Here is a 72,089-nt window from a genome sequence, read left to right as displayed (position 1 = left end):
TCCTACCTTCCCATTTCTGTTGTTTTTCCTTTTTGATTCTGCTTTAACCTCAATCTTATCTAATATATCATTCAATTGCTTGATAGACAGATGACCAACATTAACTCTCTTTTCTTTTCTCACTTGACTTGATTCTCCTGGAACAAAGTTTTTAGAAACTGATCCATATTTATCATCCAACTTACCTAGCTTAGCTTTGCTAACTGGCTTACTTACATTCGACGGATGTGGATCATTGTCATTCGACGGATAATCCTTTTGATTATTTGACGGATAATTTTCATCATCCATCAAATCCACATTCCTTGAAAGTTCTTCAACCAGATTAGAATCAAGCTTCTCTTTGTTCTTTTTCCAGGCTGCATCACAAAAAGACTCTATACCTTGAACTTTAGTAATTTGAGCATGGACATCTCTAGATGACTTCCATGCCTTAATTACTTCCTGTTCTCGTTCAAGTTGCTTTCTTAAAATCTCTTCTTTCTTTAAAGATTCAGTTAATTCATCATTGGCAGTTTTACATTCAATTCTCAATATTTCAAACTCAATGAATTGAGACTCTAGCACATTATTCCTCTCACTTAAAAACAAATTGTTTTCTTTAATTTTAGCATTTTCCTTAGTGAAAGACTTAAGAGTTACACGCAAATGATACAACTCAGTAGACATGTCATTGATGGCATCATTGCATTCAGAATTAGTTAAATGTGCTAGGTTAGTGGTGATTACCTGATTACTAGATGAACTAACTTCTGTTTCATCTGATTTGACCATTAGGGCTAGGTTGACATAGTTTATTTCTTCATCTTCATCCAGTCCATCTGCAGCCCATTCATTTTCTTGTGTAATGAAAGCCCTTTTTTTTGCTTGAGCAACTCAAAGTATTTTTGCTTGTAATCAACAGGCTTGAACTTCTTTTTACCAGAATCAGGCTTCCTGCACTCACTTGCAAAATGACCTGCCAAGCCACACTTGAAACACTTAAATTTAGACTTATCAACCATGTTCTATTTGACTTAGCTGCTCCAAAATTCTTCTTGAATTTGAGCTTGGCAAATCTCCTGGATATAAAAACAAGATGCTCATCGATGTCATCCATGTCATCTTGGATTAACTGTTCTTCATTTTCAGCTACCAGCCCTTTACCCTTGCTTTAACAAAACCTTGAGTTTGATATAGATTCCACAGCTTCAACCTTAATCTATTTTTCCTGTTCTTGTTCAGCAACTAGTGCAATGAATTTTCCTTTCTTCATTCCTTTCTCCATCTTTTCATCTTGCTCTATTTCAAGCTCATATGTTTTTAGAATTCCATACAGTCTTTCCAAGGTGAATTCCTTATAATCTTGAGAGTTTCTTAAAGAGACTGTCATGGGCTTCCATTCCTTTGGTAGAGATCTTAGAAATTTAAGGTTTGAGTCTTTTGTTTGATAGACCCTTCCATGCAACTTGAGAGCATTCAGTAGCTTTTGAAATCTACTAAATATATAAGTGAATAATTCACTTTCTTCACAGTAAAAATGCTCATATTGCAGAATCAAAAGTTGCATTTTCTTCTCTCTTACCTGCTCAGTTCCATAACAAATAATTTGAATTGTCTCCCAAACCTCTTTTGTTATTTTGCAGTTTATGATGTTGGCAAACATGTCACCATCAACACAATTAAACAGTATGTTCATGGACTTTTTATCTTTCCTGACTTGTTCAATGTCTGGATCAGGCCACTCATGTCTAGGCTTTGGAACTGATGGTTCATTTCCTATAGCAGCTCTCATAGAAACATGAGGACCTCTCTCAATGCAGTCCACATAGGCTTCATCTTGAGAAAGAAGATGTAGGTGCATCTTCACCTTCCAGTGGTGATAGTTGTCTTTGTCCAGAAATGGAATTTTCACTCCAACAAAATTCCATCAATTATCCGTCGTGTTATGCTTACAAACTGTAAGTATACTCGATGGATAATGTTCAGAGAATCAACGGCTAAAAATAAGATAATTCGACGGATGAGGATAAATCAGTTATCCATCGAGTCATAAAATATTCCAGAAAAATAATTGATTTTATTAACAAATAGTATACCGACGGATGATCAAACTCGATGGATAAAGATCATCCGTCGAGATGTAAATTTTGACTTAGTCAAAATTTCATCTATGACCGAAAAATCAATTAAATTTATGGCTGCATTACAACTTGCAAATTATCTATAAAGATTCAAGAGTAATTTAGCATACCTAACTCACTTACCAACCTTGAAAAGGTGGATTCATCCAGTGGCTTGATAAATATATTTGCAAGCTATTTTTCACTTTGAACAAAATTTAGTTCCACAGTACCATTCATTACATGTTCCCTTATGAAGTGGTACTTTATGTCTCTGTGCTTTGTTCTTGAATGTTGTACTGGATTTTCAGTGATGGCAATTGTACTTGTGTTATCACAGAAAATGGGAATCCTTTTCACTTGCAGACCATAGTCTAGCAATTGGTTTCTCATCCATAGAATTTGTGCACAGCAACTGCCAACAGCAATATATTCAGCTTCAGCTGTAGAAGTAGAAACTGAATTTTGCTTTTTACTGAACCAGGACACAAGCTTGTTTCCTAGAAATTGACAGGTTCCTGATGTACTTTTTCTATCAATTCTGCAACCTGCATAATCTGCATCTGAATAACCAGTTAGATCAAAATCAGAATCTCTAGGGTACCAAATGCCAAGTTTTGGTGTTCCCTTGAGACATCTGAAAATTCTCTTAATAGCTACTAAGTGAGATTCTCTAGGATCAACCTGAAATCTAGCACAAAGACATGTAGCAAACATTATATATGGCCTACTAGTTGTTAAGTACATAAGTGAGCCAACCATACCCCTATAACTTGAAATATCCACAGACTTTTCAGTAGTGTTTAATTCAAGCTTAGTTGCAGTGGCCATGGGAGTTTTTGCAGATGTGCAATCCATTAGATCAAACTTCTTTAAAAGATCATAAATATATTTAGTTTGATTAATGAATATTCCATCACAAACTTGCTTAACTTGCAAACCAAGAAAGTAAGTTAGTTCTCCCATCATACTCATTTCATACTTACTTTGCATCAAGTTGGAAAACTTTTTGCAAAGTTTTTCATCTGTAGAGCCAAAAATAATGTCATCTACATAAATTTGAACAAGTATGCTAGAGCCATTAACATTTCTAAAGAATAAGGTTTTGTCTACAGTACCTCTAGTGAAGTGATTCTCCAAAAGAAACTTTGACAAAGTATCATACCAGGCTCTAGGTGCTTGTTTTAATCCATAGAGTGCTTTCAAAAGATAGTATACATGATTAGGTAGATTTGGATCTTCAAAACCAGGAGGCTGAATGACATAGACTTCCTCCTCCAAATCTCTATTTAGAAATACACTCTTGACATCCATTTGATAGACTTTGAAATTGGCATGGGCTGCATAGGCTAAGAAAATTCTGATGGCTTCAAGTCTTGCAACATGAGCAAAGGTTTCATTAAAATCTATTCCTTCTTGTTGACAATAGCCCTTAGCAACCAATCTTGCTTTGTTCCTAACTACTATGCCATTTTTATCCATCTTGTTTTTGAATACCCATTTGGTGTCTATTGGATTCTTTCCTTTAGGCTTGGGTACCAGCTTCCATACCTTATTCCTTTCAAATTGGTTTAGCTCCTCCTGCATAGCTAAAATCCAATCAGGATCCAACAAAGCTTCTTCTACCTTCTTTGGTTCTTCCTTAGAGAGGAAGCTGCTATATAGATATTCTTCTTGAGTTTCTCTCCTTGTTTGAACTCTAGATATACATCACCAATGATGAGCTCAAAGGGGTGATCCTTTGTCCATTTTCTTTGTTGAGGTAGAGTAGCTCTAGATGAAGAGACCACATTCTTGTCTTGATGTGTGATTGAGTTTTGATTATTGGAAACTCCCCCTGAGTTAATGGATCTTTGAATTGAGAAAGGAGAACTTTCTGTAAGTGATCTATTCTGACTTTCAGCTTCTTTTGATTACCCGACGGATGGTGAATTTTGAGTACGGACGAATGAAGCTGGTTGTCTCCCGACGGATAAAGCAGATTGTCTCCCGATGGATGAAGCATTTTATAACTCGACAGATGTTGAATTTTGTGCTTCATTGGTAGTAGATTTTTCTGCATTATCCTTTGATACTCTTTCTTGATCACTTTCATCATCACTGTCATCACTAACCATCTCCACATTGTCAAATTTGAGGCTCTCATGGTAATCTTCATCTTGTAGTCCTTCAATCTTTTTATCATCAAACATAACATGTATTGATTCCACAACAATGTTGGTTCTCAGATTGTAGACTCTATATGCTTTACCAACAGCATATCCAACAAAAATTCCTTCATCTGCTTTAGCATCAAACTTCCCATTCTGATCAGTTTGATTTCTCAAGATATAACATTTGCAGCCAAAGACATGAAGAAAATTTAGAATTGGCTTCTTGTTCTTGAACAATTGATAGGGAGTCATGCATTTTACTTGATTAACTAGAGAAATATTCTGAGTGTAGCATGCAGTATTTACAACTTCAGACCAGAAATATGTTGGTAACTTAGATTCTTCAAGCATTGTCCTTGCAGCTTCAATAAGTGTTTTGTTCTTTCTTTCTACTACTCCATTTTGTTGTGGAGTTCTTGCTGCTGAAAACTCATGCAAAATCTCATTTTATTCACAAAATGCTCTCATGACAGAATTCTTGAACTCGGTTCCATTATCACTCCTGATTCTTCTAACTTTGAAATCAGGATGATTGTTGACTTGCCTTATGTGATTGATGATGATTTCACTAGCCTCATCTTTGGACTTAAGGAAATATGTCCAAGAGAACTTTGAGAAATCATCTACAATTACTAGGCAAAATATTTTCCTTGAGATGGACAATACATTGACTGGTCCAAACAAATCCATGTGTATCAGTTGCAAAGGTTCTTCAATTGTTGAATCAAGCTTCTTTCTGAATGATGATTTGATCTGCTTTCCCTTTTGGCAAGCATCACACAGTCCATCCTTAGAAAATCCACTTGAGGAATGCCTCTAACCAGTTCTTTCTTTACAAGTTCATTCATGATCTTGAAGTTTAGATGGGATAGCTTCTTGTGTCATAGCCAACTTTCATCTTGACTTGCTTTACTGAGAAGACAAGTAACAGATTCTGCATTTGATGAGTTGAAGTCATCTAGGTACACATTTCCTTTTCTCACACCAGTGAGAACCACTTTATTGCTCCTCTTATTAGTTACAACACAAGCTTCTGAGTTGAAGGATACTGAATTGCCTTTATCACACAGCTGGCTGATACTCAACAAATTATGCTTGAGACCATCCACTAAGGCAACCTCCTTAATGATGACATTGTCTTTTGAAATCAAGCCATATCCCACAGTATAACCCTTGCTGTCATCTTCAAAAGTAATACTTGGGCCAGCTCTCTCCTTGAACTCTGTGAGCAGGGTAGAATCACCAGTCATGTGTCTTAAACATCCACTATCCAAGTACCACAGATTCTTTCTATTTCCCTATACACATTAAAATCAAATCAAGTTGATTTTGGTACCTAGGTTTCTTTGGGTCCTGCCTTGTTAGCTTTTTTCTTCTGTTTCTTAGGTTTGATCTCATTTTACTTGGGGATATCAGATTCATCCTTAGTCATCTGAGTTGGACCTTTGAAACCATTCATTAAAACAGAATTATCATGCACATTTTGATTAACAGAAAATGGCATGCTATTAGCAAACAAGTTATTCCAGTAGGGCATGCTAAATGGCATTTGAGGCATACTAAATGCAGCATAATAAGGATTAGATGCAAATGGCATATTAGCAAATTGTGCATTCATATTCTGTGTAGACATAACATCCATAGGCATAGAAGGCATGGCATTCATGTTGGGAAAAGGAGGTGGCACAGATATGGAAGTAGGCATGACAGTTTTGTAATTAACAGACAGATGATTTACACTACCACACTTAACACATATTTTTCTTGGAGCATACTTATCAGGTGTGTAGTTGTTATGTTTGTTAATCCCTACTTTACCATTTCTATTGTTTTTCCTTTTAGCCTATGTCTTAACCTCAATATTTTCTAGTCTGTCATTCAATTGCTTGATAGACAGATGACCAACATTCACTTTCTTTTCCTTCTTCACTTGACTAGATTCTCCTGAAATGAAGTTTTTGGAAACTGATCCATATTTTTCATTTAACTTGGCAAGTGTGGCTTTACTCACAGGTTTGCTCACAGCCGACAAATGAGGATTTATGTCACTCAACGGATAATTCTTTTGATTATCCGATGGATGACTCTCATCATCCGTTGAGTCCACATCTGTTAGCAATCCTTCAACCAAATTGGATTCCAGCTTCTCTTTATTCTTCTTCCAGGCTGCATCACAAAAGGACTCAATACCTTGAACTTTGGTGATTTGAGCATGAACATCTCTGGATACTTTCCATTCCTTAATCACCTCATGTTCTCGTTCAAGCTGCTTCTTTAAGATCTCTTCTTTCTTCAAGGACTCAGTTAATTCATCCTTAGCAATCTTACAATCAACTCTCAGTTTTTCAAATTCAATGAACTGAGACTCTAGCACATTATTTCTCTCGCTTAAAAACAGGTTGTTTTCTTTGATTTTAGCATTTTCCTTAGTGAGGGACTTAAGTATAACACGCAAATGATATAATTCTGTAGACATGTCATTTATAGCATCATTACACTCAGCTTTAGATAAATGTGCAAGGTTAGTGGTGATTACCTGATTACTTGAAGAACTTGTCTCTGTTTCATCAGACTTGGCCATTAGGGCTAGATTGACATAGCTGACATCCTCATCCAGACCATCTGTTGCCCAATCATTTTCTTGTGTAATGAAAGCCCTTTCCTTTTATTTGAGCAACTCAAAATATTTCTGTTTATAATCCACAGGCCCAAACTTCTTCTTGCTGGAATCTGACTTTCTACACTCACTAGCAAAGTGCCCTGCCAAGCCACATTTGAAATATTTGAATTTTGATTTATCCACCATGTTTCTATTTGGCTTAGCTGCTCCAAAGTTCTTCTTCAACTTGAGCTTGGAAAATCTTCTGGAAAGAAATACAAGATGTTCATCAATATCCTCCATGTCATCTTGGCTCAAAGAATCTTCATTTTCTGCTACCAGCCCCTTGCCCTTGTTTTCACAGACCTTTGAAGTAGACTCAACAACTTCTATCTTCATCTCCTTCTCTTTCTCTAACTCAGCAACCAGTGCAATGGACCCTCTTTTCTTCCTCCATTTCTCCATTCTTTCATTTTGATCTATTTCAAGCTCATAAGTCTTTAGAATGCCACACAGTCTCTCTAGTGTAAATTCTTTGTATTCTTATGAATTTCTCAAGGAGACTGTCATTGGTTTCCATTCTTTTAGTAGGGATCTCAGAAACTTGAGGTTAGAATCTTTGATTTGGTAGACTCTTCCATGCAGCTTTAGAGCATTTAGTAGCTTTTGAAATCTACTAAAGATATTAGTGAGAGTTTCACCTTCTTCAAAGTAGAAATGCTCATATTGCTGAATTAGTAAATGCATCTTGTTTTCTCCAACTTGTTCAGTGCCATCACAGATAATCTGAATTGTATCCCAAACTTCCTTGGCAGTTTTGCAATTGATGATGTTGTCAAATAGGTCACCATCAACTCCATTGAACATGTTAGATATATTTGATAATGTCATGGCTAATATGTTTTATGTTTAGCTTTCAGATCTTACTTGAACAGGATAAATCAGTACTTAACTGTTGATCAGTACTTATACTGGAAGTCAGGACTTAAGGATATCAGTACTTATGTTATCAGGAGATAATCATCAGAAGATAGATATCAGAACTTAAGTGCTGAAGGACGATCAGATAAGGACAGTAGCTGATTAAAGGAAAGAAGATCAAGATAAACATAAGAAGAGATATGCATGAAGAAGGAATTCTGTAAAGAATGGAATACTTGGAAGAAAAGATATCTGATTGATATATTTTAGGAAGCAGAATTATATTCCATATCAATTAGCGATTATCTTGTAACTGTGTAGTATATGAACACAGACATAGGGTTTACACTATAAGTGTTATCATTATTAGAGAAGATTATTCATTGTAACCCTAGCAGCTCTCGTGATATTTGTTCATCACTGAGAGGTAACAGTTCCATACTGTAACAAAGTTTATTGTTTCAATAAAGTTTGTTTTCTGTTACTTAAGTTCTTAAAGTTCGATTTGAGTGTACTATACTCTGTATTCACCCCCTCTACAGTGTGTGTGTGACCTAACAATTGGTATCAGAGCCTATCTGTTAACATACATACAGTTAAAGATCCAAACACAATCATGTCGGACACAGAAACTCCAACTAAGCCTAACAAAACTGAGGAACCACCAAAGACACAAATTCAGAGTCGGTATGAGACCATCAGAGTTCCCGTACTGAGACCATCTGAATATCCCATATGGAAGGTAAGGATGTCCATGTTCCTGGAAGCAACAGATCCAGAATACCTTGATAGAATCAAGGAAGGCCCTCACAAACCAACCAAGCTCGCTGTTACAGTTGCAGGTGAAGCAGCAAAGACCGTACCAAAGGAGAAGAGTGATTATACTGCTGAAGACATAGCATCAATTGCTAAGGATGCTAAGGTACGACACTTACTGCATAGTGCCATTGATAATGTAATGTCAAACAGGGTAATCAACTGCAAGACTGCTAAGGAGATATGGGATGCTCTGGAAACAAGCTGTCAGGGAACTGACACAATTAAGAAGAACAGGAAGACAATACTCACTCAAGAGTATGAACACTTTGACTCAAAGACTAATGAGTCATTGAATGATTTATATGATAGATTTGTCAAACTTTTGAATGATTTGTCATTGGTTGATAAAGAGTATTATCTTGAAGAATCAAACCTTAAGTTCCTGTTAGCTCTTCCTGAATGCTGGGATTTGAAGGCAACGACAATAAGAGACAACTACAATCTTGATGAAACAACTCTTGACGAAATCTATGGAATGCTCAAGACTCATGAGCTGGAGATGGAACAAAGAAGCAAGAGGAAAGTCAAGGACAGTTGCTCTTAAGGCTGAAGAAGAATTCCCCAAAGCAGCTTCCTCAAAGAAAGACAAGGGTAAAGCTCTTTTCATAAAGTCTGATACTGAGTCATCAAGTTCTGAGAGTGATGATGACTCAGATTCTGAAAGCTTGCCTAAGACTGATGCTGATGAGGAGATGATGAAGCTGTGTGCTCTTATGGTGAAAGGAATCACAAAGATTGCATACAGGAAGTTCAGGAAGGGAAAGAAGTTTTCCAGGAAAGGCATAAGTTCTGATAAGAAGAATTTCAGAAGATCTGAAGGCAGAGGAGGAAAGTCTGACAGAGGAGATTACACCAATGTTAAATGCTATAACTGTGGTGAGAAAGGCCACATATCTCCTGATTGCAAGAAGGTAAAGGGTGACAAAGGCAAGGCTCTTGTCACAAAGCAGAAAAGCTGGACAGACACCTCAGACTCTGAAAGTGAGGAAAACTATGCATTGATGGCAAATGCTGATAAAGAAAGTGCTGAGAGCAGTTCTGAAGCTGCTGAAACAAAGGTACCTCAGACTACTTATGCTTTTCATACTGATGATATTAATGAGTTGAGAAGATATCTTAAAACCATGTTTGTTAGTTATAGAGATCAAACTTTAACATGTGAAAGATTAACTTCTGAAAATCTTGCATTTAAGAAAAGAAATGATTTCTTAGAAAAAGAGTTAGTCATGTTCCATCAAACTCAGAAAGATAGAGATGATGTTTTTTATGTTAGGAATGAAGTGCTAAAAATAAATGAATCTCTAAAAACTGAGTTAGAAAAGGAAAGAGAGATTATCAGGACTTGGACTAACTCTGGCAAAACAACTCAAAATTTGCTAAGTAGTGGAAACTGGAAAGAGGGCTTAGGTTATGGAGAAGATAAAAATGATAAAGGAACTGAAGAAATTAAGTCTGTTGATAAGCAAAAGCCAAAGTTAAAACCTGTTAAGTTTGTAACTGTAAAGTCTGAAAATGAAAAATCAGAAGTTACAAAGAAATTAACTTCTGACAAACTAAAACAGGAAAAGACAGCTGAAGTGAACATAGGATTAATGACAAAGAAGCAGCTTAAGCATAAGCTGAAAGATGTTAAGAATGCAAACAAGGTAAAATCACCTAGGAAAAATAGGAATGGAAAGGAAGGTGTGAATAAAAGCAATAATTATAAACCTGTTCCTGATGCTTCTAGGAAAACATGTCATAACTGTGGAAGTTCTAACCATCTGGCTTCTTTTTGCAGGAAAAATAAGAATATTAACTCCTTATCTTCAAAGTCAGGAGTTAAGAGTCAGTCTGTTAGATACAAACCACAAAATCCTTGTTTTCATTGTGGTAGTTTATGGCATTCCATTTATACTTGTAAGGAATATCATAGCTTGTACTATGATTATTATCAAATAAAACCTTCTTTGAAGAAAGTTTCCATTGTTCCTTCTAGTGTAAATGATTCAAAGTCTGATAGTGTAAGTTCTGATAAGAAAAATGTTAACATAAAATCTGATGCTAAATCCGCTGCAAATGTTAACAAACTTAATAAGGCCAAAGGATCCAAGCAAGTCTGGGTCCTTAAAACTAATAATTAGTGGTCTTTGTGATTGCAGGGCAACAGGAAAAATATTCTAGTTCTGGACAGTGGATGTTCAGGACATATGACTGGAAATAAGGCCCTGCTATCAGACTTTGTGGAGAAAGCTGGTCCAAGTGTTTCTTATAGAGATGGCAACATTGGAAAGACATTGGGATATGGCAATATCAATCTTGGAAATGTCATAATTAAACAAGTAGCTCTGGTCTCAGGACTTAAACACAACCTACTGAGTATAAGTCAAATCTGTGACAGAGGTTATCATGTTGATTTCTTTGAAGAACACTGTGAAATTGTGAGTAAATCTAAAGCCAAAGTTGTTCTGAAAGGATACAGGCGTGGTAACATTTATGAAGTTAAGCTTTCAACAAGTACTGATGGTTCTGCAATCTGTCTGATGAGTAGAGCATCAATTGAAGAAAGCTGGAATTGACATAAGAAACTCTCTCATTTAAATTTCAACAATATAAATGAACTGGTCAAGAAAGATCTTATGAGAGGATTGCCAAACACAGTATTTACTCTTGATGGTCTTTGTGATTCATGTCAGAAAGCCAAACAAAGAAAATCTTCATTCAAGAGCAAGACTGAATCATCAATTCTTGAGCCTTATCATCTACTACATGTTGATCTATTTGGTCCAGTAAATGTCATATCTATTGCAAAGAAGAAGTATGCGTTGGTCATAGTGGATGAGTTCACCAGATACACATGGGTGTATTTCTTGCATACAAAAAGTGAAACTGCATCAATCTTGATTGATCATGTCAAACATCTGGATAAAATGGTCAAAGATTCTGTGAAAGTTTTAAGGAGTGATAATGGCACTGAGTTCAAGAATTTGATAATGGAAGAGTTCTGCAAAAGCCATGGAATAAAGCAGGAATTTTCTGCTCCTGGAACTCCACAGCAAAATGGAGTTGTTGAAAGGAAGAATAGAACTCTCATTGAAGCTGCACGTACAATGCTTGAAGAAGCAAAGCTTCCAACCTATTTCTGGGCTGAAGCTGTGCAGACTGCTTGTTTTACTCAAAATGCAACACACATTAACAAGCATGGAAAAACACCATATGAGATGGTGAAGAAAAAGAAGCCAAATCTGAAATACCTTCATGTATTTGGATGCAAGTGTTTTGTTCTCAAGACTCATACTGAACAGCTATCAAAGTTTGATCTAAAAGCTGATGAAGGAATCTTTGTTGGATATCCACTTTCCACAAAAGCCTTCAGAGTCTATAATTTGAGAACAAAAGTAGTCATGGAATCTATCAATGTCTCTTTTGATGATAAGAAGATTACTGGTCTTGAAGATTTCATTGACCATGATCAGCTGAGATTTGAAAATGAAGACTCAAATTCTGATACTGAAAATCCTGAAAGTCTAAGTCCTGATACTGTAAACTCTGATGGAATAAACTATGATGTTATTGAAACTGTGGTGGCTACGCCAAGGGAAGATGCACCGATGCAGGGGGAGCATACTCAAGATCCTACCAAAGCTCAAGAAACATCAGAACATACATCTGGCTCTTCAAATTCTGATTCATCAAGTTCTGATAAGCCAAGTTCTGATAGTGCTAAAAATTTAAATACTGAAGACTCCAACTCAGAGAGCATAGTTTCAGGGGGAGCATCAGAAAATAAAAATGAAGATAGCATGGATCATGGGGGAGCATCCAGTTCTAGAGAAAACCTTCCATCTGCAAGGAAGTGGACAAAATCACATACACCTGATTTGATAATTGGAAATCCTGATGCAGGTGTCAGAACTAGAACAGGTACTTCAAATGAATGTATTTACAATTCTTTTCTCTCTTAGACTGAGCCAAAGAAAGTGGAAGAAGCTCTTCAAGATGCTGATTGGGTGCAAGCAATGCAGGAAGAGTTGAATGAATTTGAAAGAAATAAAGTCTGGACCCTAGTGCCAAGACCAAAGAATAGATCTGTTGTTGGTACAAAGTGGGTATTCAGAAACAAAACTGACAGTGATGGCATAATTACATGGAATAAGGCAAGGCTGGTTGCAAAAGGATATTCTCAACAGGAGGGAATTGATTATGATGAAACATTTGCACCAGTTGCTAGGTTAGAAGCCATAAGGATATTCTTGGCTTATGCTGCTCACAAAAAGTTTACTGTCTTTCAAATGGATGTGAAAAGTGCTTTTCTCAATGGATAATTGGAGGAGGAGGTATATGTTGAACAACCTCCAGGTTTTATAGATACCAAACATCCAGATTATGTCTATAGGCTTGATAAAGCACTTTATGGACTTAAGCAAGCTCCTAGAGCATGGTATGAGACTTTAGCTCAGTTTCTTCTGGAAAGTGGATTCAACAGAGGGACAATAGACAAAACACTGTTCTACCTCAACCATGGAAAGGACTTACTTCTAGTCCAGATTTATGTTGATGATATCATTTTTGGATCTACAAATGACAAACTTTGCAAGAAGTTTGCCAAACTAATGCAGTCAAGATATCAGATGAGTATGATGGGGGAACTTAGCTATTTTCTGGGCCTTCAAGTCAAGCAGAATGAGGAAGGTACTTTTATTTGTCAAACCAAGTACACCAGAAACTTGCTGAAGAAATTTGGAATGTAAGATTGTTCAAGTGCATCCACTCCAATGGCCACTGCAACAAAACTGGATAAGGATACCGGTAAATCAGTAGATATTACTGACTACAGAGGTATGATTGTCTTTCTACTCTATCTAACTGCTAGTAGACCTGATATCATGTATGCTACCTGTCTTTGTGCAAGATTTCAAGCAGATCCAAGATAACCACACTTAACAGCTGTAAAAAGAATCTTTAAGTATCTTAAAGGAACAGCTGCTCTGGGATTTTGGTATCCTAGAGAATCAGATTTTAAACTAATAGGTTACTCAGATGCAGATTTTGCAGGTTGCAAAATTGACAGGAAAAGCACAAGTGGAAGCTGTCAATTTCTTGGAGGCAGATTGGTTTCTTGGTACAGCAAGAAACAAAAGTCAATTTCCACATCAACTGCAGAAGCAGAGTATATTGCTGCAGGAAGCTGTTGTGCACAGATTCTTTGGATGAAGAATCAGTTACTGGATTATGGGTTAACATATTTCAAAATCCCTATTTACTGTGATAATCAAAGTGCTATTGCTATGACAGGTAATCCAGTTCAACACTCTATGACAAAGCACATCAGCATCAGGTACCACTTCATCAGGGAACATGTGGATGAAGGTACAGTGGAATTGCATTTTATTCCCACAGATCAACAACTAGCAGATATTTTCACAAAACCACTGTGTGAAGCTACTTTTACAAGATTGGTAAATGAACTTGGAATGGTTTCAGGTTCTTTCTCTAAATCTGCTTAGTCTTGTTCTGTGTTATCAGACTTTATGCTCAGTATTTACAGAATTAATCTCATTGTGTATTATGTGCTTAATTGATAAATGTCTTTAAGTACTGACTGATGTCTGATATATGTTTCTAAACTCTGATAAGTGACATGTCTGTTCAAGTACCTATTCAATCCTATGAGGATAACTGTGCTAGATACTGATCTAGTAGTCTTCAATAAACAAATGATTCTATGTAAGAAGTAATTATTTCAGTGGAAATCTTATGACACTAGCAAATTCTGATAATTGAGCTTAGTTAAGTTTACTTTGTATATCTTATTACTAAGTCACAAATTAGAATAATGCTACTCATCTGTTAAGTTCTGATACTAGTAAAACTGTTGAATGTACTAAGTGCTGATAAACCTCACTTATCAAAAGAAAAAGCAAAAAGATCAAAGAATAAAATTAGGTACTTCTTTGAGATCTAGAGTAAAAATGTGGAAGGGACGACCCAAGTGCATTGCTGGTATTAAGTAAATATGCATTAGAAAAGCAAAATATTTTCTTGGTGACTTTTCACACTTGATGATTACTGGAGAAATACTTTGATAATAGCATAAATTCTGATAAACAGTCGTGACTCACTTACACTGAGAAGCCACTGTAAAATAGAATTTCAAAAAATGCATAAAATTAGCACAAAACAGTTGAGGTGGACTCAAGCATGAACTCATTCATCAGTAGGTTTCAGGATAATGACAGCTCTTTAGCAAAAATTTAGTTATGCCTTATTTCTAAGATGTACTGAAGTGACTCAGACTTTACTCTTTGTCTGTTATTTAGCTTAATGCACACACTAATCACTCCATATGAATGATGAAAATTACTGTGGTGGTCTATGTTATTTTAGATAAACAGTCACTGTGTCACTTTGCACAAATTCTGAGGACAAGTTCTAGTTACACGTTCTAATGATTAAGTTCTGAAGTCTATAACTCAGAACTTGTATGAGGATTTACTAAGATGGGCATTCCTTTTTCGAGTTAAGAAATTATGTTCTGATGACTGTTAAGTTCTGATATAAGTCTAAGTTCTGATATTACAGTCTAATGTTTTACTTGACTTATCTGTGAATAAAATTTGATAACAGTCTCAGTTAATAATTAAATATGTTGAAGTGGAAGATTAATAGTCACTATGGTTAGGGTTAATGGTATTTGTACCTGAACAGTCCAATGTTACTTGTTTCTTGTGCGCTTTAAACCATGTTTCCTCTTTTCAATGAATGTTATTCTTTTTCAAAGTCTAGGGAGACGAGGTAGAATTAATTCTACCTGTCAGCATTCAATTTCTTTGCGTCTCCTGGCATTCTCTTGCCTATATAAGCAGCCACTTCACATCAGCCTTTCCATCAAATTCTTCTCACACACTTATCTTCATACTTCTTCTTTCAAAAACACAATGGTCAGATACAACATGTTTTTGAACTACCAAAACTTCAATATGGAGCTAAGCTGTGCCGATTGGCAGCAGGAATGGCATGTCACAGCCATTCCTGAGGAGATATGGGACTCTGTCCCACAGGAGGTACTGACACACCTCCTGTTCTTCTATATGGACTACCATCGCCATCTGGAGCGATTGGAGGAGGAAAGGCTGGCAGCTCTCCGCCAGCAAGAGAGAATCATCAGACTCGCCATTCTGTTTGTCGAGAGTAGGAAGAAGAAGAAATGATTTAATCTTGTCTTTTTCCTGTTTTTCTTCATCATCAGCTTTGTCAGGCTTCTTAGCTAGGACTAAGGTTGTTGATGTTCGGTTTAGAAGCTTAGGGAAAATCTTGTATAAGTATTGATGTAATTTCCATTTCATAAATGTATTGTCTTGATATATTAATGAAAGTTGTTTTTACTTCAAGATTTTGTCTCTGAGTTATTTTATCTTGTGTTGATAAATTCTTATTGATATTCTGATGACCATATAAATTTTGTTTTATATTAAGTTCTGACTCGTTTTCAGCACTTACTTATCTAATTTATCTTGGTCATTTTCATGTGATGTATTTTCAGAATATTAATGATGCAGTGAAAAATAATTCAATCAGTGATAACGATTTAAATTTTGAATTAAAAATGTTTCTCTTGATAAATGGAACGGTTTTTCCTTGAAACTAGGCAAATGGGTAAGTAATGATTCCTGTTTTCTCGAGCCCAGTAACTGTCCGTTATTACTGCATGTCTGATAGGTGTCCAACGGTAACATTTTTGTTCAGAGTATAAGTACAACAGAGAGAAGATTTCTTTTATCTTTTATTTTCTTCATATTTTATCTCTCTCCTTACTTTTACTCTCTTTCTCTTTATTTTTCACGTTGGTTTTTCATACAGACATTATATCAAACACCTAACAGGCATACTTGAATCTCAATTTTTTTTCACATGGCACCAAAGGATTTAATCATTGATGGAGCTAAGTTTGTCCCCAACAACTATGCTGCAGTTCTTGATCACACTGAAGCTCCATCTGAATTGCACTTTGTGCAATATCTTCTTGCACATAGTGAGGTTGGGTATGCATTAACACAGCCTGAATTCTTTTCAAGCCAACAAGTTCTGAGGTTTTGGAGGACTGGACTTTTTGATGATGGTGGTCAACGTGGAACTCCCAGTATTATCTTCCAAGTGGGTGATTCATCCTTTGTAGTCACTCCTGGTACAGTACGCAGGGCTTTACATCTTCCAGAAGATTGTACCTTCTCAATTCCAGAGGACTCAGCCCTTCGGGAGTTAATGGCTGAATTGGGATATGAAAAGAGTCTGACGAAACTTGGATAGTTGAAACGGACTAATATCAGAAGAGAATGGAGTTTCTTCTTTGATTGCATCACCAAAGCTTTTGGGAACAAATGTTCGAATTTTGATGCTATTCCAATTATGAGTCAGTACATCGGGTATGCAATTATCAGTCAAACTCATTTTGATTTTGCAACTGCTTTAATTGGTTTTATTGGGGATAGGATGACAGAGGATCGAGATGTTGTTTATTTTGCTAGATTCTGTCAACTTATTTACACTTATTGTACTGATGAACCTCATTTAGTCAGCACCCAAACCCCACCTTTTAAGGTTGCAAAACGATACTTTAATGACCTGGTAAATGTTGATACTAAGAAAAAAGTGGTTAGACCATTACAGATTCCTCAGTCTGTAAAACAGATCCTAGTAAATGCTGATCCTGATACTTATAGATCTGTTTACTCTGATGTCCAACCAACTCCAAACACCCAAAATCCATCAACCTCAGTACCTACCTCTCATTCTACTCAACCTACCCTCAGAACATATCTCAAATCCTATCTCTCCACTTCACAGACTGCTCAACCTTCATCTTCAGCACCTACTGTGAAATCTTCATCTTCCAAGCCAAAGAGGACAAAGAATGTTCCTCAAACACCTCAAAAGAGAAGGAGGATTGCATTGAGAGATGAATCTGATTCTGAGGAACCGGTTCCTGCTAGAGAACCTGTTGTAACTTAAGCTGAGAAAGAGATTTCTCAGAAGGATTCTGAAATTGGGGGTTCTAGGCTTCTCAAGAGGCTTCGACGAATGACAGTTCCTGAAACTCCCAAGGAATCCAAATCAACAAGGAAGTACAAGAAACAGAGGGCACAAAGGCCAGTTTAAGATGATGAAGAGGAAGCAGCTAAGGAAGGGGATCAGAAATATCTGATCTCACAAGACAAGGAATTTGCTCCAATCACTTCTTCTCCATCAACTCCATCTCAGGAAGCTGTATCTGACAAGGCTAACTCACCATCTGTGTCTCTTGTTGATCCAGGCACAAGTGCTGATATTGATGTTCAACACTTGGTTGTGTCTGAAGTATTTCTCTTAGAAGCTCCAACAGCAAATAATCCTTCCACAACACCTGTTACTGATGCTGTTCAAACTCCAGAGTTATCAACAACACCTTCTCTGCATCAAGATGTTGATGATCAGACTTTAGGTGAGCATCAGGATATAGCTGTTGATCAGAACTTAGTATCAGATCAGCAATTAGAGGATGCTGAAGCCTCCATTGCTACTCACACTGTTGTCTTATCAGAAGATACTGATTCTTTAAGTTCTGATGCTGCAAATGCTGGAGATACTGGTGATGCTGCTCCAACTGTAGATGCTGATAAAGCAGGTCCTTCAGGATATACTCCTCAACAGACTCTTCCTAAGTCTGAACTGGTAAAGAAGTTTGTTACCAGGGAAGCACCAGTACCTTGGAGTGAAACTCCTGCAGGTCAGGAGTGGACTAAGGAATGGAACTCAGTTTCATGTGTTCCAACTGAAAAACATCTTGCTGAGCACTTGACTAAAGCTGATGAAATGTTAAATTCTGATGATTTTAAAACCCAGCTTAGAGTCACTGCATTGAGTACTAAACATCTACAAGGTCTTCATTCAACTACTCATGCAGAGCTACACAAGATTCAGGAGAACTTTATCAAACAGGAACAAGTTTGGAAAATTGATAAGAAAAAGTTCTTTCAACCTACCATTGACATGATTGCTTATATTGAGAAAACTTAAGAGAAACAACAAGCTCAGATTGATGAAATTCTGACAAATCAAGCTTCTCAACAATCGCAACTTACTGAAATCCAATCCTCAGTGGAATTACTTATCTCTCTTTTACTACCTGCTGATGCCAAAAAGGGGGAGAAGGTAATTAAGTCCAAATGCAAAACTAACAAGACACTGCAAGGAAAGGATGATGGAAATGATGATCAAGGATACTCTGGAATGGGTAGCGGTCATAGTCAAGGTAGAAGGTTTACATCAAGACAAGCTAGTCACAGGACAAGTTCTGATACTGGGAAAAGAATAAGTTCTGCTGCTGGTAAAAGGATAAGTTCTGATGAACTTCTAGATCTTGATGAGGAAATGTCAAGACAGTTATTTCTTCAAGAAAATCCAGGAATGGACTTCGAAAGTTTAAAGGAAGAAGAAGCCAGACTTAAATCAGAGAAAGTCACATCTAAATCTGAAGCTTCTGGTAAAAAATCACTTCCAAAACTCAAAGGCATTGTGATCAAAGAAAGGATACATACTGAAGCAATATTGGCTAGATCACAACCACAGATAGATCCAAGGTCCAAGGGTAAAGAAAAGGTTGGTGAACCTATCAAGGTTTATGTACCTCCTGAGGAAGAAGAAATTACTGATGAAAAGGATGATCTTGCTCTGACTTCAAGAAAAGTTCTTAAAACAACCTCTGACATGGCTCAAGTTGTTCAGAGTCAAGAAATTGTAAGTTCTGATATTCAGAAGAAGCAAGTAACCTTTGACATAGCTCAAGTTAACTTGATATCAGAAAATAGATCAAAGACACTCCTACCAGGATTCACTAAAGCAAAACAGACTCAATCTTTGAAGACTACTGCAAGTGGTTTTGAAGCAAGAGTAGTTACTGGAAAGGAAGCTAGAGATAAAACTGGATTGGGAAGTGCTGATGAAAGAAGAGTACACAACACTACCAATGATCCAACTTCCTTGAGTGAACCAGGTATTGGAGCAACTCCTGAGAGATTGAATCAACTGGAATCTGTACAGATGGTTTACCATACCTACTTGAAAGAATACATCATGTTGTATTTCATGACAGATGGTAGGGTTTATCATATAAGACAAAATGCCATTCCATTGAAGTATTTTGAAGAATTGGAGCATGTACTTTTCTTACTTCAAGTGGATGACAGAATAACAGGGACTGCTGCAAACTACTTAAAAGAACAGATTCAGAGACAGAAAGGCTTTATACTGTTAAGTCTGACAGCATATATGTTCCAAAGTACAGAGATCACAATGGTGATATTATTGATATGAAGCCTAATACTGCACAGATCAGAACATATCTTGGTATTAAGGGACTTGAATTCAATCTAGAGTCTGACAAAGCTTATGTCATAAGACTAGATCAGGAGTTGAGAAAAGCAAAGATCAATGATCTCAGAGCTGTAATCTTTCAAACTGGTGAAGATACTGCAGAGCTTAAAGATGTCAAAAGGAGAATGATTGATGAACTCAGATATGCTGAGAAATGTTTGTTGAAGAACTATCTCAGAACAAATCCTGACATCAGAGAGATCAGAAAATGATGAAGCCAAGTCGAAGATCTACAACTGCTTAAATTCTGATATTTATACAGACTGAAGTTGTTATCAGAAGTTGAAATTGGTAAAAGCTTTAAGGACTGTAAGTTGTAGTTATCTAGTCTAATTCTCATGCATTTGTACTTAATGTTTTTGACATCATCAAATATCTGTTAAACTTGTATATTATGTTAATTTACAAGTTGGGGGAGATTGTTAGATATATTTGATAATGTCATGGCTAATATGTTTTATGTTTAGCTTTCAGATCTTACTTGAACAGGATAAATCAGTACTTAACTGTTGATCAGTACTTATACTGGAAGTCAGGACTTAAGAATATCAGTACTTATGTTATCAGGAGATAATCATCAGAAGATAGATATCAGAACTTAAGTGCTGAAGGACGATCAGATAAGGACAGTAGCTGATTAAAGGAAAGAAGATCAAGATAAACATAAGAAGAGATATGCATGAAGAAGGAATTCTGTAAAGAATGGAATACTTGGAAGAAAAGATATCTGATTGATATATTTTAGGAAGCAAAATTATATTCCATATCAATTAGCGATTATCTTGTAACTGTGTAGTATATAAACACAGACATAGGGTTTACACTATAAGTGTTATCATTATTAGAGAAGATTATTCATTGTAACCCTAGCAGCTCTCGTGATATTTGTTCATCACTGAGAGGTAACAGTTCCATACTGTAACAGAGTTTATTGTTTCAATAAAGTTTGTTTTCTGTTACTTAAGTTCTTAAAGTTCGATTTGAGTGTACTATACACTGTATTCACCCCCTCTACAGTGTGTGTGTGACCTAACAGAACATAATATTTATGGCTTCTTGTCTTTCCTGACTTGTTCAATATCAGGATCTGACCATTCATGCCTTGGCTTGGGAACTGATGGCTCATTTCCAGTTGCAGCTCTCATTGGTACATGAGGGTCTCTCTCTATGCAATCCACATAGGCCTCATCTTGAGAAAGTAAGTGGAGATGCATCTTTACCTTCCAGTGATGGTAATTATCTTTGTCCAGAAAAGGAATTCTTGAAACTTTTTCTGAATTACAAAATATTCTATCTTAATAATATATATAGGTGTTTGATTTGCTAAGTGCGGAATAAGAGTTAGTTAAATCAAAACACAAAGTAATAAAAACACAAGTCTTTAAAACTTTCTGGTGGATTTGAATGTATCCACCAGATATATATATATATATATATATATCAAGAGAACCCTGTGAAACTTGAAAAGCTCACAGCTGCTTACAACAATAAGAACAACTAAACTTATAGAGAAATGCAAGAAATACAGCTTACAATTGTTTCTCTGAGAAAATATATTGCTTAGTCCTATTGTTGTTCTATTTGCTACTCTTGGTTTATATATTACCAAGATTACACAGTAATAAGACAAGATAATAAAACAAAACCTATCAAGTCTAATACTATGTTGCTTCATTACTCTATTCCAGCATCTTTGAATATCTTCATAATAGCATGGAAATGGCAATGCTTCTTTGTTCTCAAAAACACGGTTGAATAGGCTTCCACATTCCTTTTGCATACACTCGACGCATGTGACTGTGTTGTCACTGTCAACAAATGTTCAAATTGATTATCCGTCGGGTACATGATCATCCGTCAGGTTGCCTTGTTGATCATATGTCGGGTAGCTTTGTTGATCATCCGTCGGGTAGCTATTTGGCACTTGACTTTATTTCATTTATGCAGAATTACAAGACATCATCTATGTACAATTAATCAACCTATTCTGCATATCTAATTAAAGTCAACATGACTTATATGCTACTACAGAATCTAAACAAATATGTTTGCAAAAATGTGCTTCATGACTTATTATTACACAAGCTACTCACTCGATGGAAAAAAATCATCATCCGTCGGGACTATATTGAGTCATCCGTCGGGACTATATTCCTTATCCGTCGAGTGCTACATTTTTCACTAAGTTAAATCTACTAAGGTATTTTGTTAATGAAATCATCAAGTTCACAACATATTCACAACATATTCCAAGGACATTTATTAATCTAACAATTATATCACAGTAAATTAAGAATTAATAAATTATAAAGGGAATAATCGATAGAACATAAATATTAATAATCCAAATGTCTTTAACTAAAACATCATAGTGTTGTCTCTAGGGCACAAACACTAACACTTCACACACATGAGTTAATTCGTCTTATGGAATATCTATATAAAATAAAAGAGGGGAAAACAATCACAGATATTCATACTTATGGCACAAACACTAACACTGTTGACGGTTTATACCCCTCTTTTTCCACTATTAATACCCCTCTTTTTCCACTATTTATACTTATACAGATATTCATAAATAGCCTTTTAGGCCAATTTTATACCGACCGTATGCATGTGCTTGCACTTCTCAGGAAGTAAGCAGGTGCAATACTCATGCTATCATAATAATTTTTTTTAATTTTTTTTAATCTTTAAACTTACATATTAATCTGTTGGCGGTTTATATTAAGCTATGTATTGTATTGTATTAATCAGGAAAAATATCTGGATTCTTCGTGTCAAAAGTTATAGTATCAGGTAAATGATCTCATTTGATGCAGCTCAAATGTTTTTTAGAAAATGATGTGCAAGATTTATTATGTAACTGCCAATGAGAATCGATAGGTATTTACTTTAGTTCTTTGCTTTTCTCTATTCTAATAGTCTAGGTTGTTAATTTTAGATAGATTTATTCTTTTATTTTATGTTTTGTATGTGTTTATTATGTTTATGTAATGAATTGATGAATGGATATAATGTACAGAGGGTGTTTGCTATGCAAAAAAAAGATTAAAATCTTGTGAGACACCCCATTATCAATTTCCTGAATCTACAAGTGATTAAGCTAAAGCGGAGCTTTAAGTCGAAAGAGAATGCACGTGAGACATTTGTTTAGATGCATTACGATTAAGACCTTACCAAATTGGGTTTCTCAGGGCTTATCTCAATCTCACATCCGACATTGTCCTGCAGACTCTGATGGAGGTTGTCCTGGTTTGAGAGAAAAACACCTAGATTTGGTGGCAGGGATGGGTATAGAGGTGGACAGAGAGGTCCTCCCGATGAATTTGGCGGTAAGAAAGGAGGAGCACATGTGAATTGCCAACCTGCATTTAGGTTAATTCTGATTCCATTGATGATGTTTTTATCGAACCGACTTTTTAGGCTACTTATTATTATGTTATATGCAATGTTATTAAAGGCGAAATGCGCACCGAGGCGCTAGGGTCCCTTGGAGCCTAGGCGATGAAACGCGAGGCGAGGCGCGCGCCTCATCGAAGTAAAATAAATTTATTTAGAAAATGAATTTATAATTGATATAATTATGCAAAAACACCACAAATACTTAATAAAGCTTGCTTTGAGCTTAAAAGTGCAACATACCTGAAATTTTTAAGAATAATTAATACTGAATGTTACATACTTGCACTGCACCAGTCCAGTACACATTATGCTTGTCACTAGCTCTCTTTGGCAGTTTGGCTCCTTGCAGGATAAATTCTACAAACCCTTTGGAATTAATTAACAAACAGTTAACTACTAATAACTGTTAAAAAGTCTAGAATGGCCAGAAATGAAAAGAAAAAAATTAAGTCACAGTCTCAAACAATAACAGTGGAAAGAAAATAAGTCTAGGGGGTGTCTAGAAATTAAAAGAAACAAATTAAGACATCCAAATTAAAAATCTTCATGTTCGAGCTGATCAACATTAAATTCATCAGCTTGGGTGCTCCTTTCCTCAAATTCGAACTCATATTCCTCGTCCTCTTCGTCAATCAAGCGGAAACTAGATGATGGCTCACATGGACGCTTCCCCTTCCTATTAGTAGAAGCAGTAGCTTGTGTTTATGATGTAGCAGCTTGTGTTTGTGATCTAGAGTTATATCGAGCTTCTCTTGCACCGCTAGTTGTAGCAACATCCTGCCAGGTCAATCTTTCATCCTCGTCAAAAACAAATTCATTTCCTTCATCATCATCAAGCCTTCCCATCATCCATTCGTTGATTTCATCAATATCTTCCAAAGATATAGGGTCAATGGTGTCACGCAACGCATATCAATGTCTCAAGGCTCTATTGTATTTGACAAAAACTAAATCATTCAAACGTTGTTGAGCAAGTCGATTCCTCTTTTTGGAATGAAGCTGCAATGTACAAACATAATCTTTCTTGTAAGAATACACATTAATTAAATATACAAATAATTCAACATACAAATTTTATAACTTACATGCTGAAATGTGCTCCAATTTCGTTCGCAACCGGACGAGCTGCAAGTGAAACTATGGATTTTGATTGCAAGTTTTTGTAAATCAGGCACACAACCACCATAAGAGATCCACCACTCCGCTGAAATATTAGTACAGTGAACATAAGAATGGAATGTGGACTGATTTATTAAATAAATTTTACAATTTACTTCATTATATTTATGTAACCTGGAGATTTTGAACTCCTTTGCCTTCGAGCCATTGAGATTCCAAAGAGATTGTCTGCGTTTCTATATAATGAAATCTGGTCAGCAATTCTATCTTGTTCAGTTTGACTAGGTACCATCTTCTCAATACAAGTGTAAAGCCCATTTATCACTTCATGATCCGATTCAATGTCTAAATTTGTAGAATAAAATTCTGGATTAAGATAATATCCAGCAGCATGTAGGGGCTGATGCAACTGTACATTCCACCTAGCATAAAAATACCAACTATTTTATCTATCAGCCTCTTTTAACAATTACACAAATGAGGGAGTCGTATATTACCTTTCATCAATTATTTCATAAATGTGTGAGTACTTTTTCTCAACTTTCTTAAAGGACTTTGTAATTGCCTCATTTGCTCTATCCATTGCCTCGTATATATATCCCATTGCAGGTTTCTTTTCCTCATCAACAAGCCTTAACACTTGAACAAGAGGTCCTACCACATTAAGTGAAAATACCACATTATTCCAAAATGACGGCATGAAAACAATTTCGGCAACATCTTTACCGCTTCTCTCCTTTGAGTATTTGCTTTCAAGCCATTCGTTTGATGAAAAAAAAAATCTCAAATTAGCCTGCTGGTTGTGAATTCTGTCCAGGGTGAGAAAAGCCATTGCAAATTGAGTTTTCGCTGGTCTGATTAGCTCCCTGTATTTTGTGAACTGCCTCAATATGTTTACCAATGTAGGCCTGGTATATATGTAAGAATTCAGTTTAACAGTCCTTTCAAATGTTGCCTTCGTGTTCTTCAATTTAAAAATATCTTCCGGGATTAAATCCAAGCAATGAGCCGCACAAGGGGTCCAAAATAAATGTGGATATTTGACCTCCAAGAGCTTTCCTGTTAAAAGGTTTAAGAATACAATAATTTAAATCTGATCACTATCACAAAGATAAAATTTTATTAAGACCTTAGTACCTTACCAGCCAATTTGGTATTTGAAGCACCGTATGTAACCACTTGCACAACTCTAGCAGGTTCAATCTTCTCGATGTATCCGCAAAGCAACTCATAAATTTTTTTGTAGAAGCCGATGAGTCAACTGATTCAATGAAAACACTTCCCTTTGGACTATTGGCAAGAAAATTTATTAAAGATCTTTAGACGTCATCCGTCCAACCATCACACATCAATGAACAACCAAACTTATCCCATTGTTGCTCTAGCTCTGTTACATAACCTTTGGCGTGATCAACTTCTTTTTTTAGCAAAGGAACTCTAACCTCGTGATAACTAGGAGGCTTCACACCTGGTCCGCATTGTGCAAAGGCCTCTACCATTACGGGAAAACCGTCATAATTAACAGAATTGAAGGAAAGTCCTGCATCATACATCCATCTAGCAAAGGCAGTACATGCTCGGGCTCTCAACTCCTTCAGTACATGATCATTCTCATTTATTTTCAGCTGCCCATTAGCCTTCCTTTTCATTACTGTTGTTTCTGGATCAGGAATCATATAAAGGTCAATTGGCCCCTTCGAAGTTTTGCTCGACTTAGACTAAGACTTCAAATGAGGAGTACTTGCAGTGGACCATTTGTTCGACTTCGATGTACCATCGAGAGAATCTTCATCTGAATCAATAACAGCTTGAATGTATTGCTCCATTTCTCTTGATTTTTTTTTGGTTTCCATATATTCCTCGATATCTTTTCTGACCTCTATTGGTGTTTTGGTACATGTTTTGCGTTTCGACGTCCCCCAATTAAGTGCTCTTTCACTCGGAAAACTCCTCCACACAGTATTTTGCTACATAAATTACATTGCATTTTGTCACGATTTCCAGGTTCAACTTGTATTGAATACTTCTATGCTGGATCAGTTTTCTTCCCATCACTTCTTTCGCTAGCCATTTCTCCCGTAAATTCATATATATGTAAAAGAATAAGTTGTGCGTATAGTATATACACACGATACATACATATATAAATATGTATATACACTATATATTTATAATATATACACAAGATATACACACGACTTTATAATATATATACAGGATATACACACGACTTTATCAAAAAGAAGAGAAGGAGTAGAATATACCTTGAATCGGGTCAAACTCGGTCTCAAACTCAGTCCAACTCGGTTGAAGAGAGAGGAGGCTGCCAATAAGAAAAGAAAGATGTGTGTGGAAAAATAGGGTTTTAAACATACTTATGGGCTTCTGGGCTTCTGGGCTTTTAGGTTTTAAAACAAATTTAGCTTTTTTAGGTTGTTTTTGGGTGCGCCTCAACCCATTTGCCCCTCAGAGCCTCGTTGTGCCTCACGTTTCACAGCTCTACGCGCGCATCATTGAAGTCGATGCGCCTCGGCCACAAGTATACGCAGAGGTTGCGCCTCGTTGCGCCTCGATGCGCTTTTAACAACATTGGTTATATGTTAAGTTTTAATTCATTGTTTAAGGTCAAAATATGCACTAAATTATAAACATCATCTTAAATTGCAAGTTTTAACCAAACCTTGATTTAGTAATAGGATAGCTTAGTAATATTTTTGTTTCATTGTAGTTAATATTATATACTTGATGTAATTAAATTTCTTTTTCCTCAAATTTAAGTGTGTTTTACTTAATGTTTATTGAAATCCGATTCTTCTTTAATATAGGATCTCTCTAGCAGTATCCTTTGTTGGTTCTATAAAGGTAAGTACTTTTTATGATTTGTGTGACCTTTTTTGCAACAATTTTGTAGAGTAAATTTGTTTATAATTAACTTAACATTTATTTCCCATGTATTTATTTCTTTACGTGCCAGTGTAAAATATATGAAAGTAGCGAACTTCTGGAAAGTGATTACCAAGATAAAGTATTGATACAAAATATCAATGCTTCATAAGGTCTAACTCCTCGGGAATAGCAAATTTATGTTGCAGCAACACAACATCGACCCAAGACTCTTAGTCAATTTTCGCCTTAAATTAAAGGAATGTAATCCACGTCCATTTATCAATGTGTGTGTGTTGGTACAGAACAAAATTTATAAGTTCATAAAAAATATTATTTTTTTCTTTAATCAGCCGAGCTTATGTAATTAATCATTATATGTGTTGTGGACAATGCAAGCGCCAATAATGTTTTTTCTTTCAAGTTTTTGGCGATTACCGTGCTGCACATGTTTTGATATGTATGCTTCTGGATTTTGTTTTAATTTTTTATCTGAAGACCAGTAATTTTCAATTGATTTATATTAGAAAGTTTATTAGGCTTTGTCTTGTACTTCTTAGATTTATATATACTTTTGATAAGTTGCAATTGTGTATCAAGATCTGAGTCATTTGACAATACGGTTCCATTCGAAGAGTCGAAACTCAAATGGAATGCCTTGAGAATTTGTGCACCCTGTTATGTGACAACTTAGATACGCAAGTAGTTGTTACCGGTGATGAATGAACTAAGAAAATTTAAGTTTTAAATGAAACTGATGAATTGTCTGATGTTTCTGGGAAAAATATTGACAGTTATCCAGTGGAGCTGGAGAATATAATGCAAGGCTGTTATGAGAATATATGTCTAGCATCTCATTTCTCGGAAAAGTTTGCAACAGTGTTATAAGTTAGTTGTTCAACTCATTTTTAAACAAGATTGTTCTCAACCGCGCAAAGCGCAGTTTGTTCAACTAGTTCATTAAGATGCTCAAACAACTCATAACTTGCGTTTAGCAGTAGTAATTAGTAGGTTTCCCTACTATATTCTAGTAAAGATGCAGCACACATTGTGGGGAACAGCATACTAGTTCATTAAGATGCTCAAACAACGCATAAGTTATGTTTAGCAGTCACTACAAGTTCCTCCTGGAAAATTAAGCATACCACCAAACATAACTTGCTACTCAGTCTAGAGGGGGACTAAAAAGTGTGATGCACGAAATCATCTCCCCTCAGTTTGCACATTTAACGATTTAATTACAACACTAAATATACTTCACACAGATCATAGGTTTACATCATGGCAATTAAGGTCCCTACTTGTAACAGAAACTCCATGCAAACCATTCCACATAATCGGAGATATCCTCCTCACTAATCGCCTCCAACTTGTCTCTTCCATGAATCTTCCACAATCAATTCATCAACTCCCCAGTCTTCATAACTGGAAAAATGGTGCAAAGAGAGGTTTTAAGTGAGAAACAATAGGTTAGGACAGGCACAATATTATTAAGAATTTGTTCTATATCCATACCTCCCATCAGGCAGGTAACGCCTTATGGTAAAAGGTATCTTCCTCTGTCGCAGCTCCTTCATAGCAATCTAGAACAAAACACAGTATGTAACGACGCTTAATTAAATCATAAAAAAACATATTACTACAACCCCTGATAGTTATAATCTATATATCATTTCACATTATTAAATATTGATGAACAGGAGTATATGTGGTATTGAATTTATATCATATTTCATAATCATTGATTAGGATATTTAAATGCTAAGGATTAATTTCCTTTATACAGTTTCCACATGGTCTCCGAGTTTTAGAATCTCTATATAAATAAGTTCAATTTTCATTATCAATCAAAATTAACATGATATATGGAAATTGTGTACTCTCTCAGTAAGAGCAATCTCTTTTAAAAGATTTTATCAACTAAGCATTACAAAATCCTTTAACCCTAAACCTTCCACTGCATTTTATGCATCTATCGCAGGGCCGAGATTGTGGGTACTTTTTCATTTAACCTATGTCTTTTCTATCTAAATTCTAGTCTCACCAGATAATTGCCTAGGCTAAATTATCATGATTTAAAGTGTAAAAGGTAATTGATTATAAAATTTTATTGCTAAGAGAAAATCACTTTTAGCTAGATTATCTTTCAAAAAATATAATTTAAATATTAATAAATTTAAAATAAATTATAGTAGATAAAATAATTATAACCTGTCAATTTTTATTTTATACTAATTTTAGTATTTGAAGATATAATATAAATTTATAATTTGAATAACCGTGCTTATGCACGGGTATTATCTAGTCTGAGTAATAAAGAAGCTTAAAATGATTTCGAATATAAATGACAATGCTAAAACAGGAAGACATTGAAAATCCTAACAATTAGGAAACTGGTGCTTCTCAATGTTTCAAGTGCATTTCCTAAAACTTATTTCGTTCTCCAAGTAAAAGACCAGACCTAACATGATTATCCTAATCTACATATTCCTGATAACTGTATAATTTGATTATTTAATGTACACTTATTTAAGGAACACTAGTATATAATAACTATTTATTAATTGCCTAATTTTTTGTTCCACGTCATCCTTCCCTCCGGAAACAAAAAACCTAGAGTTTTAAAATATAAAAGTATCCACAATCCACGATCTATACGTAGTTTCGGCTGCCATAGAGCAAATAGTCATGTACTCTAGATGGAGAAAATAAGGGGCGACAGAAAAGAAGAAAAAAAAATTATGTTCCAACGCCAAGGCAAGGCACATGGTGCCATGAGCAAAGTTGAAATTCAAAAAATCATATGCTAAAGAGTTCGGCAGCAAACTACACTATTTGAGTAGATGTACCAAAAGTTTAAATCAGCTCTTGTATAAATTAAAGTCAAGAAATAAAGATCTTGACACCTAATATCAAAAGGAAAAGTTCCAACACGCTGTATAACTACTTTGGTAGATCATGATACTGCAAAATAGGAGTAGAGAGTCAACAACGATATTGGAGAAATCCATTGATTTTCATGTTTTAGATGGTCTTTCCCTCGCAATATATTGCATAGCCTCCTTTTGGAAAATAATTTAGATCAAGTAACACCAATTTCGGAAACATAAACATGCACTAGTTGGAGATAAAATTTCTATTTACAAAAAGAGGGATAAAAAGGTATTGAACGGACTATATTACCTCGAGTGGATCAGTTTCACCCTCCAACTCAACCATCACAGGAGCATTCATGCTGTTCAGTATAGGTAAACACGTTAATATTTATTCAGAACATTATTCATAACAGCTAAAGTAACAAAAACAATCTTCAAAACCAAATATTAGAATGGTAGAAACCTTATCTGCAGGGCACGTGTTCCTAAGATCCTTGCACGTTCATACTTAGTCATATATTTAGATGTTTTACGAGGCCGCTCCACCGGTTCCTCTGGTTGTTTGTCTTCACCGTCAGCTAGCAGAGGATCAGCAATATCATCATCTTTATTTGCATCTGCATCAACATCCTCCTCTGCTCCTTCCTACATATTAATCAATCAATTAATAAAGCAAAACATCAAAAACATCATTAATAAGAAATTCAAACACATGAAACAAAAATTCCCACATCAAGCTCCGGTTCCATCGGCTCATCCTCGTATCTACATAGAATACAACACAATTGCATTAACATAAATACAAAACCATACTAACGCTCCACCTCTTTTGAAATGAACAAAAAATTGTCAGAATGACTAACTTCAAAATTAAGCGAACTCGACAACACCAATTTCCTATTTCATTAAAATTCTTCCAACCAAACAGAAGGTACAATTTGATGCTGGAAAACTCAAATCGGCATGCATAAACACACAAAACTGTAAACTCATCTCAAATACAACATAACAAGATATATATGAATATATAAATTGCATAAATTCAAGTAGCAATAACATTTTAATGATCGATTAGGTCAAACTTAAGCCCTAGAAGAAAATGAACATAAGCCCTAATATAAATCGTGTTAGAGTAAATAAATAAGAAAATGAGTAAACAGATAGTTAAATTGAAAAAATAAAAGTAATAAGTATAAGAATTAAATTAAGAAGGTGTAGAAAACGAACCCTCCGTCCATCTCAAATTCTTCGTCGGCCATTGTGTTTGTTTTGGTTGTGGAGAGAAAAAGAGCCCTAATTTGTTCGCTTCAGGTTACTCAACTCAGAGGACTTGCGATTTTATATACACCCCTTCTCTTTTTCATATTCGACCCACGTGACCCCCGTTATTTCTTTCTTTGTGTTATTTAATTTAATAATAATACTACTATTTATATATACCTATAACTGAATTTTATTTCACTTTTAAAATATTTTTTTATCTAAACAAATATTTTCATGTAATATTAATATTTTTATTAATTCTAGAAAAAATAGCAAAAATACTAACTGCTCTTTATTTTTTTTGTGATTTTACATAAATACAGTGTAATCAAAATCAACCGGATATGCAACGAGTTGTTGGTTTCATGAAGTTGCAGAAATTCGCCGAATTTACATATTTGTATCAAGTTGCAAAATATCGTATTTTTGTAAAAAAAATAAAAAATGTACTTTTTTGCAAATAATAACTTATTTTTACATTTTTAAAAAAATCTAACAAAATTTGTGCAAAATAAATTTTGGACTTTGGTATTTTTCAAAAAAAATATAGAATTCTATAAATCGGCCGATTAATTAAAGTTAGAAAGGTTCAAAGTGCGTTTTTAAAAAAATCGATCAAAAATCGGCTGATTCGATCAAAAATCGGTCAGTTCATGTCAAAAATCGGTCAATTCTGTCAAATGATGAAATTAATTAAAAAATACTTTTTAAGAAAAAAATAAATTTGAAAATAATAGTTAATATTTAATAATAATATATTGACTTATATTGATTCTCATATACACCTAAATCCTCATCTCTAATAATTGAATAAGTTTCTTTAATTAAATTACACTTATTTATCCTTTACAATCTCCTATCTCCTGTAATTGGTTTTCTATTTACTAATTTTAGAAAATTACGAAGTTATATCTAATTTTTATATAATACGAAATAATATATAGTTTTTATATAATAGCTACTAACTTTCGAACTACTAAGTAGTTAGTATTAATTATTGTGCATAAATCAACTATAAAAAAAAATGTATAAAACACCTAAATACTAAATATGAGCTAATGATATGTGATATTATTTTTATAAAATTTATGAAAGGTTAATGAAATTTATTTAAAATTATATTATTATATAATTAGTTAAAAAATTTCCGATTAATGTTTCGATTAATCGATCCGATTAATTACCGACTTTTCGATTAATCATCGAAAGGTATCTCTTTCCGAATTTTATAACACTTTAAAAAAGACCCCACAATTACTTCAACCGAAAGATTCTTAAAGAATTTTTGTTATGAAATTAACTTCACACTGGACAATTACTTCAAAGACAAAAGGTGAGATTCCTAAATAATTTTTTTTTATGAAATTAACTTAACAGTTGAAATGTGTGCTCTGTCGATCATCCATTGAGGACAAGTCCAGCCTTGCTGCTGGATTAACTTGCTTTCCCAATGGATAACATCAAATATTGATTAAAATCCTGAAAGACTTCGAAAAATTAACTAGAATTGTGTCTGCTTTACATTATGATCAAGTGTTCCTTTCCTCATCATGGTTGCAAACTCCTCATAGTTTATCCTCCCATCCTGCACAATAGGATACAAGCATCACAAAGCTATGGCAAAAATGCAGTATGCTAAAAAACCTCTGTAAATATATATATATATGATTGAAAAACCTTATCAGTATCAACGTCATTGATGACTTCGTCTATGGTGGCGTCATCCCCCATGCCATATTCAGTCATAGCATGTCGCAACTCGTCCCTTGTAATATACCTGTTCATGTGCATTTGTAAACCTTACAGAGGTATTTGAATTTTTTCTATATTCCTGAATATAGTTCAAAGTTGGTTGCAAGTATACATTGTTTCCAAATTGTTGTTTTTTGTTGTTTTAATCATAAGTAGTGATGAAAAACACAATTATTGTTTTCAAATAGCCAGCGGAGAAATTTGTTTAAAAACTAACCCACTATAATCCTTATCAAAATGCTGAAAAGCCTTGTGCAGATTCTCTTCCTTGTCAAGTCTATGTCGATGCATTGTAGCAGTAATGAATTCAATATAGTCGATAGTCCCATTGTTATCAACATCAGCCTGATAGTAGAAGAAAAAGCTTTCCGTCATGCAGGAATCACAATTTGTCAATTTTGTTACTAATTTGGAAAATACAATGGAAGTGAAGCGACTTACAGCTTCCATCAGCTGTTGAATTTCTGCCTCATTGAGCTTTGACCCCAGCTTTGAAAGTCCAATTTTAAGTTCCTCGTAAGTGATTGTACCACTTCTATCTGTGTCCATATTGTTAAACATCTGCTTCAAGCCCTTGATTTCTTCTTCTGAGAGGTTCTCAGCCATAACCTTCAAAGTATAGCAACAGAATTGAGAGATTATCTAGTTTCATTGTAAAGCTACCAATCTCCTTAAAATTTAGTTGACGTGGGGAAAGAAGACAAAAGTATGACATGTGTCTAGAATACCATGAGAGCGAGCTTCTTCAGCTTGTTCATTGCTCTGAACTGCTTCATTCTGATTAATACAGCACTATCAATAGGCTTGCTTGAGGCTTCACCATCTTCCTTGAGCCATGAATGTTCTAGCTCATGCAATTACAACACAATGATTCAAATTATTCGACCAAGTAGAAAGGACGTAGGTTGTTGAACGACATGGGTTTCTGTACTTACCTAGTGCCTGTGCAGCTGATATCCTCATTTTTGGATCCATCGTCAACATTTTACTTATAAGATCCTTTGCCCCAGAAGATATAGATGGCCAAGGAGAGCTCTCAAAATCAACATGGCCTTGCAAAATTGCGCTGAATATGCCTTTCTCAGTCTCTATGTAAAACATAAAGAACAAAAACTATAAGCGTAATTGCAAAATACATTTGGAGGACAAAAAGATGATCAAACAGAAGGAATATCGAATATTTCAAACTACAGGAGTCTACAAAAGATTATCTAATTTTTACTGATCATTAGTCACGACTCACGACACAATAAACACCACAAAGTTCTGACATTTAACCCTGATATTGTACATGACAATAGAGGTATTACAATGTGCATAGTACTTGAGCAATCAGTTATGAAGACTTAGATCTAACAACTTAGCAAACAACAACAAAAGAAAAGACTTAAATAATACAAATATGCAAGGTAGCTGAAATTACAAATTTTAGAAATCAAGAACTATTTTGTCAACAGAATAAGGAAATATGAAAAACTATGGAGTTTGTCTTACCTGCCCAGAAAGGAGGCACTCCACTTAAAAGAATGTATAAAATGACTCCAGCACTCCATACATCAATCTCCTTCCCATATTTCCTTTTTAGCACCTCCGGGGCTACATAGTAAGCACTTCCAACTACATCTCTGTATGATTTTCCTAAAGAAAAACATAACAGGAAGGTACTAGTCATTAAGATATAACTGAAGCTAGTAATAACCTTGTAGCATGCTAACCAAATCCATACATAAATGTGTTGGCTAATCTATGTTACACTTCTCATATGAACTAATAAAGTTAATCGGTGAGTGTGAATGTGGTAAAATGGTTCTAAATCATTAGGCATCTTTTTTACAGGATCAGCACACCCATCAAAATCATGTAGCCCCTTCACTTATCATGTCATTTCACAAAAAATTCTGAAACTTCTGTGACTTTCGACATCTTTCCTTAAAAATTCTAAAAAATATAGGAGTTTTACACAAAAACTGCTTCTCTAGACTGAGAAAAGAAGTAAGGTCCACGTGCATTTAACAAAGTTTGTACCATACTTTCTAGTGGGACAGAATAGGTGTTTGGTTTTGTTTGATCACGTTCCTGTGTCACAAGACAATTTTAGTTAGCTTGATATCAATACGCTTCATTAGGGATGACAATCGGGTCGTTCAGAACGGACTTGGCATTTAATATCAGTACGCTTGATTAGGAATGGCAATCGGGTCGGTCAGAACGGGTTTGACAAAAATCAAACCCGAACCCGATTATTTTTTGCTAAACCCGAACCCGAACCCGGAAAAACCCGAACCACTAAATCCGAACCCGAACCCGGAAAACCTCGAACCACTAAACCCGAACCCGAACTCATCGGGTTCGGTTCGGGTTCGGATTTGTAGATCACTATCAAATTGTATCTTAATTTGCACAAACTCTAGTGAAAAATTACTATGATCTGATATGAGCAAAGTGCTCATAAATACAGCGATATTGAAATTTTTGGGGTTGAATTAGAGGGTTCAGACTATGATTAAAACTGTTAGTAAAATAATACAACAATCTTGGTGTTTAGTATACTTGTATTGAATATACTTGCTAAAAATATATTTAAACGACTTTAATGCAATAGTTTATAAAAATTAAATTTTTTTAGTACTAATATTAGTAATATATTATATTATATATTATATTACTACTTATAAAATATAAAATATAAAATATTATTTATATATTAACACGGGTTTCGGATTGGGTTCGGGTTGGAACGGAACGGGTTTCGGGTTTTCGGGTTCGGGTCGGAACGGTATGCCTTAAACCCAAACCCGATCCGAAATTGGTTCGGGTTTAAAAATTAAACCCGAATCCGAATCCAAACCCGAAATATTCGGGTTCGGTAAAATCCAATCGGATCGGGTATTAATCGGTTCGGTATAAATTGACATCCCTATGCATCCCTATGCTTGATATCAGTACGCTTGATATCAATACTCACTACAATCGTTTATTTTTTAAGTAAAAAATCATGATCTCAGAAGACTGCATTGCCTTCAGCAGGACCCTACCACGGTTTTATTTGAGGCAGGTATTCTCAACTTCTACTGATGAAACAAAAAAGTATTCCTCAGGAACAACATTGTAAAATGTTTCAGCGTATTTAATTGAAATAAACACTAAAAATTTGAAGTTACGTTCTATCAAAAGCCACCTATGCAATAATCTGGATATTTCAATTGATGTAGTGTTAAAGTTTCCTGTTTTCACATTACTATTGCAGGCTAATCATTGTTCCTACTTCCTTGCACTTCATGTGTTTCTGTCCACTTGCAAAGTTGGAGAAAACAAAGGATGGAGTGGCATTGACCTAGTTGACTTGTCACTTCTTCTTTGACATGGTCATGTTGACTCATAGTAGCATCCACATTAGAAAATAGAAAGCATAACTCAGCAGAAGCTCTACTCTAATCATCGCATTCAGTAACTGTACAATGATGTTAAACTTTCTTGATGTCAGGTTACCATCTCTAATCACTGTAAATTTCAGTGCATCCAAATTTTCTTGCAAGAGCATTGGTGTAGGTGGTTCGAACTTGTGACATCTGAACCAGAGTTCTAAAGAACTCGAGACATCAACTGGAGTTTTAAGTTCGTCATGGTGAAGAACACAAACTTTACTAAATTGTTTTAAGTGTTACTAGGGAATTTCATTGGATTATATAGACGTAAGGGACGGATGAAATATTTTAAAAACATAATGTAACCTTGAAGAAACGAGTTGAAGATAAAAGAACAGACTTAAATCAGTCTACTGTCCATTCTTTAACATCAAGAACCCTTATCAATCTCATTACTATCTTGATCATACAAATTCATATTAAGCACGTGATTCAATAAAATGCAAGTTCTACACACACACACAATGAAGTTAGCCAAAACACAATACCAGCTAACCTTCCTCGATGAAGACAGAGAGCCCGAAATCAGTAGCCTTTAACGGAGAATCCTCAGCGCGACTAACCAGCAAAAAGTTCTCAGGCTTCAAATCCCTATGAATAACCCCCATAAAATGGCAAGCATGAACCACATTCACAATCTGTCTTGCGATAGTTGCAGCTTCTTTCTCACTATAACTCCCTTTAGCAGTAATCCTGTCAAACAGTTCACCACCAGAACACAACTCCATCACCAAATACAAATTCTTATCATCTTCATAAGCCCCTTTAAATTCAACTATATTAGGTTGTCCGGTCATATGCTGCAATATCAAAATCTCCCTCTTCACATCATCTTGATCTTTATGAGTCACAAGCTTATGCAAAGATATCGATTTGCATGCATACTTCAAACCAGTAACCTTTTCTGTACAAAGATAAGTTATTCCAAATTGACCACGCCCGAGTTCTTTATCAAGAACATATAGTGTTGCTATATTTACACAAGGTTTACGTAAAATTTGTCCGATTCTCGGTGATGATTGACTTTGGTATGTGAAGGGTTCGAATGAAACGGGAATGGGATATTGTCGGTTAGTCGGGGAAGTATCAAATGAGGATGAAATGGGGATTTCATGAGACTCAGCACACCAAAAGGCTCTTGTGAAACAAACTCCCATTGAGAGAGATAAGAAAAACAGAAGCAACAGAGTTTTTGTTTTGATTTTAGTTGAGAAGTTGAGGGTGCTTGAGAAATGGAATTTAAGTATGTTTTTGTTGGAAAGTTTATAGTATCTACTTTAGGATGTGCTTTGCTTAGCTTTGGATGATTGATTAGATTGTGTGACAAGCTAACATTGGTTCTTGTCTTCCTAGTATTTGCTTGACATTTCTTACACGCTTTTGATAGATTGCAATGAAATGTATGAAGGCTTTGGCGGAACCATTAACTTTGTAGTCCCGACATATTTTAATCTAGAACCGGTTGCAAACTTCTGTTTCTAAATTTTTGACTACTAAATTTCAAAATCTTATCTTTACGTGCAAATTTAAATTTTAATGAATTGATAATTTAGTAGTTTGCGAGATGTTAAGTGGAACAAAGATGTGTTCAAATCAACATGGATATATTGTTCATTCAATCTTCTAATAGTAGTTGTAAAAAAAAATCTGCACGAAGAATTGCTTGGATTGTCACTCATTTAGCCCGGGGCTCCTAAAGTTCGCAGAAACTGAAGATCAGAAAAGGCTAGGCTTGGTGCCCCATGTTCTACACGGAATAGATACGAGCAGCCCCAGAGCCGGAATAACTCTCAAGGTAAAGTTCGACACCCAACGACTATATGTATGATCTGAAATCAACTGTTTACATATACCCCTGAATTAGTTGTTCTGAAATCAACTGGGTTCATAGGAGAGTTTAAGATTACATACTCACAGTAACTTCAGTCATGATTAATAAATACGCATATTCATTAATCCCCACTCCAGTACCCTATACAATTATTTGGTTCAGTAATCCAGCATAAGAGAAGAATTAAAAAGATACATGTAGAGCAAATATAAATTCGTTTCCAGTAATAATACCACACCAACTCTAGGCTTCAGCTTAAGACTAAAGACAATTCGGGCCTTCTTTACCTGTCAGAATCTGGCCTACTAACCCAGACAGCCTAGCAGCGCGCGAACAGTCCTGCCCAGCAAGGTCCAGGATAGTCAACTATCGCTGTTTGTGTCACGTTCCACTGCCCTGACACATTTGGGATGGACTTCGTATCCACATTGGATGCATTGATAAGCCCAACCAGATCCTTGTTCTTCACAATCACAACATATAAATGGCCCTCCTCCTGAACCCTGTGAAACTAAGCTGAGCTCATGCCTATGGCCAGTATGAAACTCGGATTTCGGGAGGTTTTTTGCCTCCTCGTCCATTTTTTTCTCAAGCATTTCAACTCTTGCCTCAGTGAAAGGGTATGCATTTTGTTGGTACAGATTGATAAGGTTCCTCCCGTTTCTTGTCACAGTTTTACCATTTGGTCCGATAATTATCAAGCTAGGTATTCCTCGGACATCAAAATATTTCGCTAAGTTTTTGTTTGCATCATCCCCAAAAGGCAATGCTAGCCATGGCATACTATCAAATTCAGACTTAAATTCAGTTTCATTGTTATCACTTGACACATAAACAATCTCAAAGCCTTGAACAACATCAACAACTTCTTTTAGCAATATTTCTTTAATCTTCTTGTATATGGATATCAACTTTGGAGTGAACTTCCTACCAGGAATGCACCATTGGGCCGAGAAGTAAAGCCCGGTTGTCTTGCCGATTAAGGAACCAACTGGCACCTACAAAGAGTCATCATATTTTAATCTCCGTAACATTATAATGTATTGAAATTTATATAGCTTATTGTGTTATGCCATGTGGTAATCTTTAGTGAATTTAAATTGACATTGAATCACTGGCATGAAGGCATGAAACATGTACATTAGGCGAAACATGTGCATGCCACAAATTAATTAAACATTCAAAAATTTTAAATATAAGCTCGCATACTCTTGTAGTCTGTCTTTACTCATATCCGAACCCTCTACCTTTTATTGAGTAGAGGGATATTTACTAACTACAAGACTAGCCACAAGGGAACATGTGTATGAGGAACTTGGAACTATATAAAAAACTAATGCTAGTGAAGAGTTTTTAAATTGACGCACCTTCTTATTGTTTGCATGAGACAAGAGAAAGTCTCTTTTATGACTTACAAGCAAACTAGTAATCGTCTGGCTCTCTTCATTTTTTCTATCCTCTTCTTGCAGTTCCTCAAATCTTTCTTTAGTGAAGGGGAAAGCTTGGACTCCATAGCGATAAATCAGTTCGACGCCATCGTTAAATGTAGCGATATTGTCATCTTTGTTGTTGTTAGGTTGTAAAATAACCAAACAAGGAATGCCTTCTACATCAAACCTTCGGTTCAACTCTTTTTTTGCCTCCAAATCAGAAAATGGAATTGCTAACCATGGCATGCCTGCGTGAAAAGTATTAAAGGCATCCAAATCTTCATCAGACGACACAAACACAATCTCAAATTCTGAACTACAGCTCTTAATTTGTTCATAAGTATTGATCAAAAGGTGGTTGAAGCTTCGACATGGAGGATACCAATTTGCTGAAAAGTAAATGCCGATCACCTTGCCTTCAAGCTCAGATACTTTTACCTGCATTAAAATAGAACTTTATAAACAAAACATATCTATCAACTTAATTAGTAGTAATTAACACCTATTATATTGAATTGTAATTAAGACGGTAACTAGCTTAGCAAAAAAAAATTAAGATGGTGACTAGTGTACAACAAAAGGGGGATATTATTAAAAGCAGAGGCATGTTATTCACAAGTTTGAAAAGGATGGGATACCTTAGCCACATAAGGTCATTGATTGTCATTTTGGTATCCTTTTAGCTGTTTAGCATAAATTATGAGAATGAAGCCAGCTGTGGCAATAGACCTCTCAGAGTTGGCCAGATGTCATGTACGTTTGGTAGTAACTAGTACGTGTAAAAGAAATTCAATTCATGGACCCCTTGTGAATTGTGATTGAGTGCAGGCTAACATTACAGTTACACTTACACTTACATTATACACACACATAATATCGATCTGGCATGTGTTAGTTTCTACAGAAATGTCTTCTAATCTATATATCATCAAACCAAGAACGTGAACTAAAGTTTTAAAAGAAAGAATATATGCGACCATTTATTCTAGTGCAACTGTAATTTGTACAATATCTTCATGTAGAAAGGTAGGTGATCGGAGAACCAGTAATACACCTAAATATATCTTATGTCTTTATACTTTTGTTTGTCTATTCTCAGAAACTAGGCAAATTAATCAAGTGGCTACAAGTATTTATATATCTATATGTATCATCCTCAATTATACTCATTGATAAAGCAAACAACAAAACTAATTCTTTACTTTTGCTAAGTTTCGATCTTAAAATTTTAATTACTCACATGATCATGTCTCTCCTCCTCTTCGTCTAACGTTATAGCTAACAAATATAACTTGCAGATCCACCACTAGGCTAGAACATATGCCTAGCATATAATCCTACCAACAGCAATTTATTGATTGATACCTAAATGATATTAACGAAAAGCTGTATAAAAGGTGCCAATTTCGCTTAGCAAAAAAAAGGTGTCAATTTCAAACCCTTATACCTCAGGATTGTTCTATAATTTATTTGCCAAATGGAAGGAAGTCTTCAAAAAAAAATTATAATTCGATGAGTTCTATTTCTTAACACTTGTGGCCTAGATTTCGAGCTAGTAAAGGAACATATTAAGGAAGAATGGTATAATCTGGCAATATAATAATCCAAAATACAATTTCCTTGTTTAATAAACAGATCCTTAGCTAATAAGAGGATTAATAAAGCGTGTGATAATTAGAGGTTGTACTTAGCAGACAGGTCCTGTAAGTTGTAATATGTGTTTTAAGCTGCTATAACTGATTTACAGCTGTAATTCGGAGCTTAATCTAGTAAATATTGTTGGATAAATTCATGTATACATATATATATACACACAACTATACATACACAACACATAAATTACTATCAGCTTTGATACTTTAGTGTCAAAGATTTAGCATGAGTAATCACCGTCACATATTACTAGATCATGCAAAGAGTGATAGATACATATGTTGATCGATATTGGGTAGTACTAATCCTTTTATATATCAAGCGAAGGACAGTTTTGGATGACTATATACAAAGTAACAAATATAAGTATATATATAACCAGATCGTTGAAAACAAGTATATATCACCTTGACCCAAACAAATACAACTACTTCATGAGTTCATGAAATGATAAGGGGGGGAGGGAGAAAGAGGGGGGGTGAGAGAGGGAGGGAGAGGGAGGGAGGGAGGGAGAGCGAGAGGGAGAGGACCTGAGTGCCGTCGGAAGAAAGCAGAAAATCACGATCTGGAGAAGCTAAGAGGGACATAAATTTTGACGAGTTAATGACTACTACCCCATGAGGTTCATCCAATTTGGAAGTCTCGAGTCCATGTTCAGTCCTCTTCTCGTTCTTCATTCTCTCTCTCAAGGAAAGTGAGTAACTTTTCAAACAGATGATGAATAACTTAGTGCGACAATGAAGCAGCATATATATATATAGGGTCCCCATCCACGGCGATAGTTGGATAGGGACCTATCCAAGCAACAAATCAGGATCATTGAAGTAAAAAATGAATGGCTAGGATCCGTTATTGCCGCTATGTTTCATTGCGCCCGTTTCATTGCGCCCGTTTCATTGCGAGGGCGCAATGAAACAGTGCGGGAGTGGCCCACATACTCCATTCCCCTTTTTAGCCTTTTCCTATGTTAATTCATTTATCAATGTTTTTTTAACTACATAAATATTAATTTAATAAGATATTATTCTTAATATTTCTGATTAAAAATATAATATTTAAAAAATATTATAAAATATTTTATAATAATATTAAATATTATATTTAATATTTAATATTCAATATTTTAAAAGTATTGAAACATTAAAATGAAATTAATATATTTAAATATTTAATAATATATATTAAAATAATAAAGGAAAATATTTTTGATATTTAAATATTTTAATTATTCAATATTTTTAATAATAAATGAAAATATTTGAATATTTGAAAATATTAATAATGTTAAACATTAATAATGTTTCAAAAACAGCAATGTTTCAAAAATACAGACATTTTAAGGTAGGTGTGTGCATTAAATGTATGGCCGCAATGTTTCATTGCGATGGCCGCAATGAAACATTGCGGCACTGTACAAACCCCCAAGCCAACAACTGTAAATATTTGCAGTTTAAAAAAAACTTTACAACGTACCCCAGCAATGTTTCATTGCGGGGGGAAGTGTCTACCGCAATGAAACATTGCGGTTGGGTTGTTTATTTTTGTTATTTTCTTTAAAATTAGAAAATTAATCAAAAATAATTATAAAAAATAGTTTCTAGACTTATTATATTTCATTTAATATGTTAAATATTATTTTGAAAATATAAATGTTTATAAGAGTAACTTAATAATAATATCAACGTCGGATCAATTATCTCATGCAATTATCTAAACAAAGAATTAGATATTGAGAGATTATTAGTGGACATGAGAAATTAGAAGCATGCGTGTCCTTTTCTATTTCGAAAGAATCCAGGTAAAGTGTCCATTTTTATATTTTTTATAGATAACGAAAATTCGATAAATTTTCATTTTTTTAGTTTTTCACATTTTCAAATTTTAGCATTATATTTGTTTATTAAAATTTAAACTTCATAAAATAAATCGGACAAGTACAAGAAAAATAAAACATTAAATAATTTATTTCATTCAAACATAAATGGAGTACATTCAAATATTTTTTCAAAAAAAATACATAATAACATTTTATGTCGACGAGAATGATCAAACTTTAACGGTGTTGGAAGAACCGCCTTTATTACCCTTATCGTCGTCTTTCTTTTTCTTCGACTTTTCCGTCTTCGCTTTAGCTTCATTTTCTTTTTTTTTCTTGCGCTCAAGCGCCATTTGAATACGGCGGAGAGCTATTGTCATGTCTTTTTCTCCTTCGGGCCCGTCATAAGCCACAGCATCGATAATTACCTTATTATTGTCATAATCATAGTAGAAAACCATTTTTCGGAAACTAGAGAAGATAATGTTGAAGAGAAAATGTAGAATAAAAATAGAGTGAGAATGTTGAAAAAAATTGAGATGAGGCAGGACTATTTATAGGTGAAAATCTGAATTTTAAAATTCACAAAATTAAATTTAGCACAGAAAAAATTTTGCTGAAAAAATTCATTTAACTGTTGAAATAGCCGCAATGAAGCATTGCGGGGTGTCCAAACTGCCGCATTGTTTCATTGCGGTGTATCCGTCAAGTTTTTGCTCTGTTGACCAGTCAATTCTTATTAATATTTGACTGTTGAAATTGCCGCAATGAAGCATTGCGGGGTGTGCAAACTGCCGCATTGTTTCATTGCGGTGTGTGACCAGTCAATTCTTATTAAATATTGGCACATAAAATAAGTTTTGCACAAAAAATAAGTTTGACTGTTGATAAATTTTTTAAACTAAAATAACTCAATTCACTAAAAAGTATAAAATTAATATTATTAAACTTATTTAAAGAAAATTATTTAAAATTATTCATACGATAATTTAAAGAAAAAGTATAGAAAAAAATAAAATTGATAAATTTATTATTAAAATTGATAATATTTTAAAATATTACTACTACTTATATTTAATGTTAACATATTTTAAAAAATTAATTACTGTTGAACATTAATATTATTTTTATACTTATATAAATAAGTTAAATATTAGAATAAGCTAAAGAGAGGGGCAGTTTGGATATTAAAAACTGGGAGTCTACCCAACAATGAAACATTGCGGAGTGCGCAATTTTCCTGTGCATGGCGACATCCCGCAATGAAACATTGCGGAAGTCAAGACCCGCATTGAAACATTGCTTCCTCCCGCAATGTTTCATTGCTGTGGGTTGGCTGGCTACCCCCCCCCAACCCACGTTGGCTCCTGATTAATTCCCATATATATATATATATATATATATATATACTTATAATAATCTTAGGCTCTATTTGGGATTGCTGTTAAAAATTGTTGTGTTGTTTGAAAAAATGTGGCTGAAAAAAGTGCTGTTGTAAAAATCAGATGACTGTTTGGTAATTTTTTTGATAAGTATATGTTTTGATGCAAAAAATTAAAAATAATAATATTTTTGATAAGGTCTGATGGTAAAATCGGTATCTGCTTCTCGCAACAGCCGAAAATCAGTTTTTTCTAAAAGTATGGGGGACTTGTTTTCTCTAGCAGTAGCTTTTAAGCCAAAAACACTTTTCCGAAAAACAGTTTTTAAATTTTATCACACAATTTTTTACATGATTTTCAGCGAAAATCTGTTGTTGCTGTCTGCAACAGCAATACCAAACGGAGCCTTAGTTCGAGTAATCTTGCGGTTGTCTAAATGCTTTATAATTGATATATATAATTTTTTACTATTTTTATTTTCGTTATTTGTTGATTACGCTCTTTTTATTTATATTTTTTTAAAAAAAATTCTTTTTATTTATATCTTGAAATTTGATTCATACTGACCGAGTTAAATCGTTGTGTATCACAAGATTATTAAATAAGTAATATATTATTAGAAGTAACTGTTAATATATATAATGATATTATATTGTTGGATAGTTTTATTATTATAATAGTTTCTTGTTAGGATATTTTGTATGGTTGTTGGCTATATAAACCCCTTTTCTATTGTAATCAAGAACAAGTCTTATTATAATAAAATCTTACTTTTCTCTCTTCTCTTCATACTTTATCATGATATCCAGAGTTATGGTTCGATCCGGGATAAATTGATGATGAGTTATATCGGATTGGGTTTCACATGTTGGGTTTAAAAATATGTGATATGATTATTATTTTTTCTCGTATTCTTCTTATTTAAATCTACTATTTTTTTTCTTTTTCTTGGATGATTTTGAGTTTTAATCATGACTATTTTTTTTCTCTTCGATTTGGTCGGATTTCTCATGGGTAAACAAAATTGATTTTGGTTAAAGTTTGTTTTTTCTGCTGATTTTGGTTGGGACTCTCATACAACTTTTCTGCTGGTTTTGATTGAAACTCTCGTACAATTTTTCTGCTAATTTTGGTTAGGACTCCAATACACACGCTCGGTCTCGCATTGGCTATATTGGCTCCTTGATAATATTGTTTTTTCTTCTTCTTTCGCTCTCATCTTCTTTTCTTTTTCTCGTGTTGATGATGGGATAACCCTAGGCACATCTGTATACTTCTCCATTTTTTTTATTTTTTTTATCCGGTGCTATAGGCACATTGGCCCTTCGCAACATTGGTGTAGGTTATTTGGTGTTCTAGGCCCATTTGTTTAGTATATTTGGTGCTCTAAGTACATTGACTCTGCGAGAGATTATTTAGTTTATTTGGTGCTATAGGCACATTGGCCCTTTGAGGGATTGGTTTAGTTTATTTGGTACTCTAGGCACATTGGCCCGTCACGGGGATTGGTTTAGTTTATTTGGTGTTTTAGGCACATGAATTTCATTCGATTTGGATTCAATTTGAATTGGGATACAGTTTGGTTGAGGATCGGATACAGTTTGTTGACTTGGATTTAGTTATTTGGAGTTTATATTGGGCTGATTATGGAGTTTGGTTTTGGATTAGGATTCAGTTTCGCATACAGTTTTGGTATTATTTTTTATGGTTGCAGATTTGTTATTTTGATGATTTGATTGATTTGTTTTCTCTTGGGTTGTTGCGTCTTTGGATGATTTCTCTTTTGTTGATGTGTTCTCTTTTGTTGTTGCGTCTTTGGATTCGTTCTGAAGTTTTTGGATTTGTTTGGATGCTCTTGAATCTGGTGTTGCAGCTTTAAATTTGTTTGGTTACATGGCCCCGTCTCTTGGTTGGCAAACTCTCGATTCAACATCGTGAATTTGAGGGGGATGTTAACATATATAATGATATTATATTATTAGATAGTTTCATTATTATAATAATTTTCTTGTTAAAATATTTTTCTTTATTATGTAGGGTTGTTGGATGTATAAGTCCATTTTCTATTGTAATGAATAATAAGTATTATTATAATAAAATCTTACTTTTATCTGTTAATCAACCTGATTACAAGAGTTGGAAATTTCACAAGAAAATTAATACAATGTATACATGTAAAATGTATTTCAACTTTCAAAGGCTGAAAGTCTCACAAAACCACAAACCTTGCTTGAATCTCTCTCTCCCTGGCAGTAAATCACACCACAATTACAAAAGGGGGCTTCACACCTCACATCAAACATGATGAAATAGGGACACGTAGCATTCGTTTCACACCCTTACTCATCAACTCTCATGCTCTCACACCAACCACATAATCTACTTTATTCACAGACATATCTTCACCTTTCTCTTTTTTAAAAATAGGAGCCTCCTATTTTTTTATCCCAAAAACTCATATCTCATTTTTTCACATAACTAGCTAGTCATCTCCCGTACATATTATCGATGTTTTAGTTAATTTTGACCTACTCGCGTCGTCAATTTGGATTTTATTATCCGGATAATATTTTTAATAGTTCTTAAATAACTTCTTTTCATCTTAACAAACAAAATATTTAATTTTGAGTGATTGCTGAAATGTTGCTTATTACTATTTAAAATAAAACTTAATTTAATTTTATGTGGGTTGTTGCTAATTAAAAATTATTACTTAAAATTATTATTATGAGTTTCACAATTATTATATTCTTATTCATATCAAAATTCAAATAACGAAAACTTTTAATACCGACTTTATAAATGGGGATTCGTAATATGATGTGATGTAGAACTCTAATATAAAACTTTTAATAATATTTTTGTTTCTTTTTCATTAAAATTAAAGATTTCACTGTTAAATAAAAAAAAATGACCCCCTTCACATACATTTGCTCGCGACGTCCCTGTTTCAGTAGATATATATATATATATATATATATATATATATATATATATATATATATTTCCCGGATGATAAACTCGAGTTAGTCGTGACTCCTGATGTGCCCGTGGGTCAAGGATGCTCTATTATTAAAATTTATAAAACTAAAATTGAGTTAATTTATATTCATTTAGTTTCATTTATTGTTATACATTTTTCTTTTTAAGATGTCCTACTCGATTTTAAGTATATCAAATATTATTAAAATAGTAAAGTTTGAAAATACTTAACTCCGCTCCTAAATATATATCTATTTCAATTTTTAATTGGTCAACTTGATCAAATTTTAACTGAAATTTATATCTATCATACAATTGAAAATAATAATAAAAAATATAGCATTGAAGAGCATATTTAGTCTATTTTAAAACATAACTTTCAGATTTGAAAAATAATTAATCAATATTTTTTAATGTTAAGTTAAAAATTAGTGAATAGAAAAACAAAATGAACATGTAAATAGGGAAGAAGGGAGTATACAAATTAACCTCATCGACTTATATCCACTCATTTCTTCCCCTATATTTATTATATACATTAAATATTAATTGAATCCACTACTTTACCCATTATTTTTGTTTTTTTCACTAAATTACATTTTTTCTTAATTTTTGTATCCAACGACGGAGGGAGTAATCTCGTTGAGTGATAGGCATGATTTCGTTAATGAGTCAAATATGTAACCACTGAACCCAAAAAATGACCAAAAAGGAGAAATTACAAAAAAAAATAGCGATTTTACTATTTTCTGAAACTATTTATAAAAGTACGGTATGATTAAAATAAATCAGATATGTAACTAATTACGTTGAGTTTTTTAATTGCATTTAAGCTTGCATTATATTTAAGAAACTCGTCAATGTTGTATGTAGTTTAGTTGAGGTGAATAAAATCGTATTTTTGCGGGAAAAATAAAATTTATATTTGTCAAATAAAAAAATAAAATTTTTTACAAAAATATTTTTGGACCTATATTATTTTCCAAAAAAACTAGCGAGGATGATTTGATAGACTGATACTATGCATGACTAAAAATCAATGGATAATATTGAACCACGAGTAATGAAAATGACGGTCAAGATTAATGTAGGGGTGACACTTGGTATATTTGAGTCCTGGAGAAGTACATTTATTGAAAAACTTACTAGGCAAGAAAGGGGAACGTGTGGAATTGTAACACCCCCTGAAATCAATGAGAAGATGCAACAAACAATGGGGGACACCTGCCTCTCTCCATTTCGTTACTCATCACGGACCATTTGACAAATACCCCATTACCTGTCCGGTCCCTTTAATTTCTGTGCTATTTCTACTTCTCTTTTCCGGAAATTATGACCACCCCCACTCCATAGTTGCGTACGAGGTTCCCTGGTCTACCCAAACTACTCATCCTACGTACGGCATGTAACAAGATGTGCCCCCTCTTTGTTTTCAATTTTATTCTATCCCGGCTGTCCGGGATCGATCATTTTTTTGAGCTTCGGAAACCATTCACAAAATGATCATTACTCAGTTTATACTTAAAAACTTGAATATCGAGGACACCTACTTTTTTATTTGTTCATTTCATTTCCCTTCTTTCTTTCTTACTCTTAGAGCATCTTCAACGTCTGTAAAAAATGGAACACTAAACAGGAAGACTTGTTAGGTATAATTTTAGATAACGAAAAACAAGTACGCCACATTTGTTGCCTAAATTTTATTCTTAATTTTATTATTTATATTTTTTATAACATATTTAAGATTTAAATATATAATATTATAATATAAAAATGATGTATATATCTTCATAATTATTATATATATAGATGTATAGATGTATTTTTATTTATAAAAAAAAGTGTTATGTATTTATAAATTTTTAACTAAATTTATAAAAATTCTAATATATTAATATATGTTCTAGTCATATATTTTATTTTATATGTAAGTAATGTTCATAATAATTACTCATTTTTATTTTATAACGTTTACTTTAAAATATTGATATAAATATAAAAATGTTATAATATTATAAAAAATATCTTTTTATTAAATATATTATTTTATTTCCACTAATATAAAAAATATAATTAATTAAACTCCTTTTCAAAAAAAAGAAATAATTAAATTTTTTTATTTATATATTTAAAATTAATAAAAAGAATAATATTATGAATATAGTTAATGGTTATAGCTAATGCCACTGGAGTAAAAATGCTTACAGGTTCAATAAAATTTTAGTTAACCATATTTTAGCTAACATTTTTAGATGTTACCCTGGAGATGTTCTTAGTCTCACATTCTCATTCCAGAGCTCGCAAATTTTAATACGTGTTTAACTAAATTTTTTTCAATTATTGTACTTTAAATAAAATTTTATTTTTTATTTAAAATTATAGTATTAAATAATTCTCTTTACTTTCATTATATAAGAGATTTGACTTTTTTTCACATATTTTCGAAAGATTTGAAAATATCATAAAATTAAAATTTTTAAATATTTTATGAATTATATATATATTTATATTTAATTTCAAGAAAAGAAAAAAGAAAATTAAGTTATTTTCAATATCATCATATTCTATATTAATAAAAAAAAATATAACTTATATGTTATAATTTACCAAACACATCATCATTTTATAAGTAATTTATATTAAAAATTATTAAAATACCTAAATAACTTATAAATTACGATGTTTATAAACTTATACGACAATTTTCAAATTTAAATTGTAAGTTACTTATTTTAAAGAACCCAAACTGGCCCCTTATCTTCAGCTCGATTGTCGTTTCAGTACGCAGCTAGGACGTTGGTCATTTCTTAAGTTTTGATTAGGATTGTTCTTGAATCAAGTTGAGTCAGATTTTTGATATAATTAAGTTGTGCTATTATTATTTTAATAATAATTATTTATAAACTATATATAAACTAGCTTAAAACCCGTGCGATGCACGGATCGCACAGATTTTTTTTAATATTATATATATTTTTTAAAAATATATTGAATTCAATTCTTATTTTGTTCATTTAAAACTTTAAATGATATGATTTCATGATAGTTATATTAATAGATGTATATGTTCATAACTTTTTAAAACATTTAAACTTATTTAAAGTGATAGAATTAGTAGGGGAATATTATTATAACAAAATTATTATTTTATCGAGGGTAAAAATATTTTATCTTGGTAAGGGGGATTGATAATGACAATATTATATATCAACTAAATCTTAAAAATTATATTCAGTCTGCTTAAATTTTATTTAGTCCGAAGTAATAAATTAGAATAATATAAAACTCGATATGAATTAAAGTTTAAATTGGTAGAAGAATTTGAATTTAATATAAATTATAATGATATAGAGTTCGATATAAAATAGAATTGAAATTGGTAAAGTAATAGAGGAAGTTGACTTCAATATCAATTAGAATTGGAATTGATCGACCAAGTAATTAATTAGAGAATAATTAAGTAAGGGTAATTAAGTAATTTCAGCAAGTACCGACCAACCGACTACCAAACTTTTAATATTTCGTCTATTATAATATAGTATAGATATATTAATTATATTAGCTATTTATTTTATTGGGTTAAATTTAGTGATCAAATAAGAAACTCAATTAGATTTTAATTTGTTGTATGGACTGAATAAGTGTATACCCAATAACATGCTCAGTTAAATTATAATGGGAGATTTAATTAGGTGGTATATAAAAAAAGTTATAGTCCTCAATATATCAAGTACGTTACACGGTTTATCTTCTACTCATCCCATCACAGGCATCTATTTGGTTGAGTAAGATAACAATAAAGAAAATAATACAGATTCAGACACCGTTACAATTATCGTCTTATGAATTGAGATACGCTTCTATCTTCAGTTTAATATCGATAATCGATAATTAGATATAATTATTACGATCCTTATCTCTATTTTAGAGAATTATGTATTTATGGAACTGTTAGATTTTATCAATTAGTATTAGAGTCTCTTCATAACTGATTATTGGGAATTGTTTTTTTGTTACGATTTTGATTCGATTCGGTTGATTTGGTCTGATTATTGATCTTGGTGATAATTCGAAACCATTCTCATGTATGACTGCTTAAATAAATAATTTTCTTGTTCCGGTTGACATTTGAGGAATTCAGTTTAAGTACATACATATTTACTATTTTATTCTCCGATGATATTATTTTTCCGGTGTTTTTTGTACTAGTCAGGAATAGAGATGTTCAAAAAATCTGAAATCTGAAATCCGATCTGATCTGGAAAAAAACCGAAAAACCCGATCCGGAAAAAAGTCCGGCCCGGTTCGACCCGGCTCACGGGCCTTAAATGGGCCTGCTTTATTTTTTCTCGAAAATCCGACCCGGCCCGAAACCCGAAAAGCCTGGATAAAAAAACCTGGATTAAAGCCCGAATCTAAAAAAGTCTGGATAAAAGCCCGGTTCGGCCCGGATAAAAGTCCGGGCTTTTTGAAAAACCAGATTAAAAAACCGTTTTTTTATATAAAATTTGAAAATATACAATATATTTTTATGATTTTTAAAATATTATATTATAATATTAGAAGCAATTAAGGTATATATGATTATTTATATATTATATTAAAAAATAATTATTTATTTCAGTATCTAAACTATTTTATCTGATATATCAAGATATTATCTTTTCCGGTATTTAAACTACTCATAATTCGAGTTATAAAATATTAAAATAAATTAATATATAAATAATTCGACATATTAGTATATTAATATCTTATGCCCATGCTTCCAGTGATTCAGAGTTACATGTGTTCTTTAGCATATATAATTAATATTCGAATAAAGAATACATGTATGCTTGTGAGTTAATTTTATTATTGACAAATTAATATTAACTTATTACATAAGTGGTTAATATTTTAAATTAATTGATTGAAATAATATGTTGCCAAAGTAACCTCTTTTGTGTAGACTAATTGATTTAAAAATATTATTATAACAATTATTTATGCAAAAAAATTCGGCCCAAAGGAAGGTAATGTTTGGTCAAAATTAATATATTTTTATAATAATAAATATGTAGCAATATTAAGTTTTTTCATGTGATTAATAAGTCTGTCCAAAGAAAGGCATATTATTTGGCAGAAGTTAATTGCTAATACTTGATTATTGCGTGGAGAGTATCCATTGCAAATTAAATTTTCTATCCAAAGACTAAGGGCTTGCTCCCGAGTTTTTTAATGAGAAGGAAGTAAGTGATTAGGAGATAAAGTACTTTTATCCCATTTTTGTAGTGAAAGTTTTGGAATGAAAGATTGTCAAATTTGCATTAATTAACACTTACTTTCACTCCTTTTTAAAAACTCGGGAGCACAATTACGAAGGGAAGTGAAACTAATGTACTTAACCTCCACTTGCTTTCCTTCCTTTTTAAAACTCGGGAGCAAAAGATAAAATTTAATGTTGCGCTAGGTATCTTGTGATGGTGTTGCTAATATTTAAATTTTATCACATTATTAAATATACTATATTTGAGCATTATGTTATATATTTGTTTTCTATTTCAGTTATCGCTTCTGTAAATTCTGCTTCTGCTCAATTAAGCATGATTCCAATGTTGATTGAGACAAATTATGTCACATGAAAAGAGAATGTTGAGATCGTTCTTGGGTGTATGGATCTTGACCTTGCGCTAAGGAAAGAGCAACTAGTTCCCACTACGGATGATCGTAAAACATATCAAATTGAGAAATGATAACGCTCTAATCGCATGTGTCTGGCGAACATGAAGCGAACGATTCCAATTGGCTTTCAGGATTCTATTGCTGAGAGCACAAGTGCCAAGAAGTTCCTCTCCAAGCTTGAGCAATATTTTTCTAAGAATGAGAAATCGGAAATGAGTAATCTTCTGAAAAACTCGTGACCATGAAGTATAAAAGAAAGGGGAACAGAAGGGAGTACATCATTAGGATGTCTAATCTTGCTGAAAAACTCAAGGAACTCAAGTTAGAACTTTCGGATGAGTTACTTGTTCACTTGATTCTTAATTCATTGCCTCCTCAGTTTGGACATTTTGTGGTGAGTTGCAATACTCAATAGAAAAAATGGACTTTTAATGAGCTCATTTCACACTGTGCAAGAGGAAGAGAGGGTTTCTCCAGAAAAGACTGAGAGTGCTCACTTGGTATCAAACTCTCATGATAAGAAAAGGAAGAGAGGTAAGGATATTTTAAGTGGAAAACCCAAGCATCAGTTGCAAGAGAAGCAGGATAAGGGAACAACATGCTACATTTGTTAGAAGGTTGGACACATGAAGAAAGACTGTTCCAAATATGTTGCTTAGCGTGTGAAGAAAAGTAAGACTTTTGTCTTTGTTTGTTCTGAAGTTATTCTGGTTTATATACCTAAGAATACATGGTGGGTAGATTCTGGTGCTACTAACATAAGTGTATCAATGCAGGGTTTCCTGTGGAGCCGACCGTCAATTGATGTTGAAAGATTCATCTATGTGGGCGACGGTAATAAAGTTTCAGTTGAAGCTGTTGAAACATTTAGATTATAATTAAACAGTGATGTTTATTTGGATTTATTTGAGACATTTGTTGCGTCGTCTTTTAGATGGAATCTTATTTCTATTTCCTGTTTGGACAAATATGGCTACACGTGTTCTTTTGAAAATAAGTGTGTTTCTCTTTAAATTCAAATGTGGTTGCTAGCGATTTTTTGGTTGATAATCTTTATATGCTTGATACTGTTGTTTTTAATAATGAAATATTGCACTCAAGTGCAAGAGGTGCAAAACGTAAGTTAACTGAGAATTCTGCTATGTTGTGGCACAAGCGATTACGTCATATCTCTAAACAGAGAGTTCAGAGGCTTGTGAATAATAAAATTCTTGATCCCTTAGATTTAAGTGACTTTCAAGTCTGTGTCGAATGCATTAAGGGAAAACAAACAAACTCGAGAAAATTAGGCGCCAATAGAGCTATAAGTGTTGTGAAACTGATTCATACCGATATGTGTGGACCATTCCCTACGGCCTCTTGGAACGGTCAACGGTATTTTATCACGTTCATAGATTACTCTAGGCATGGTTACCTATACTTGATACATGATAAATCACAAGCTCTGGACGTATTTAAAGAATATAAAGCTGAAATTGAACTTCAGCTAAACAGTAGTATTAAAGTTGTCATATTTGATCGTGGTGGTGAATACTACGGTAGATATGATGGATCAGGTGAGCAACGTCCAGAACCCTTTGCTAACTTTCTAAAGGATTTTGGAATTGTCCCTCAGTACACTATGCCGGTAAAATCAAATATAAATGGTGTTGCTGAGAGGCGAAACCGTACTCTTAAAGATATGGTGAGAAGTATGATAAGTCATTTTTCCTTCCTTGAGTCACTTTGGGGAGATGCACTACAGACTCCAACTTACATCCCTAACCGGGTTCCAACTAGAGCAGTGGCCGAAACCCCTTATAAACTTTGGACAAACAAAACACTTAGTATTAAGCATCTACATGTTTGGGGTTGTCTAGCTGAGGCAAGGCCATATAGGGCAAATAAAAAGAAACTGGACTCTAGAACGGTTAGTTGCTATATTGTTGGGTATCCGGAACGTACTCGCGGATTTAAGTTTTATGATATCACCACTAGATCCTTCTTTGAGACTGATAATGCTAGATTTTTTGAGGATATTGATTTTGGGAGGGAAGATATAGGTAAAAGTATTGTCTTTAAAGAAGATAGTCATGATCTTGTTTACGACTCTGCCGAGAGAAATGATCAGACTATGGTACCTATCATTGTTCAAGGCCCTCCGGTTCAAGACAACACTGAAATTCCTCATGAGGAACCGATCGAGCAAACTTAACAACCTCATAAATTACAAGAAGTGCCACTAAAGAGATCCACTAGAGAGCGAAAGAGCTCAATTCCAGATGATTATGTTATTTTTCTAAAAGAACACGAAGATGGAATTGGCATTGGGGAAGATGATCCTGTACATCTTCAACAAGCCATGCAGAGTCCTAACTCTCAAAAGTGGATTAATGCCATGAATGAAGAGATTCAATCTATAAAAGACAATGACGTTTGGGATCTTGTCGAGTTGCTTAAAGGCTCAAAACATATTGGTTGCAAATGAGTATTCAAAACCAAAAGGGATTTGTGTGGTAACATCGAAAGATATAAGACTCCTCTAGTCGCTACATGATTCACTCAAAAGAAAAATATCAACTACAATGAGACTATCTATCCGGTTTCCACGAAAGATTGGTTTAGAATATTATGGCACTTGTGGCTCATTATGATCTGAAACTACATCATATGGACGTAAAGACGGCGTTTCTCAATAAAAACATTGGCGAGATAATTTATATGATGCAACCATAAAACTTTGTCATTGGAGATCCAAAGACCATGATTTGCAAATTAAAGAAGTCCATTTATGGTCTCAGGCAGGCTTCTCGTGAATGGTATCACAAATTTCATCATGTTGTCACATCATATAGTTTCGGTGTGAACTTGGTGGAACATTGTGTATATCACAAGTTCAGTGGGAGCAAATTTATCTTTTTTCTATTATATGTTAATGACATCTTACTTGCTATTAATGATATAGGCTTATTGCACGATACCAAAAAATTTCTCACTAGTCAATTTGAGATGAAGGATGTTGTGCAAGACATGCATGTATAATAACAAGACTAAGTCACATTGACAATCCTAAGTTTCAGTTTCTGATAATCAATTTTATATTTTGTATTGTATTTCTTAAGTATGTCAAAAAGATAGAAGATTAGACTAGAGGATTTTTCTGTGAACAGATTCAAGCTAAGGAATAAACTCTGGAAGAAGATCAAGCCATGATCATGCTCAGAGAAAAGTGTAGAAGCTTGGAGTTAAATCAAACCGTTCTATGAAAAATATTCTAAGTCAAGATATCGACAAGTCACATATCAAGTTATATCGAGAAGTCATTCGAGAAGTCCATAATAACTTATCCAAAAGTTCAAAATGGCTTATAGAGAAGTCTCAGAGATATCGACAAGTCAAATGAAGATGCAGAGAATTGGAGATATCGACAATTCATTTCAGCATGTAGAGAACTTAGAGATATCGACAAGTCAAATGCAGATGTTAAGAATCAGAGATATCGATAAGTCAATTTCTCATATAGAGATCTCAGAGAAATTGACAAGTCATTTCTACATTTAGAGATCTCAGACATATCGATAAGTCATTTTACATACAAGAATCTAGAGACCTCGACAAGTCAAGTATACTTATAGAGAACTCAGAGATCTCGATAAATCATTATACTTATCGAGATGTCACTTCTCTGAAGATCTCGACATGCCTCTCAAGTACAGAATGCAGACAAGTTAAAGTATCAAGATTATCTGTAACACCCCCAAATCCGGGGTCGGGGATTCGGGTTGTCACGAGTTCCATTTCCCTTAATAACACCCAATCTTAATAAACAATCAACTACTCTGTACTGTGACCCCACAATAAACACACACACACCACAAGTTATAGTCTCAGAGATGAATATCCAAAAATAACACGAGTCATTTTATTCCAAAATTATATGCCATTACACCTTAAAAGGGTTTCTGAATAAATTTACATTTCTTTGCCATTATTACAATTGATAAAGATACATAAGTCTGATACATCAAAAGTTGAAAGCCTAGCCTATTAGTAGTTCCTACCTCAGCTACAGCGACATCAACGCCTATAGGAAACTGCGGAACGTTTCCTATCCGCTCGCGAATTGGGAGCTTGGTCCTATTCATCTTGTCTATCTGATGTTGTGTGATGAAAGAAGAAAGAAAGGGTGAGCAACAAGCCACCAAAATAATATGTAAAATGATTAACAATATATGAGCATTCTCATAGTACTCATGAAAGTCTTGGTCAAAAGAAATGAATCAAGCTGATATCTTAACGCGACCAAGTCACAAAATATTCAGTATATATATACATATATACTTTTCATAATCTTTGAAATCCTCTGACATGTATAACATCCACAGAGTTCCAGTTTATAACTGTATAAAAATATCGTTGCAAGGTGATCTCATATATCTAACCTTGTCTCAACGTTTTTCTGAAAATCTTCGACATGCACAAGATAATCATTAACTAGATATAAGTTTAAAAGATGAAGTTACAAGATACTCCAATATACTTATATCTTTTCTGAATACTACTTGAACTACCACCGTTCAATGTATAAATAGTTCATCCCATAGATTAAGCTACAAGACAAAACTTGTATAGAATCAATCTTTAAAATATCATCAAAATAAAATGAAGTTACGAGATACTTCATTTGATGCAAACATCATTTTGAAAACTTGACCCTGCCAACACTCAACAATCGCCCAACCGTAGCCTTTCTATCGAAGTGCTCTGGGTAGTGTTGCAGAAATATCCAATTGGATGATGAACTCATTACGGGAGTTTGCCGCGCCAGGAAGACCACTTACGATGATCAGTCGTAGTAGTGCAACCCCACCATTTTCTACATGTAGAGGAGAACCTGTCGGATTTACTTGTCAACCGAACACTGGACTCCTAAGGAATGTACCGTCTTGCGGAACTTCCAGGCCATTTGGGCCAATATAATAAGGCTGGGTCGGCGCCACTCGACCACTTACGCCACTCTTAGTTCAGATGAAATCCATGACTCTGAAACGTAAAGCTCGTCCCCACTTTCCCCAAGTAGAAACTTGTTGATACGGCTCCACCAAGAAGTCGTATCTACTTGGAAAGGAAAACTCACCGATATTTCCCAAGGATGCCTGTTAATGGATTAACTTGTTCCCAGAATTTTACTTCCCGAGGATTGGGTAAGTAATCAAAAACTCTTTTATCAAAATAGCAACCTCGTTGCGAATATAAAACACACCACAGAGCCGGATCCCTCAAGTTTTGAGCGAGTATTTAAATCCCCTTTGAAAGGAAGATCTTAAATATAAATGAGTTTTGGGATCCGCTCTAACTTTTAAAATCATTTTGAAGACTCGCAAAAACATTTTTTGGAATGTTTGGAGTGATGCTGATTTACTAAAATAAATCAGTCCCGAAATATTAGGAAATATCTGAATATTATTATTTAAATAATATCCTCATAAAGAATAAACTTTATAAAAATAATTGAAGTAGAAGTTTTAAAACTTATAATTGCAATGAATATTAAATAACCAAAGATATACTTATACGAAAGTATTATCTTTATTTGAATAATCAAAAGTGAGTTTGATTATCGACACATTATTCCTTAATAAAATAAAGAATAATAATTAGTAGTTAATCGGAGTCATAAGTCCTCGAATGAATATTCAAATTATAATATTCATTAATAAAATAAACGGAGTCATAAGCCCTCGAATGAATATTCAAAATAATATTCAATAATAAAATCAACGGAGTCATAAGACCTCGAATGAATATTCAAAATAATATTCATTAAATAAACCTTATTCGATTAATAGTTTAAAAACTATATCCATATATATATATAAATATATATATATAATATACTCGGGAACATCGACTCCCGGTTTTAGAAAAAGTTCACCTTGGGGTCCTCTATACTAAGGGTATATGCAAATTACCGCTTATCTCTAGCATATGTATTATCAACTGAATCAACAGATATATGTATCAAGAATACGAAACAGGCATGCATATATACCATATCACAAGCTACAATATATCACAAGAATTTGCTAATTAACCATCATGCATCTATCACAAGATAATGCATATACATATGTATACATCACAACAACAGTATAACGGGTAGAAAACTTGCCTGAGTGCTCCCTCATAGAATTAAGCTTAGAGTGGGTCCGATAACCTATGAACAACAACATAATTCGGAATTAAACCCCGGTCGCTTAAGAAACTAGACTTTAACCATTTACGCTTTTGCGCTTAACGATTAACTTGAGTCGCTCGAGTACCCTCGGCTCCACAATTTTTAATAAATTAACCATTAAGGGTTTTAAGGTGATTCTTTCGCGAGTGCCTTACCAACTGCCTAATACACTTTACATAAATGATTCATACTCCAATTAGTCCTTTAAGGTCTTTAACCTATGTTTCAAAGTAAGGCGAGGGGTAATGGTTCGTTCGCGAAACGCCGTTACTTAAAACGGTCGTTTCTCCTAAACCGTACATCGGATTCAAACGAACCACATATCAAAACGAAGTTCGTAACATGAACTATCTAAACATGGCAATGGTCAAAACCTAACAGTGAGTTCAAGGCTTCTGATGTTAAGAACAAAACAGTCTAAGGTAAATCGGACATTACGACGGCTATGTTTACGCGATTTTCCAAAATTTTACCAAACCAATTCAACACCAAACCATCACCAATCAATCCCAATACAACCATATGACAATATCACTCATCAACCACTTTAAACCATTTAAACCAATCCCAAATCATACCATGAATAATCAAGAACAACTAGTGCTAATCTTAACTCCCAAAATCAACAAAAACACTTAACAACTAAGATCTCAACATGACAAAACAACTACTACACTTAACCTATCATTCCATCATCATAATCATTTATACCAAACAACTTAATGCTAAGATAATTTAGAGTTATACCTTCCTTGAAGCTTTTAATCAATGAAAGATACTTGGAATGCCCATGGAAGCCTTGATCTATGCTTAAGCTACCTTGAACTTTCATAAAAAATCAAGAAAACCAAAGTTATTTCTTGAAGGTTACTATTCACCATCTTCTTCCTTGATTTATTGGAAGAGATTGTGAAGTAATTAGAAGCTTAAACTTATAGGATATCCATATCTATGTACAAGGAACCTTAGATAATTACCTCACTAATTAACAAGGCTTGAATCTTGAATTTTGGAATTTTTTTCTTTGAAAAAGAAGAAAAGCCGAGAGCTTTTCTTGAAAATGGGAGTGTTTTGTGTTTTTTTGATTTGTTTGCTTGGTTGCTAGCTTTTGTTTTTGATTAATTACCTATTTACCCATAAAAAATGGCGTGGTTATTAATCAACCACACCTCCTTCCCTATGTCATGCTTAGGTCATCATGTGATGTCACCTTGTTACACTTTTCTTCCTCTTGTTGGTGTGATGACATCATCATCCACTAACCCCTTTATTAACTCCTAATTACTTGCCTAATGACCGCTGATCTGTTATGCGGTTCGCTTAACTTTCGTTTTCGTTTATCGTTTGAGGGATCATACCCGGGATCTTATTACTTAGGTTTCCTTCACCTTTCTCAATACATTATATTCCTTTCATGATCCTCTCTTATAATCCTTGAATTTAAATCCTTTTTATTCTGTTACCTTATACTCAATTCTTTCTGTATCTGGTAGATTTTCGGGAAAAATCAAAGTGTTCGAATTTGGATTCTGACGATCTTTACATACACTTATATACCACATAGAGTACTAATAATATCCCAGAAGATCAATAAAAGAACCCCTACATAGTGTGACATGAAAAGTTTTCTTATTCAGCATAATCAGCAAAACACTATTCATAAGGGTTTCAAAAATTCCAAAAATTGGGGTTATTACAGTCTCCTCTCCTTAAAAGGATTCCGTCCCGGAATCAGATAGAAAATGAGTAGGGATACTTTCTTAACATTGCACTTTCTAACTCTTACGTAATTTTCCCACATTGTGGTTCTACCATCAAACTCTGACTAGTTTGATAACTCTTCTCCTAAGTATTTGTCCATTTTTGATCTAAAACCCTTCCTGGTTGCTCCATGTAGGTTACGTCTGGTTGCATGTCTATGCGCTCATATGCCCCTATTTGTCTGGCATCCGAATTACACCTCCTTAACATTGATACACGGAACACGTTATGAACTTGCTACATGTTCGGGGGTAGGGCTAGCTCATATGCTAACTTCCCAATACGTCTTAATATATCCAAGGGTCCAACAATTTGTGGACTTAGTTTTCCTTTCTTTCCGAACCTCATCAATCCTTTCCAAGGGATACCTATAACATTACTAGGTCCCCTATTTCATACTCTTTGTCCTTTCGAGTCAAATCAGCATATCTCTTATGTCCATCTTGGGCTACTCCCAGCCGTCCTCTGATTAGATCTATTATATTCTTGGTCCTTTGGACCACTGCTGGTCCGAGCATCTTGCGCTCTACAACTTCATCCTAACATAAGGGAGATCGACATCGTCTTCCCTCAAAGATGTCATAAGACGACATCTCGATACCTGACATACGATTTATTATCGTGAGAAAACTCATCCGCGTTAAGTGATTATTCCAAATTCTTCCAAGTCTATTGCACATACTCTTATTATAGCTTTTAGCATTAGAGCTTTTGCTTCTCAATACCCATTCATTTCCAGTTCGTAATCGCTACTACCTTTCGTTCCTAATATTATACTGGTTATACTTTTGCTCGTTAGCGTTCTATAACCTTTTAATAACCACGTCAACCTTAGTATCACGAACGTGTTTCCATTCCGAATACCACCATAACTTTACTACTCCTTTTTCAGCTGTTTCTATTTTCCCAAAGTTTGATCAATCATATAGAAGTAAAGGAATTTGTTGAGAGATCACTATGATCATGAACACTTGTTCTATTGCATAGTTAGTACAGAAGGTGGCCAGCCTTTAGTACTTGACAGGCAATTAAACAATAGCTGGTATCCTACTAGGCTTCTATCACACAGATAGATAGTCATTCGGCAATACCTCCCCTTCTGGAAGGGTTGTTCTTCTCAGCTTATATGAATTGAAAAGGAGAGAAAAGAGCGAATTGAAGAGAATTGTATATATGAAAAAAATACTGCCACAAAATATATGGCTTGGAACCTACCTCTGAACTATAGAAGTTTATCATAGGAGAACAAAACATATGTGTATATATATCAACATCAAGTATTATCGCATCGCATTTTGCATGCTTAAATATTTTTGCTATTTCGTCCATCATTTTTTGGACCCATGCTCTTCCTCGAGCTTATACTCAATCACCTTTGAAACTCCCTCAACATCGAAAATCGAATCTGGAATCTCATTCTAGACATCATCGTTACTAGAATTCTATGCTTGCACCGCAACCTTCCTCGTATAGTAATACGACTCTCTATTGATAAGAAGGAATAAGTATTCAATAGGTAGATAATCTACTTAATTAGTTTATCAATGATAACTTATACATCACCACAACCCGATTAGTGGTACTAAATCTCAACATCCATTCCAATACAACTCTCACGGTTGTAATCGACTCATTACTCGCAGAATCATTGCTACACTACTAGGGTCCACCGTTGACCTACTGTAATCATTCATTTTCCATGAAGTCTTAATAGCTAACTATACGGAGTCCATGCATCTCGTATCGAATTCTTCTAAGGAGGTAACATGATCACCGTTCATTATTCATGAAGAACACTCCTGAACTTGACGTACATATGACATGAAGCAGATAAAATTGCAGAAGAGTTTTGATCAAAACAACGATAGCAGGTTAATACCATTCTTAATCAAATGCCTTCAACAGAAGACTTAACTCAAAGGTTTGTTTAGTCCTTTTTGAAACATGGTCCTGGCTTTTTCTCAAGATAGGACCTTCTAAGATAAGTAGCCCGCTCATGGCGATTATACGAATTAAACCTTTACCAAACTACTATTACGGTTGGGTATTGCACAGTCATCAGAAGGAATGTCAATCTTCCAAACCATAATACAACCTTTACGGCTTCAACCATTATCACTGTATTCCTCTGGCACGAGCGCCTGTAATTGCTCTCTTGCACTTAAAGTGTCGGCCACCTCTTTGGCCTTTCCTGATAGTAAAATTTCCTTACAATCAATGTCGTTTGAACGATCTCCAACTAAATTTTCTACCTCATTTCCAATCACTGCTTGTGTGAAAATGTTTTCCTTAAGTCCTTGTGATAAAAAAATCACCATTTTTCCATAAGTCACTGCCTTAGTCTTTTAAATGTAAACATTATCATGACTGACTCTCGATCGTACTTAGGACGTCTCTTATCTTGGGCCCTTCTTGTTTTCACCATTCTTGACCTTCATTGGGTTCAATCTATACTTTCTCATGGTTTAACATGTGCCCCACTTGGCATTATTTTTATTACGTCATATTTCCTTTATCAAAATTTCTATTCTTGAGAATTTTGAATATTACCTTTCTCCTTGTAAAACCTCTAAGGCTATCCTTGAATCGTTCCTCCTGTATTCCCTAGATACAGGGCATATCAAAATACCCTATACTAATACTAGAACCATTGTCTATATGTTTCTGAAAAAATTTCTCCACTGATACTTAAAGGTTGTTATTACCTTAATCTTTTCCAATTCATACTGTCAAAACTCATACTATCCCTATTAAAGGTGAAATGCCAACCTTTATGCATTCCCCTAGGATTCATTTTAAGTTACCGATGTTCTATCTTTAATTCCACCTTTAAAAAGGTACATGCATCCTTTCATGGATAAATCAAGTCATATATCCCTAATAAGGGTGCCTTATTCAATCCTTCCCACCTCGATAGTATATGCCTAATTTCACAATAACATCTATATTCAAAATGAGGTCAATCAATATGGCCTCCAAAAGATAACTACGATTATCTACTTTTCTTGCTTGATTTGGTAACGATAACAAGGATGTTCTGGAAGATATTGATCGTGTTCAACGTGAACTTCTTCTTAATAATTCCGTATTTACTTTTGTTGTTTATTTCAACAGTTATCTCAACGTTGGGATATCTCTCATTCCTGGCGTCTCTCTTCCTGGGTATCAAGCCACCGGTCTTACACTTCACATTCTTGAAGGTCACTTCCTTCATCCAATTTTCCTAATTTCTTACTTCCTTGTCTCCTCAGTCTATCCGCGTCTCATTATTTATCCTTCGAACTATCTCAAGGTTTCCTTGAATCCTCCCAACTTACATGGCATAAAATATATGTATCTCTTATTCCTTCAATCATCAACTTTAACTCATGGTGAATCACCCTCATCCTGACGATTACATACTTTTCTATTTCTATTACTACGAGTCTTTAGGGCTTCCTCATACCCAACTCCCTTATCATTCCTCAAACTCTATTGCCTTTATATTCCTTTCCACTTCAGTTTCTTTTTATTTTCCTTTCTCTTATCATTATTTCATGAACCCACTAATCATTGACTTTAAACATCATATCGTTCTGGGATTCTTGTCATCAGAACGAATCTTGACAACTTTTACAACTTAGCTTCATATTTCATCATACTCGTCCGCCTTTGTTCTGGCTCTAAAACTTTTACACTCTCTCCATAACCTTGGGAATTACTTTCCCGAAAACAATTGACTGAACTTTAATCAGTTTATTATAATCTCTTGCTCCGTGCCTTCCTTGGCCTTTCACCAGCGGGTGGCCTCTCTCTTAGGAGGGTAAGTGACAAAAATAGTCTTTTGTGATTCGTCAATCATTTAGAATCTCAAATGATTCCTATATTTCCTCTAGCCAGGCTCTCGCCTCTACTGGGTTCGCTTGTTCCTGGGAATTCTGAGAGCTTAGCGACTTAAAGGTCCTGAAAGAATTTCCCACCGCACTGTCTCCTCAGGGTGGTGGTTGGGGATAATAGTCTAAGTTCTTTTTAGACAGGTCCATGAATTGCCGTATAGGAGTATCGTCTCGGGTCTCCTTTCCTTACTCGACTTTCTGTTTCCTTAGTATGAAATGTTTCATCCTTCTCCCATACTTGGGGTTATCTTATACGTTAAAATCCTCATTTTCCACTCCATTATGTTATGGGTTCCTTCTATCTTGATGGCAACCTCCCTGACTATCACGTTCAGGGTTTGCTCTAAATCTTATTTCTCAAACTAGCTTTTATCTAAGATTTCATCTTTAAGCTCTTGAACATTTGGAACCCAAATTCTGTAGGAATACCTCATTATTCCCTTATCATCTTTCTCGGTATTAATCTTTTATCTAATTGTTGGCTTTCTGCCTTCATTCATCACTTTTTCTGGCACAATATGTTCTTTTCCGATAATTCGGACTGTATTGCAATCTCAAACATCTTTTCGGTACCGGCTCCAGTTACCTTCACTTCTATTTCCATTTTCTCAAAATCTCTCATAAACTCTCCCAAAGACATTATCATCTTAAGTTTCTCCTTTTTACTAAGGGCATCAGCCACCACATTGGCTTTCCCCGAATGATAAAGAATCTCTCAATCGATATTCTTGATTAGCTCTAACCGCCTCCTCTGGCGTATGTTGAGCTCTTTCTACGTGAAAATGCACTAGAGCACTTATGGCTTGTGTAAATCTCGCACTTCTCTCCATACAAGTAGTGCCTCAAATCTTTAGGGCAAAACTATTGCCACGAGCCCAAGCTCATGGGTGGAGATATCGAATTTTATATTCCCTTAATTGTCTTGACGCGTACACGATTACCTTGATGTGCTGTATAAGAAGCACCTTAATTCCTTATGCGAAGCGTCACTACAGATCACAAAATCTTCTTTTCCATCCGGCAATGCCACCATAGGGGCCGTCACCAATCTTTGCTTCAGTTCTTAAAAGTTGTTCTCGCATTTCTCTATCCATTCGAACTTCTCAGTCTTATGAGCAAGCCGCGTTAAAGGGGCTACTATCTTTACAAACTTGAAGAACCTCCGGCAGTGACCGGCCAATCCTACCTCTGGTAGTCGCCCTGACCATGGTTATCAATTCCTCAGCGATCATCTCTTCAGTCTTGTTAGGATCCTCCACGGGATCCTCCTCAGCCACAATCCCTTCTAGGACAACATCCTCAACCGCTACATCCTCAATATGAACATCATCCGGTCATGCGTTAGGACACTCTATCGGATCCACAATCCGATCTCCAATTAGTAATAAAACATCATCACGCTGTTGCTCCTCAACCTCAGGGTTCGGAGTCCCGCTACCATATATAATAACGAACTACGCTTCTATCATGATATTTATAAGGGTTCCCATAAGGGTTTTTAACTGTCAGTACTACGTTAGGTAGCCCGACTATGAACTTGGCAAGAGTTCTTATTTATCTTTGTGAACTTATTATTTTAACGTCACTTCATCTCTGAGGTTTATAACGCTTAGCTCTGATACCATTTCTGTAATACCCCCAAATCCGGGGTCGGGGATCCGGGTTGTCACGAGTTCATTTCCCTTAATAACACCCAATCTTAATAAACAATCAACTACTCTGTACTGTGACCCCGCAATAAACACACACACCACAAGTTATAGTCTCAGAGATGAATATCCAAAAATAACACGGGTCATTTTATTCCAAAATTATATGCCATTACACCTTAAAAGGGTTTCTGAATAAATTTACATTTCTTTGCCATTATTACAATTGATAAAGATACATAAGTCTGGTACATCAAAAGTTGAAAGCCTAGCCTATTGGTAGTTCCTACCTCAGCTACAGCGACATCAACGCCTATAGGAAACTGCGGAACGTTTCCTATCCGCTCGCGAATTGGGAGCTTGGTCCTGTTCATCTTGTCTATCTGATGTTGTGTGATGAAAGAAGAAAGCAAGGGTGAGCAACAAGCCCACCAAAATAATATGTATAATGATTAACAATATATGAGCATTCTCATAGTACTCATGAAAGTCTTGGTCAAAAGAAATGAACCAAGCTGATATCTTAACTAGACCAAGTCGCAAAATATTCAGTATATATATACATATATACTTTTCATAATCTTTGAAATCCTCTGACATGTATAACATCCACAGAGTTCCAGTTTATAACTGTATAAAAATATCGTTGCAAGGTGATCTCATATATCTAACCTTGTCTCAACGTTTTTCTGAAAATATTTGACATGCACAAGATAATCATTAACTAGATATAAGTTTAAAAGATGAAGTTACAAGATACTCCAATATACTTATATCTTTTCCGAATACTACTTGAACTACCACCGTTCAATGTATAAATAGTTCATCCCATAGATTAAGCTACAAGACAAAACTTGTATAGAATCAATCTTTAAAATATCATCAAAATAAAATGAAGTTACGAGATACTTCATTTGATGCAAACATCATTTTGAAAACTTGACCCTGCCAACACTCAACAATCGCCCAACTGTAGCCTTTCTATCGAAGTGCTCTGGGTAGTATTGCAGAAATATCCAATTGGATGATGAACTCATTACGGGAGTTTGCCGCGCCAGGAAGACCACTTACGATGATCAGTCGTAGTAGTGCAACCCCACCATTTTCTACATGTAGAGGAGAACTTGTTGGATTTACTTCTCAACCGAACACTGGACTCCTAAGGAATGTACCGTCTTGCGGAACTTCTAGGCCATTTGGGCCAATATAATAAGGCTGGGCCGGCGCCACTCGACCACTTACGCCACTCCTAGTTCAGATAAAATCCATGACTCTGAAACGTAAAGCTCGTCCCCACTTTCCCCAAGTAGAAACTTGTTGATACGGCTCCACCAAGAAGTCGTATCTAGTTGGAAAGAAAAACTCACCGATATTTCCCAGGCGATGCCTGTTAATGGATTAACTTGTTCCCAAAATTTTACTTCCCGAGTATTGGGTAAGTAATCAAAAACTCTTTTATCAAAATAGCAACCTCGTTGCGAATATAAAACACACCACAGAGCCGGATCCCTCAGGTTTTGAGCGAGTATTTAAATCCCCTTTGAAAGGAAGATCTTAAATATAAATGAGTTTTGGGATCCGCTCTAACTTTTAAAATCATTTTGAAGACTCGCAAAAACATTTTTTGGAATGTTTGGAGTGATGCTGATTTACTAAAATAAATCAGTCCCGATATATTAGGAAATATCTGAATATTATTATTTAAATAATATCCTCATAAAGAATAAACTTTATAAAAATAATTGAAGTAGAAGTTTTAAAACTTATACTTGCAATGAATATTAAATAACCAAAGATATACTTATACGAAAATATTATCTTTATTTGAATAATCAAAAGTGAGTTTGATTATCGACACATTATTCCTTAATAAAATAAAGAATAATAATTAGTAGTTAATCGGAGTCATAAGTCCTCGAATGAATATTCAAATAATAATATTCATTAATAAAATAAACGGAGTCATAAGCCCTCAAATGAATATTCAAAATAATATTCAAAATAATATTCAATAATAAAATCAACGGAGTCATAATCGATTAATAGTTTTAAAAACTATATCAATATATATATATAAATAAATATATATATATATATAATATACTCGGGAACATCGACTCCCGGTTTTAGAAAAAGTTCACCTTGGAGTCACCTATACTAAGGGTATATGCAAATTACCGCTTATCTCTAGCATAGGTATTATCAACTGAATCAACAAATATATGTATCAAGAATACGAAACAGGAATGCATATATATACCATATCACATGCTACAATATATCACAAGAATTTGCTAATTAACCATCATGCATCTATCACAAGATAATACATATACATATGTATACATCACAACAACAGTATAACGGGTAGAAAACTTGCCTGAGTGCTCCCGGATAGACTTAAGCTTAGAGTGGGTCCGATAACCTATGAACAACAACATAAGTCAGAATTAAACCCCGGTCGCTTAAGAAACTAGACTTTAACCATTTACGCTTTTGCGCTTAACGATTAACATGAGTCGCTCGAGTACCCTCGGCTCCACCATTTTTAATAAATTAACCATTAGGGGTTTTAAGGCGATTCTTTCGCGAGTGCCTTACCAACTACCTAATACACTTTACATAAATGATTCATACTCCAATTAGTCGTTTAAGGTCTTTAACCTATGTTTCAAAGTAAGGCGAGGGGTAATGGTTCATTCGCGAAACGCCGTTACTTAAAACGGTCGTTTCTCCTAAACCGTACATCGGATTCAAACGAACCACATATCAAAACGAAGCTCGTAACATGAACTATCTAAACATGGCAATGGTCAAAACCTAACAGTGAGTTAAAGGGTTCTGATGTTAAGAACAAAACAGTCTAAGGTAAATCGGACATTACGACGGATATGTTTACGCGATTTCCCAAAATTTTACCAAACCAATTCAACACCAAACCATCACCAATCAATCCCAATACAACCATATGACAATATCACTCATCAACCACTTTAAACCATTTAAACCAAGCCCAAATCATACCATGAATCATCAAGAACAACTAGTGCTAATCTTAACTCCCAAAATCAACAAAAACACTTAACAACTAAGATCTCAACATGACAAAACAACTACTACACTTAACCTATCATTCCATCATCATAATCATTTATACCAAACAACTTAATGCTAAGATAATTTAGAGTTATACCTTCCTTGAAGCTTTTAATCAATGAAAGATCCTTGGAATGCCCATGGAAGCCTTGATCTATGCTTAAGCTACCTTGAACTTTCATAAAAAATCAAGAAAACCAAAGTTATTTCTTGAAGGTTACTATTCACCATCTTCTTCCTTGATTTATTGGAAGAGATTGTGAAGGAATTAGAAGCTTAAACTTATAGGATATCCATATCTATGTACAAGGAACCTTAGATAATTACCTCACTAATTAACAAGGCTTGGATCTTGAATTTTGGAATTTTCTTCTTTGAAAAAGAAGAAAAGCCGAGAGCTCTTCTTGAAAATGGGAGTGTTTTGTGTTTTTTTAATTTGTTTGCTTGGTTGCTAGCTTTTGTTTTTGATTAATTACCTATTTACCCATAAAAAATGGTGTGGTTATTAATCAACCACACCTCCTTCCCTATGTCATGCTTAGGTCATCATGTGATGTCACCTTGTTACACTTGTCTTCCTCTTGTTGGTGTGATGACATCATCATCCACTAACCCCTTGATTAACTCCTAATTACTTGGCTAATGACCGCTGATCTGTTATGCGGTTCGCTTAACTTTCGTTTTCGTTTATCTTTTGAGGGATCATACCCGGGATCTTATTACTTAGGTTTCCTTAACCTTTCTCAATACATTATATTCCTTTCATGATCCTCTCTTATAATCCTTGAATTTAAATCCTTTTTATTCTGTTACCTTATACTCAATTCTTTCTGTATCTGGTAGATTTTCGGGAAAAATCAAAGTGTTCGAATTTGGATTCTGACGATCTTTACATACACTTATATACCACATAGAGTACTAATAATATCCCAGAAGATCAATAAAAGAACCCCTACATAGTATGGCATGAAAAGTTTTCTTATTCAGCATAATCAGCAAAACACTATTCATAAGGGTTTCAAAAATTCCAAAAATTGGGGTTATTACATTATCAGTCAACAAATGATCTATCAAATAGATTGAAAAGTCTACAAAGTAGCTGGAAGAATACAAGATCAAGGGTCGAGATTAAATGGACAAAGGATGGTCATAGACTTGCAAGAATTTGCACAGATTTGCTAAGCTAGAAATGGAAATAGAAAAAGGTTGCTTTAGAAAGTAGTTTTGTACATTTTAGTGCAGGTCTTATAAACCCGTGCTGTTAGTCTATAAAGCATGCACTGGTTTTTAGTCCACAAGTAACAAAACATATCAAATTTTCGTGTATTCTCTCAAGAAGAAGTTGTGTTCTTATTATCTTAAAAACCCGGAATTTGTATCAAGACCAACTTAATTAATACAAATTAAGTGAGTTTTGAAATTACCGTGCTTACTGATTTATTTATGTAAACACAATATCTCTGCAAATATAAACTGCTTTGTTCACCTAATATCCAAACAAGTTTAAAAAGGCTAAAAATCCAAGAAACATATTCACTCCCATCTATGTTGAATTCAATATCTAACAAGGGACCTTGGTAACGCCTCTTTTGTATGAGGAATGCAGATACATCAATATCGTTCTCGAGGTATTCTTGGATTGTCACAAAAGATCTATATCGAAAAGATCCTGAAAAGGTATGGCATGAAAGATTATGCACTAATGGATACACCCGTGTCTAAGGAAGACAAATTTTGTGACGCCCTGACCTCGGGGTAACCTCAGGAACCCGACCCGGGCACGCCAATCTAACTACAAACTCAATATATGCTTAAATAAATATAAACTTAATTAATAATATAAAATTTGTACAACATTTTCAGTCTGTAACAAAAGTTTACGATACATTATAAGACCCTAACCGGGTACAAACATAAGTCTATTACACAAACTTTATTCAATATTATCCTACGTACTTCTCGTCATCCACTAAAACCTTAGTTCATCACATTTTTATCCTTTCCTGAACATCCTTCTCCGAAATT

At 34.3% G+C, this 72,089-nt stretch overlaps 4 protein-coding genes and 1 long non-coding RNA gene across 6 annotated transcripts in view; all 5 read right to left on the bottom strand.

Annotated features, from left to right (window-relative positions):
• Positions 1–23,733: 23,733 nt before the first annotated feature.
• Positions 23,734–26,580, bottom strand: LOC141717112 (uncharacterized). Its single transcript, XM_074519224.1, has 5 exons — positions 25,652–26,580; positions 25,007–25,568; positions 24,684–24,931; positions 24,476–24,594; positions 23,734–24,389 (listed from the first exon to the last, which is right to left on the bottom strand). The coding sequence occupies exons 2-5, from the start codon at positions 25,339–25,341 to the stop codon at positions 24,303–24,305; spliced, it is 789 nt and encodes a 262-aa protein (XP_074375325.1). The 5' UTR covers positions 25,342–25,568; positions 25,652–26,580; the 3' UTR covers positions 23,734–24,302.
• A 1,860-nt stretch (positions 26,581–28,440) lies between these two features.
• Positions 28,441–31,628, bottom strand: LOC141720856 (DNA-directed RNA polymerases II, IV and V subunit 6A-like). The gene is made up of 6 exons (XM_074523502.1): positions 31,496–31,628; positions 31,000–31,033; positions 30,732–30,913; positions 30,576–30,627; positions 28,908–28,975; positions 28,441–28,817 (listed from the first exon to the last, which is right to left on the bottom strand). Exons 1-6 carry the CDS (start codon positions 31,525–31,527, stop codon positions 28,748–28,750), a joined length of 438 nt encoding a protein of 145 aa, XP_074379603.1. The 5' UTR covers positions 31,528–31,628; the 3' UTR covers positions 28,441–28,747.
• Positions 31,629–32,825: 1,197 nt separating this feature from the next.
• LOC141720853 (calcium-dependent protein kinase 29) lies at positions 32,826–38,098 on the bottom strand. Of its 2 annotated transcripts, XM_074523500.1 has the most exons (8): positions 37,205–38,084; positions 34,778–34,921; positions 34,219–34,371; positions 34,012–34,127; positions 33,725–33,892; positions 33,501–33,628; positions 33,209–33,308; positions 32,828–33,116 (listed from the first exon to the last, which is right to left on the bottom strand). In XM_074523500.1, the coding sequence occupies exons 1-8, from the start codon at positions 37,863–37,865 to the stop codon at positions 33,033–33,035; spliced, it is 1,554 nt and encodes a 517-aa protein (XP_074379601.1). In that variant the 5' UTR covers positions 37,866–38,084; the 3' UTR covers positions 32,828–33,032. The 2 variants fall into 2 exon arrangements, with proteins under 2 accessions (XP_074379600.1, XP_074379601.1); XM_074523499.1 differs by having other exon boundaries at positions 32,826–33,116; positions 33,501–33,892; positions 37,205–38,098.
• A 431-nt stretch (positions 38,099–38,529) lies between these two features.
• Positions 38,530–42,337, bottom strand: LOC141720855 (putative nucleoredoxin 2). Its single transcript, XM_074523501.1, has 3 exons — positions 42,153–42,337; positions 39,907–40,407; positions 38,530–39,537 (listed from the first exon to the last, which is right to left on the bottom strand). Exons 1-3 carry the CDS (start codon positions 42,297–42,299, stop codon positions 38,902–38,904), a joined length of 1,284 nt encoding a protein of 427 aa, XP_074379602.1. The 5' UTR covers positions 42,300–42,337; the 3' UTR covers positions 38,530–38,901.
• Positions 42,338–71,932: 29,595 nt separating this feature from the next.
• Positions 71,933–72,089, bottom strand: part of LOC141717111 (uncharacterized) — an 806-nt gene continuing 649 nt past the window's right edge. The window contains exon 3 of the long non-coding RNA XR_012573529.1: positions 71,933–72,089. This exon is cut by the window's right edge and continues 5 nt beyond it. This is a non-coding gene — a long non-coding RNA (uncharacterized LOC141717111).

This window comes from Apium graveolens, chromosome 4 (genome assembly GCF_009905375.1).
Source record: "Apium graveolens cultivar Ventura chromosome 4, ASM990537v1, whole genome shotgun sequence".
Classification (NCBI taxonomy): Eukaryota; Viridiplantae; Streptophyta; class Magnoliopsida; order Apiales; family Apiaceae; genus Apium; species Apium graveolens.
This window is presented reverse-complemented; position numbering and strand designations above follow the sequence as displayed.

Bases quoted from the DNA above. Each gene is read 5' to 3' on its own strand.
- LOC141720855 (XM_074523501.1), bottom strand. From the start codon at position 42,299: ATGAAGAACGAGAAGAGGACTGAACATGGACTCGAGACTTCCAAATTG. The intron at 40,408-42,152 runs GTCCTCTCCCTC...ATTTTAATGCAG, and splicing joins TTTCTTCCGACGGCACTCAG to GTAAAAGTATCTGAGCTTGA. The intron at 39,538-39,906 runs GTGCGTCAATTT...GACTCTTTGTAG, and splicing joins CTCATGCAAACAATAAGAAG to GTGCCAGTTGGTTCCTTAAT.
- LOC141720853 (XM_074523499.1), bottom strand. From the start codon at position 37,865: ATGGGAGTTTGTTTCACAAGAGCCTTTTGGTGTGCTGAGTCTCATGAA. The intron at 34,922-37,204 runs GTTAGCTGGTAT...GTTTTTCTTTAG, and splicing joins CTCTGTCTTCATCGAGGAAG to GAAAATCATACAGAGATGTA. The intron at 33,893-34,011 runs GTATTCTAGACA...TATACTTTGAAG, and splicing joins TGAAGAAGCTCGCTCTCATG to GTTATGGCTGAGAACCTCTC.
- LOC141717112 (XM_074519224.1), bottom strand. From the start codon at position 25,341: ATGGCTTTTCTCACCCTGGACAGAATTCACAACCAGCAGGCTAATTTG. The intron at 24,595-24,683 runs GTTACATAAATA...CTAATATTTCAG, and splicing joins AAGGAGTTCAAAATCTCCAG to CGGAGTGGTGGATCTCTTAT. The intron at 24,390-24,475 runs GTAAGTTATAAA...TGTACATTGCAG, and splicing joins ATTGGAGCACATTTCAGCAT to CTTCATTCCAAAAAGAGGAA.
- LOC141720856 (XM_074523502.1), bottom strand. From the start codon at position 31,527: ATGGCCGACGAAGAATTTGAGATGGACGGAGG. The intron at 30,628-30,731 runs GTTTCTACCATT...TATACTGAACAG, and splicing joins ACACGTGCCCTGCAGATAAG to CATGAATGCTCCTGTGATGG. The intron at 28,818-28,907 runs GTATGGATATAG...CCATTTTTCCAG, and splicing joins CGTTACCTGCCTGATGGGAG to TTATGAAGACTGGGGAGTTG.